At 42.8% G+C, this 71,738-nt stretch overlaps 4 protein-coding genes across 6 annotated transcripts; 3 read left to right on the forward strand and 1 right to left on the reverse strand.

The window, feature by feature from the left end:
• The first annotated feature begins 3,791 nt into the window (after positions 1-3,791).
• Positions 3,792-4,745, forward strand: LOC118912108 (olfactory receptor 52M1). Its single transcript, XM_036884891.2, has one exon. It carries the CDS (start codon positions 3,792-3,794, stop codon positions 4,743-4,745), a length of 954 nt encoding a protein of 317 aa, XP_036740786.1.
• Positions 4,746-18,866: 14,121 nt separating this feature from the next.
• LOC118912114 (olfactory receptor 52I1-like) lies at positions 18,867-27,594 on the forward strand. Its single transcript, XM_036884901.2, is given in 2 exon segments — positions 18,867-26,004; positions 26,007-27,594. Coding segments are annotated over 2 exon segments (999 nt in total). The 5' UTR covers positions 18,867-25,910; the 3' UTR covers positions 26,912-27,594.
• A 292-nt stretch (positions 27,595-27,886) lies between these two features.
• TRIM68 (tripartite motif containing 68) lies at positions 27,887-39,672 on the reverse strand. Of its 3 annotated transcripts, none has more exons than XM_036884899.2 (7): positions 39,529-39,672; positions 36,534-36,975; positions 34,912-35,007; positions 33,790-34,050; positions 33,289-33,311; positions 32,617-32,717; positions 27,887-32,421 (listed from the first exon to the last, which is right to left on the reverse strand). In XM_036884899.2, exons 2-7 carry the CDS (start codon positions 36,957-36,959, stop codon positions 31,874-31,876), a joined length of 1,455 nt encoding a protein of 484 aa, XP_036740794.1. In that variant the 5' UTR covers positions 36,960-36,975; positions 39,529-39,672; the 3' UTR covers positions 27,887-31,873. The 3 variants fall into 3 exon arrangements, with proteins under 3 accessions (XP_036740794.1, XP_036740793.1, XP_057363256.1); XM_036884898.2 differs by having other exon boundaries at positions 36,534-37,015; positions 39,529-39,665; XM_057507273.1 differs by lacking the exon at positions 39,529-39,672 and adding an exon at positions 37,181-37,199 and having other exon boundaries at positions 36,534-37,015.
• Positions 39,673-54,728: 15,056 nt separating this feature from the next.
• LOC118912058 (olfactory receptor 51D1-like) lies at positions 54,729-55,840 on the forward strand. Its single transcript, XM_036884852.2, is given in 5 exon segments — positions 54,729-54,978; positions 54,981-55,112; positions 55,115-55,426; positions 55,429-55,602; positions 55,605-55,840. Coding segments are annotated over 5 exon segments (1,098 nt in total). The 5' UTR covers positions 54,729-54,734.
• The last annotated feature ends 15,898 nt before the right edge of the window (positions 55,841-71,738 follow it).

Below are 71,738 nucleotides of genomic sequence, written 5' to 3' on the forward strand. Positions count from 1 at the left end.
CCTGCTATTTTCCTTCTCCACTGAGGGAAGTGGGAATGTTGTTACAAGTCCAGATGGAATTCCCTCTGTCCCTGAACAGAATGCTTATAACTACCAGGCCTCAGAGGTATTTACAGAGCCCTGGGTTCTTGCTCTGACATACCCAGCCCGGTGAGAGCATCTTATAAAAGGGGAAACTAGAAAAGGAACAGTGGCCATCAGAAGAGTCCTCAGCCTATAGGGATGGACAGACTTGGGACAGGCATCCCATTGTAGACTATGCTTCTGCACAAGTCTCCAAGATAGGACTCAGAGGGAAGGAATTCTCTTGGAAGAGAACTTAGGGAAAAAGTAGAGTCCAAACAAGGAGACTGAAGAGGCTCTAATTTGCTAATGCCAACATAAGACCTTCCAAAACACCTCCAGGTGCTTTAAGTAGGCACAATATTTTACCGTTATTCAACATAGCCAGGCATTGTGCTAGCCCAGAGATTACACGGGAGGATAAGATAGGCATGCTCCCTACTCTTATGAATGTATAATCTGTGCAGAGAAACATGCATGTAAGCAGACAATTCAGACCACTGTGCGTTCAGTACAGAGACAGGCACTGACCACAGAAGGGTGGGAGCAGGCTTCTCTAGGGTGACATAAGCTGCAGCAATGTGCATATGTAAGGAATAGCCAGGTGCAGGAGATGAGTACACCATTCCAACCCTGAAAGAACATGGATAATTCTCAGAGGCACAAGAACATGATACAGTAGGAAACAGAAAAATCCAGCCTTGTTAGGAGATAGTAGAAGGTGAAGAATAGTAAAAGTTGCAGTTGGTGTTGGCAAGTGTATTTGCATGGGGCTTGGGTGGGAGACTGGGCAGTCCTTGCTTCCCTACATGCTCATAGCACCCCTGAGCAGGAGCCTCCTCTTGGTGTGTTTGAAGTGTAAGGACTGTTTCTGACTAGGGTGGCATAAGTTAAGGAGTATTAGGATCTTAGGGAAAGTTGGGGCTCAGCATAGCTAACCCAAAGGCTCAGCCCACCCCCTTCTAGCAGCCAAGATGCATCCCTCCCACTGTGGATTCTCTTTTCAGTTTCAGGATGTGTTCCTGGAGATGGATAGCAACAGGAAATGATGAAATGGAGATGAACCGTCCATCAGGAAGACACCTGTGTGTTATCAGGTATGGAGAAGGACAGAGGAAGGATAAAAAAATCAAAGCCTTCTTCCCCAGAGCTTGAGGTGGGCCAAGAGGACTGAGAACATCTGGCTTGGATCTGACAAGGTCTGTGATAGAAGCGCCTGCTGCTTTCAAGGGAAATCACTTCTCATGCCAATTCACTAGGTTTACATTTAGCCTCATATATACTTTGGGCTGTGAGCTCTTCTTACAACATGATTTCTCTGCCCAAACTTAGAAGGGAGCCACTACTCCAGGGTGTGACTCAGTAATGATGGGACTTGGATAGCATTAGAAGGGAAGATAGTGACCAATCTCTTCTAGCAGCCTAATGTAGCAGAAGGTAACCGCTGTAAGAGGGACAGGCATGGGAACAGAAGACAAATTCACTTGGGAAGTCCTATGAATTTTTCCATTCAAGGACTCTCTTCTGGAGTAAAACAAGATTATCCTCCACATGATTGCACCTTGGCCACATATAAAATCAAGTTAAGAAAGTCAGTTGAATAGGTATAGACAAGTCCTGTTTTTTTGTAAATCTGGAAATTATGGTAACGTTCATTTTGACCTTACCTATCATAAAATAGCTCTTTAGTCTTTTGAACTAGTTCTGTGAAGCTGCCAACTTTCAGATTATGTGTCCTGCTGAGGAGGCCCACAGCTTTGAGAGACAATGCTGGGTGAAGATCTTACTTTGGAATATGGTCTGAAATGTCCAAAGAACAAGGGGCATTGTCAAGGGGGGCATTGAAAGGACTATCTGCAGAGGCTGGGCAGGGTCAAGGACATGGATAAGAGGTGGTAGAGCACCAGGATTAACAGTGAGCAGCATTACCTGACTCAGGCCTGGCCAGGTAGGGGCAGATGCTGCTGCCAGAAAACAGGAAGGGTCACTTTTCAGGAGCTGTGGTCTCTGGTAGAAAACCAGGGCATTACCAGAGGTACCTGGTGGGAGGAGACCTGGGGAATAAACTGGAGCTTAAATTTCACCCTCTGATCTCTTGCTGGTGCATCCTAGAAACCAGAGGCTGAGTCCACCTAGAAACCAGAGGAGAAGGGTGTCTGGGTAAAAAGCCATAAACATCAGCTTCCAGGGATGTAAGACAGGGATCTGGGGGTACAATGGAGGATAACCAGCATGGATGAGTCAGCCAAGCCACTTGCCCAGCCTCACCTGGTCTCTGCAGTCACAGGCTGGTTGCTATATACTTTTGAACTACCAGCCCCAAGGCCTCAGCCTTTTTATGCTCCCTTTTTACTGCTACTGCCAAAACTCTCGATTCCCATCTGTAGTGATCTTTGAGAACCTGGAGATGGAGAGGAAACCCAGTTCACGGGAGAGGAATTCTGTGGGATAAAGTCACTACAACAGGTTCAGATGGGTTAGCATCATCCCAACACCGGGCTGCTTGTAGTGATAAATATCCCAAAGTTCTCTGAGGTTTACTGAATGCAGTTTTGGTTTTGCAGATTATTCTCAACAGCTGGAAGCGCTAATGCTCCGTGTTGCTGTGAGCCAGATGCTGCACTCTCACTGAATCCTCTTGGCTTCTCTAGGCCACAGCTGTTTAAGTTTGTTGTGAGATGAGGTCAGTTTTATAACTACTGGGATAAAGTAATTTGCCTAAGCTCCTGAAACAAGATCTTGAAATTCCAATGCCCAGACTACTACATCAACCCAACTAGGCTCAAGATGTGGAAGACAAAGCCTTTTACCTGCTTTTCTCCTACCTTGATGCTCCTCTAATACACATGAGTAACATTCTTGTGGGACATTTTGGACCCTTAAAAGAACAAAACCGTTTCCATGTCTTTCCTCTAAATACACATCTTCCTTATAATCAGTTGCTAAAAGCCATTTCTTCTTTGGCCAAACACTCATCACCTAGGCTTCATGCCACCCAGCTCTAAATGGGGATAACCCTGTCTGCTGCTGGAACTTATCCTCATATTCAGCTTCCAGGGAGGGAAAAGACCCTTGCAAGGAACTGCCTTTGGGCAGACATTCAAACTGAGCTCCGGTCAGCAGCTTCCAGCTTTCAGGAGTCACTTGGTTCCACCTCCTGGAAGTCCCTCTTCTTCATCAGCCCACATCTCTTCCTTGTGATTTTGGCCTGCAGATTAAAATACTCCAGCTAATCTAATAGCTAATGCTGCCTCCCAAATTAATCTTTTATTTACCATAGAGTAGATATTCCCAGGAATATCTACTGCATCTTTCAGCAACATCTCTTCTTTTGAGGAGTCCTCACATTAAAAACTAATGTGATCCTGAGAGAGAACTCTGCAGGTATGCTATGAGGTAAATCACTAAATAAATACCTGTCTGCCTTAGATCTTTTCATTTATGGATGTAAGAATATTATTCCTTAGGAATCATATTGCAAACAAAGTCAAATTCATTCAAATATGTATTTTGGCTTATCTTGGTAAATTTTTAGGGATGTAACAGTAATAATGTGATTTGTATACTTATGATATTTTGTAATTTCTCCGAAGAACTAAATTTATAGTATCTTACCAATGGTCCTCTTCTTTATTATAGGACCTAAGAGTAAAATATACTTGTCTTTTATTTCTAGAAAGGAAAAAGTTCTACTGTATTTTGGGGTACAAGTGAGACGGTTCATAGCCATGCTCCCTTTTCATAATGTCTGCTTGGTACCCAGCTCCTTCCAGCTAGCTGGCATCCCAGGGCTAGAGTCCCTGCATGTCTGGCTCTCCATCCCCTTTGGCTCCATGTACCTGGTGGCCGTGGTGGGGAACATCACCATTCTAGCTGTGGTAAGGGTGGAACGTAGCTTGCACCAGCCCATGTACTTCTTCCTGTGTATGTTGGCTATCATTGACTTGATTCTGTCTACGTCCACTATGCCCAAACTATTGGGAGTCTTCTGGTTTGGTGCTGGTGACATTGGCCTGGATGCCTGCTTAGCTCAAATGTTCCTCATCCACTGCTTTGCCACAGTTGAGTCAGGCATCTTCCTTGCCATGGCATTTGACCGCTATGTAGCCATCTGCGACCCACTACGTCATACCACAGTGCTCACTCATACTGTGGTGGGACGTTTGGGGCTGGCCGCCCTTCTCCGGGGTGTGCTCTACATTGGACCTCTGCCTCTGATGATCCGCCTGCGGCTGCCCCTTTACAAATCCCATGTCATCTCACACTCCTACTGTGAGCACATGGCTGTGGTCACCCTGGCATGTGGTGACAGTAGGGTCAACAATGTCTATGGGCTGAGCATCGGCTTTCTGGTGCTGATCCTAGACTCAGTGGCCATTGCTGCTTCCTATGTGATGATTTTCAGGGCTGTGATAGGGCTGGCCACCCCTGAAGCCAGGCTTAAAACCCTGGGGACATGCAGTTCTCATATCTGTGCCATCATGATCTTTTACGTTCCCATTGCTGTTTCTTCCCTCATTCACCGATTTGGCCACCAGGTGCCACCTCCAATCCACACTCTGCTGGCCAACTTCTACCTCCTCATCCCTCCAATCCTCAATCCCATTGTCTATGCTGTCCGCACCAAGCAGATCCGAGAGAGGCTTCTCCAAAGTCTGAAGATGGAAACTAAGATCAGATAACTGCTACTTCCTCTTTTCAAATAAGCACATAGCGAGGATGTTTAAATATGGTAGACAGCTACCCAAATGGGAGTTTCAAGCAGTAGGGCCTGGTGTTATCAGCTTTTGTAATTCCAAGAGTATACTACAATGTACAACTCTAAACTTTAAGGGTAGATATATTTTAATGACTAAAGGATATTTGAGCTATGGGGAAGATAAAATAATGACATCAGTAACAAATAGTTATTCAGCATTTACAAATATCCTGACATCTTGTGAGGTAGGTAGTATTCTTCACATTTTACACATGAAGATATAGGATAGAATACCCTTGCTTAAACTGCATACAGTTTCTTACTATAGATCAAATCTTTTTGTTGCAGTTTGTGTCTTGTAGTGTTATAATATTGTATACTCTGTTTACTGTGTATGCTTCAAGTAAGTCCTAAAAACCTGGGGTCATTTCACTGAAGTGGCCTTAGCTACAAGAAAAGCATTTTTCTGATTTAAACCTTTAATTATTGAGATGCTGTTAAAATTACTTGTACTAATAAAGCATGGAGTATTCTAGAAAAAGACTGACCTGTATGCCCAGCAGGTTGGGGAATACCACTCATGAGAGAATGTGACCTGGAAAAAACATCTCAGTGAAGAGAAATGAGACAAGATAACCCTGTCTCAGTGTTCCCTCCTATTTCCCCCAGAGGCCTGTCCCATCTAGTGGCCTGAGCATGTGCGGGTTTGACAGGAATGGAAACCTTCCCCTTCCCACAGAAACTCTCCATAGCCCCTGGATCTATCTGTATGATCCCTGATCGTATTTTGGTGTTTTTTGAATGGATCACAAAATAACATTTTGAGTTTCAGCATTTATAGGAACATTGACTTTACCCTATAGTTCAAACGGTAGTTCAATACCTATAGGATAGATAATATACATACAGCACTTAGCTACTCAGCTGCCCTTGATTGAAAATTACTAATGTAATTCTCACAACCACACTGTAAGGACAGGAATTACTTGCTTTGCAGATGAGGAAACTGACATTCCCAGGGTGATGAAAGAACTGACCAAGGTTACTCAGGACTATTAGCATAGATAGTCCTTTACACATTATGGTGGATCAATTGCTAGAAATTTCACTGGTATGCGTTCTGATAGAGGGAAACACTGTTGCAGGTTTGATGAATCAAGCATTTGTAAAACACGGAGACATTATAAGAGGAAAAATTAGAAATTTTGCAGTTTTTTAAAGGCTCTAAATCCTTTAGTCTTTCTTATCCATTTTCCTCAACTGTAGAAGAGCTGAGAGGCCTCTCCAAGGTCTGAACAGATGTGCACTGAACATTCTCAGCACACCAGACATTAGTCGTGCCCACTGTTCCCAGAATTATTCCCAGACAGCACAGATCAGTCTCCTCTGTGTTCCCTTCCCAGAGGGATGGCAAAGGGTAGAGCTGGGTTCAGTCTAAGTCTAATTATAGACTGCATAACTCCATAAACTAAAACAGGCAGGGAGGTGAGTCCACCAGACGCAGTCACTGGGCTTACCATAGAAGAGGTCGAAGTGCAAAGGAAAGACCACTACATGGCAACTAGAGAAAATGCCAAAGCAAAACCAAGTCTGTCCTAATCAACTGGCCCACTAGTGGGATATCTAGAATGCATGATCATTTAGGGTTCCAATGACATTCACATTTCTTCTAGTATCTAACTTCCATCCCATTATTTTGTCATGGTGTTTAGCTTTCCTGAACTTTAAGTTTGGAGGAGTCAAATGTTCTCCTGCAAATGGAAAAGCAATCATAAGCAAAGTGCCACCATGGTTGTGGACCAGGGAAGATGGTTAGAGTTAGTGCCAAGTATATGCTCAGTGGCACTCGGGGCTCTCTGTGGAGCATAAGTAAAAAAAGGTCAAGGCCCAATGACCCAGAGCAACCTCTGAAGTTGTATTAATATGACATTTAACCACTAGGTTAAAATCTCAGGAGAAATTAGAACCTTGTTATACTCCTTTAATGTTTAGGTTTTCTGAAGTGTACTCAAGGGAGTTATATAAATTTGGACCCGACTTACAGTATTCTTCCTTTGGAATTTAGCTTAGCACATGCATTAATTTGCCTTTATTCTCCAAAGAATGTGCAGTGTGCCAGTTGGCTAAGGAATACCACAGCCCCTTAACTCTAATGTCTTCTATATATTTTGATATAAGTACTGTAATATCTGGAAGTAGCCAAGAGGCATTGAGATGGCTACTTAACCAAAAAAGGTTAAGCAGTGTACAAAACATATAAGAAATCAGATTATCGTGGCAACCTTTAAATGTGCCTGCTAGATTGTCTCCAGTAGGGAGTATGATTGAATAATAGCCTTAGCTACTGCATGTAAATCCATCACCATGTTCTGCTGAGGCCATGCTCCCCTCCAATGACTAGGTACGTAAAATAGGCCTGTTTCTGTGAGACAGAACACTTCTGACAGGCAACTATGGTTCCAGACTCACTGACCTTGCTGAAACTTTTCTAAATAAAGTCGGAGACCTTCCTTCTTCAATCTGCCCCAGTCTTTTACACAGGTCATACTGGCATTGCGATCTGAGACTTGCCCACCATCTGGCTCCCTCTGCATCTCCCCCATAGGCCTAACTCCAGGAAATCTCACATGTCTAATCCATCTTGTGGTCTGCTTCTGGGAGGACCAAGAGTGGTCAGAGCAAACAGAGGGTAAGATGAGGATTTGGGACTGTCTGGTGCCCCTCAGCTGGTGGGCATAGATAGTCCTTTACACATGATGGTGGATCAATTGCTAGAAATTTCACTGGTATGCGTTCTGATAGAGGGAAACACTGTTGCAGGTTTGATGATTAAAGCATTTGTAAAACACGGAGACAATCTGCAAAGACAGTGAAATTTATTTTTCCCTAAGTTGCACTGATGCCCAGCAGAGGGACAGTAACACGAGGGCAGTTAACAAGCTGCTAATGCTTAAGTGTGAGAGCCAGAATGTCTATTTGGTAACTTATAACTTACAAAAAGGCCCTTATGTCCTGCAATGACACACAGCAGGCTGAAGACAGCTGTTAGAGGCACAGAACGCTGTAGGTGTTTGGATGCTTGGCCAAAGGAGGTTTGTTATTCTAAGGTCAAGACTCTGTTTTGGGAGATGGGACACTAAAGCATGGTGTGGAGACATCTGAATGGCTTCTCTTGAGGATGCTGTCCCCAGATGCTTTGGGTTTTCAGAAGCGACTGCTTTCCCCTGGGAAGAGGCAGCATATGTGGGCAACAGGTGTCCCCTTCAGGAGCTGCTCTCACCTACTTCCCTGGCTGCCAGGCTGATAATTAGGGTTAAAAGGCAGCATACTGTTGCCAGGGATAGGAGAAAAGCAACTACACCCCAAAGGAGTTTTTAGAATTAGCTAGCATGTACTGACAGACAAGAGTACCCTGGGAGTGGATTTTGGGGATACCTGACCAAGTAAAGTATAATGGAATGTTAAGACTAGATGAAAAATACTCAACCTGGGGGCACTTCTGTGGGACGTGGGAGGTATTACCTCTGTGAAGGACCCTAGGGAACAGCACAAACTCACTGCCAACGTGGCTCTTTTAAGCCTGGGAAGAACAATAGCTAATACTCAAAATGGGAATGCTTAGATTGCCCTGGAAGAAGGTAGAAATAAAGAGCAAAGTGATCACATTGTACTAGGAATTACATAAGGACAGAAGACTGATCAGGAAATTATGTTCAGTTGGAGGGCACAGGACACAACATTCATCAAAGCCATAGCCTTGTGACATGGGCACCAGCACCAATGAGTTTAATGGTGGCTCACTTCTGCATACCAGATCTGATGGTAGCAAATGCATGTATAGATGTGGGCTCAGTATCTATAGAGAAAATGGGTCATAAGACAAGGTGGAAGCACTTAACCACAAGTCAGAGCCTGAAGTTACTCTAAGAACTGGTGAAGTCCAAGGGGCTTGGCCCACAGGGAGTTGTGGAGATGGTTAATAGAGCATTGGGTCCAAGGGTAAAAATAAATGGTAAGCCAACCCTTGTAGACTGCCCATCTATTATAATATGGCAAGAAGGGAGGATTAGAAGGCTGAGGATGGCAACTGCAGTAAAGTCAAGCTTTTGCTCAGTTCCCAGAACTGTGCAAGTTTTCAGATCTAGAACTCATTTGCTAAAGAGATACCTGGATCCCTAAGTGGAAGGACTCTGAAAAACCATACCTATTATACACCACAGTAATTCATTAACACCTTCCCTAAAGGTAACTCTGGCTATTTACTCAGAGAGCTTAATATTAGGAAGAAGGGAATATCCAGACATTGAAGATCATCAAACAGGTTGAGTTGACACTGCTATCCAAAAATCAAAAGCCCAATCACAGTCCCTCTGTTCGAGATGGGGTTCTACTCTATGTAGAGGAATCCAAATACTAAGCAGTGTCTGGAGAAATCCCAGTTCTCAATAAATCCTGATGCCACACACACCCCCAGGGGTCATTTCTCTAGTCAGTGCATAATTAGAATAAGCTAAACCTGGCTAATACCATAAGGTATTCCTGGCCTGTGAGATAAGAGTAAGCATAATGAGGAAGGCCAAATGAAAGCTTCTCACCCTGTAACCATATCCACATCAGTGATCATATGAAGGTGTCTCCTACAATCAACTGAAGAAAAAGTCAGAGACAGGTTCACATATAGGTGGGGGAGGCATGGCCTAAAACTGATGGCAGATGCATTACAATTACATACAAAGCTGGCCTTGAAAGAGGAGAGAATTCAAAGTCCTCCTAACTGGTGGAACTCCAAGTGAGACTAGTTATTCATTCTCTGTGAAGAGAAAAGTGGCCAAGATGAGAATCTGTAAGTCTTTGCACAGGGGCCTAGAAAGAAAAATATGGGAAGATTTGAGGCAAAGAGGTCAAGTATAAAGATGTGCACATGGGAATTGGTAAACTGAAGAGTTTTGTATCTGTATAATGTGTCCACCAGATGAAGCACTGAACAACTAAGTAGTTAAAGTGGTTCTGCCAGTTGACATTCATCAGTTGTCCCTTCAGAACTGGTATGATGGGATATTAGACAGAGTGGCAGCAGTAACAGAGGAGACTGTGTGGGCCCAGCCATGTGGACTCCCACTGACCAGCTGATAGGCTACGTCTGCCTCTCAATGTCAGCAGTGGAGATCAATGCTGAAACCCAGATAACATACTACTGTTCCTCCAGGAGGTTACTTGGTGGCAAGTCAACTAGGTTGGAAGGGCCAGTGATACTTGTTCTATCTGGGTGTGGGTTTGCCTGTTCAATCCGAGCCTTGGCCAGGACTATTCTTTGAGGGCTTCCTGAATGCCTGATTTATAGGCAAGAGATCCTTCAGGGCATAGTATCAAAAGAAAGACATTTTTCAAAGAAGGACAGGGCTCATGACCATGGAATCCACTGGAAGTATCACATTACTTCACCAGAATCAGTTGGCTTCACAGAATGCTGAAACAGCCTTCTAAAAGTATAGCTAAAAAGCAACTCAGAGATAACACTTCATAGGAATGGAGTACTGTGGGGAAGTGGGGGTTCCTATGGCCAGGATCTTCACTGAACTTAAACCACTTGACGATGTAACTGGCCTGTTGCTAGGCTACTGCTTCCACACCTATAGGCAATAAGCTATTATTGCACTATATAGAAAGCTCAGCCCAGTGCTCTGGGCTGGGGGTAGAGACACAAGTGCTTGACCTACTGCCAGGAGAACAAGCCATGTAATAAACCCTTTCACCCCAAAGAAATGTTCTACTGTCATTTCTTTGGTCACACTGAATCCATAGTGAACTTGCCCCGGGCTGAAACCCATTGGCAAGACAATTGGCAAAGTCAACAGGGTTCAGTGTTGACCAAGGAGAAAGACAGGCTGCCCTTATGGGAGGGGTGCTTCATTGGGCTGCCCCTGTGAACAGGGAGACAGTGGATTGTCCCCCAGTGGGTATGTGGTCTGAGGTGGCTTGCCTCCTAGAGGGATGGGCTGCACCCCAGGACTGGAGGCAAGTGGAGGTAATATCTGAGGTAATGGGGTGGCCCTTGGTATAGTAAGTAGGTCTTTTGAGAGACAAAGTGCCCATGAGGCAGCGGGGCCTGTGAGTTGGCTGCTCCTCACAGTTTCAAAAAAGTCCACAGATGAGAATGACATGCTCCTGAAAGAGACCCAAGAAATGGCGGCATGAGAACGTGAGCTGCAAACTGCTGTGGATTCCCTGAAGAATGAAATGGCATTGATGTGAGAGGAGGCAGCAGGAGAACGCCGGCAGCAAGGTGTGACTTAATACGTAAAAGATTTCTTACAGAATGAGACGGCAGTGCTGCCAGGTGTTCTGAAGGAGGAAAAGACCATCAAGGAAAAAGACTAATTCCTGAGGGAAGCACAGGCGGAGGTGGCACGAGAACACCAGCTGCGAAGCATTGAGGTGAAGATAAGCTGCTGAAGACTGAGCTAGCATTGCTGCGAGGCACAGTAGAAAAGGTAAAGGATGTAGCAGAGGAGGCACTTGGGGGAGGGGAGAGAAAGGTGCCATCAGCCCCAGAAATGGAGGAGCTGGGGAAGGATGAAGGGGTGGTGCTGGAGGCACTGGCCCCTCCTGTATTGAAAGCATGCCCAGTGGTTGTAAAGAAAATAAAGACCCAGCAGCTGAAAGTTCCACAAGGAGAGGAGCAGCCCCCTCCCCAGGTCGTGGAGCACTCTATGCTCCGCCCCTATACTCAGGCTGAGCTGGGCTCCTGGTTTAGGCAGAAGCCCTTGGAGTCAATATCAGCTTGGCTCCTGCATCTGTGGGACTTAGGGGTGGATGGAATTGTTCTGTCAGGATCAGAGATGGGAAAGATGGCTTCCCTAACAGTGCAGCCTTCCTTGAGGCAGTGGTAACAAAGTACACATCAGACCCCAGGAAATCACTCCCTCCTTGATTGGCTTATGGCTGCACTTCGTGCTGTGTGGCCCAGTCAGGGTGATCTACCATCCTCTCTTGCTAGATGAAAAAATGCCATCTGTAATCCAGACAATCATGGCCCAGATGAAGAGACTTTCACTATAGGTATGAGAAATATTGTGCTTCAAATGGCTCCCACATCCCTCTTTGGGTTTCTAATGGCTATTCTTTCCCCTCACTTAGGGCAGCCCATAAGCGAGGTGACATGTACAGTAGCAGACTTAGGAGAGGCTGAAGCAATGAGAACACAGAAAGAAATACGGTCTTCTACTCACAAGAATTTAAATGGCCCCATGAAGGTTATGGGGGTCCAGATGTGGGTTGATTTAATACAGGCAGGAGCAGATGGAAGGAAATTAGACGGGAAGTCAAATAGAATCTTACTAGAGCTATGGCAACAACTGATAACCAGAAGCAGTTATAGATAAAGTCCAGGCCTTTCCTACCCCTACAACTATAGCATTGCTACAGTTTTTGGATCTTCTAGGCTACTGGAGAGTGTTTATCCTGCACTTGGCACAAATTCTGAAGCCCTTGTACTGGTTGGTACAAAAGGGCATCAGGTGGGACTGGGATGAGACATGTGCATCTGCCTTTACTACAGCAAAACAGGCAGTCAAGGCTGCGCAGGCCTTAGTGTGATAGACCCATCAAGGCCCTGTGAACTGGATGCTCATGTGACTGAAGATGGTTATGGCTGGGGTCTCTGGCAGCAGCTTGAATGAACTCACCAACCTATTGGATTCTGGTCACAACTCTGGAAAGAGGCAGAGGTATGATACACTTTGATAGAAAAACAATTGGCTGCCATGTATCATGCCTTGATGACTACAGAACCCATCCTGGAATGGCCCCAATAAAGGTAATAAACACCTATCCCATCTTTGGGTCGGTACGAGACTGGACACAAAAGCCAAGGAGTGGTGTGGCACAAACGCCCACACTGGCCAAGTGGGGTGCTTACCTACAGCAGTGTAGTGCCCTCTCTAGTAGCCCACTTAGTGAAGAACTCCAATGTTATTGGGGCAGGTGACATATACTAGTGAAAAGCAGGAAGAACTTGCTTTTGAACCATTCATAGCAGAGAGTCCCTATCAGGAGGGAAGAGCTCCTATACCCAAAGATGCATGGTACACAGATGGCTCCAGCTGTGGGCAGCCCCCAAAATGGAGGGCCATAGCTTTCCATCCTAAGACTGAGACAATATGGATGGAAGATGGTGAAGAAAGAGCAGCCAATGGGCAGAGTTGTGGGCCGTGTGGCTTGTGATCAGCCAGGAGCCCTCCCCTACAGTTGTCTGCACTGACAGCTGGGCTGTCTATCAGGGCTTGAACCTGTGGCTACCAACCTGGTACCATGCCAACTGGCTGGTGGTCACTGACCCCTTTGGGGGCAAGAATTGTGGTAAGACTAATGGACTTGTGGTCAGACTAAAATAATTACAGTATACCATGTGACAGGTCATTTGCAACTGGCATCCCCAGGAAATGATGAAGCAGATAAATTGGCCCAGATACATTGGTTAGAAGGAAAGCCTGCCTCTGATATAGCCCAATGGTTACATCAGCATTTGTTGCATGACAGGCAAAAGACAATGTGGGCTGTAGCCTGTCGGTGGGGATTGCCTTTGACCTTTGAAGAAGTTAGTAGAGCCCAGCAGGAGTGTGCTGTATGCTCCAAAAGGGACTTACACTGAGTTCTACAGCAACATGGGACAATAGCTAATGGGCTTATACCCCTCGTTGGGTGGCAGATAGACTATATTGGGCCTCTACCTGTACTAGAGGGATATCGGTATGCCATGACTTTGGTGGACACAGCTACTGGACTTCTGGTTGCTTCTCCTACACGTTGTGCAGATCAGCAGATGACCAAAAGAGGCCTGGAGCATCTCTATGCTGCCTATGGCTGACCACAGGTAATTGAGAGTGATCAGGGCACCCATTTTCCTAGACACACACTACAAGAATGGGTGCTACAGCTGGGAATCAAATGGAAGTTTCATGTGCCATACAGTATTACTGCAGCAGGCATGCTAGAGAGGCACAATGGCTTGCTAAAATCTGGATTAAAGTCAGATACCAATAGTCTGTGGGGATGGTCAGTCTGCTTATGGACCGTGTTACGGTGTTTGAATGAGAGACCCCAAAAGGGAGCCCTGAGCCCCATGGACATGTTAACACATATGGCTGCCTCCCCTATACAACTGCAAGTACAAACCAAGGAACAATCACTGAAGCTGAGGTTCAGCCACCAGATTAACATCTTGCTGCCAGCACCAACTGCACTGAACCCTGGAGACTCCATTGAGTGGACATGGCCTTGGACCTTTCAACACATGGACCAGCGATGGCTGGCTCTCCTGACACCTTGGGTACAAATCCTGGAAGCTGGACTCCTGTGTAGTGCTGGAATAACAGCAGAGTGGCCTTCAAAGGTCACAGCAGTATATCCTGAACTGCCAGAAGGTAGGAGTTACCAGGGAGTTTTGTTTTATCATTATGACCAGTGCATGCATCTCCAGTAGCACTATATATAGACCCTTCAGTAACCCCCACAGGGAGAGGAGTAAAAGTATGGTACACCAGACCTGTATGGGACCTCCTTCCTGCTACAGTCCTATCACAGGACCACTCTCTTACATGCATCCTACCTGATGGACAAGATTTGCCTCTGTTGGTGTCATTAAAACATCTGTCTTATTGCCCCTAAGGTATTTATGGATTGGAAACTTCCTCTGGCTTGAGGATTATTATAATTTTTGTTATTAGGAACCTCCTCTGGCCTGAGGATTATTATAATTTTTGTTACCTGTATCAAAATCTTATTGTATCTTAATTTTTTAAATTATCTCTAAGTTGTTGTTATCCTCTATTGCTGTTGTGGAATCTGGTTACAGTGCTCCAGCTTTCTCGCACAGGGACCATTGCGGAAGACTGAGAGCATGTAGATTCTAAGGCGATAATCCTGGAGGGGTGGAGTGTGGGGAAGTTGGGATTCCTATGGCCAGGATCCTTACTGAACTTAAACCACTTGAAGATGTAACTGGCCTGTTGCTAGGCTACTGCTTCCAGACCTTTAGGTAATAAGCTATTTATTGCACTATATAGAGAGCTCAGCCCAGTGCTCTGGGTGGAGGCAGAGATGCTAGTGCTCGACCTACCACCAAGAGAATCACCAGGGTAATAAACCCTTTTGCCCCAAAGAAACATTCTACTGTAATTTCTTTGGTTACACTGAATCCATAGTGAACTTGCTGGGGGCTAATACCCATTGGCAAGACACTGAACCTCTCAGTGTCAACAAGGCAACATTTTTATTCAGGGCTAGAAAGCAGAATTAGTGCCTGTGGATTTGCAAATAAGATTTCTACCTCCAGCTTTTTTCACTCTTGACAAACCATTTCCTTTCAATTACACCGAATTAATGCAACAGTAACTTGTTGAACTTATACAACAAATATTTAACTGTCTACTATATGCCAGGAATTTCACTGGGGGAAAAGGGGAGAAACCAGACACACATACTACCTGCCTGCATAGAGGAACATTCTAGAGTAGAAGTTTAAGAAAAGTAAATGATTGTTTTTGCTTGGCTTGCTCTGGAACCTGAGCCAAAAGCTTATTTCTAGTACTTTATTAAGGTTGTGATTTCAGGGAAGCAGGGGTAAGGAAAAGGGGGAGTGATACAGAGAAGAAAGTCAAGACAAAATACTGGTGTTTTACTAAATTGATCACTATTTTATAACAAGTGTGACTGAATGCTTACCATCATGGCACCATCTTGTAAAAGGGCATATCACAATATCCTATTTGAAAAACCTGTTGAGAATAAGGAGCTGGGGAGAATAATTTATCTGCTGATAATATCCTGTTGATAGTCTTTGTCTGCGTTAGGTGTTGGCTGGTCCTACTCTGGGCTGCCCGTGCCTAAGCAGCAAGTAGGTTCTACAGGCTCTTATGACTTAGTGTCAACAAGGAAGCCCAGAGATGGGAAGTGAGACATAAACATATTGGGCATGAGGTAAAGGACTGTCTGAACTTGATCTAAGTTTTACACACAGCGGTTGTCACAGCGTTGGTGAAATTAAACAACTCTTAGAAAACATGGTTGTGGATCAAGTGAAGGTTCCTGTGGTCAGGATCTCACCTGGCCCTGGTTGGCTAGCTCACTACACACATGTGGGCAATACATTGCTACTGACTGTATATAAAGAGCTCTGCCCAGTGCTCTGGGTGACAAACTGGCATGGCTGCAGGAGAGCAGAGACTGGAGTGGTGGCAGCCTTGAGCAGAGACTGAGATGGCTGCAGGGGTAGAGAGGCCCAGAGGCAGAGACTAGCTTGCTGCATGCAGACTCGCTCTGAGTGGACAGGATTCTAGTGATTGACCTGCCACTGTGGGAATAAAGTTGGGTATAAACCCTTTCATCTCAAGAACATTCCACTGTCATGTTTTGGTCTCACTGAATCCACAGTGAACTTGCCCAGGTCTGAAACCCACTGACAAGACCATGGTCACAATATTCATGATATTAAAAATTAAACCAGAACTATCTCTATTCAAAGCACAACAATCTACTGGTTAAATCACTGACAAGTTAACACAATTGCAACACACATGGACCCTTAAGTCACATCACTCAGATGCTTCTCTGATTTGCATCATTATAGTATATTAGACACATACATTACACAGTACATATAATACATGATTGCCAACATCAGCACACAGACTGTGACAATGGGAGGTGAATAATCTATGCTGTACCTATTTGACACTAAAAACAATATAGGTTAGTGATGAAGGACAAAGGGAAGCAAGCAGTAGAAAAGCCCTAAACTAAGGAGAATAACAAAATTAAAGACACATTAACACCTTTATTCTCCCTGTCCCAGATGCTATCAATAATAATACGTTTTAAATAAGCACAACTGTTTTTCACTATACCAAGAGGGCACTCATTATGTTGCAAACCATCATCAAAGTTTCCCAAACAAGCTTACATATACTTGTCATTGCGGGGTCAGGAAAATATAGGCTTTCAATTGAGCAGAAAATGACAAACATTATCTATATTCAGGTACTAAAAGAAGAAAAGAAAGAACTGGAGTTAAAGTATTTCAGCCTTTGAAAATTCTCCACCTTTCACAAACAAACACATCAACAAAGAAGGAACTGTGGGACAGAGGAAACTAGTAACACAACATGAATTAATATATCTTAAGCATTTGCAGATACTAAAAGAGCCCTAGATCAGAAAATCAAAATCTCAGAAGAGAAAAGGAAAAAAATCAGGAAGCTATGAAAGAAAATTTGACCAGATTCAGGAAAGTCATTTAAGAAAAAGACAAATAGTTTGTCCAGAAACACAAACTAAATTACAATTTGGTTGAGAAGGAAGAGATTCAAATTAAAATTTCATTAAGGGGCACTGAAGATAGTATTGAAATACCAAGGTGGGTAAACAACATAAGAAAGAGGTGAAGTTGATCAAAGAGAAAATAACAGACATATAAGAAAGAAAAACAAACTATATAATCTTCTTCCTGAAGAAAATTTAAAACTGATGGGAATTAGAGATGATCTGAACATACATTTTTTGAAAAGACTATGCATCTGGAAAAAATGTATATGAAACTGTCAACTCTGAGACTAATTTTGGTGATTCCATCAAATATTAAAAATAGAAAAAGGCTTTTGGTCTTCAGGTAAAAAATTTCCAGGTCACTTACAAGGAAAATAAAATCAGTTTTGAATTATACTTCCTGACAGCAACATACAAAATCAACAGCAACAGAGGAACATTTTTTAAAAACTCAAGGAAAGAAAGTGTGAATCAAGATTTTATAGTCAGTTAATTTGCCTTTCAATATTAAACAAGTAGAAAAACAATGTTAAACATTACAGACATATCATATTTTACCCATCCTCCTTTCCTGAAGAATTGTGGCAGAGAACAAGTTTGATCCAACCAGAAGGAGACTGGGGAAACTGTGGCAAAAGGACTGATGGTGAGAAATGAATATATTTAATTGTCTAAGACTTAAAACATATGCAGCAAGAGTATAAGAATGCTAAGCAAATATTCTATGTTCTGACTAAGTGTAAAGAATGCAAAAAAAAATGAAGGAAAGTAAAAATTAGTTCATTGGTTATCATACAGGTAATAGGCAGGAACAAAATAATATTTAGAGCTGACAGGTCAAATAGTCAAAGCCAAAATAAGTAAAATGGGGAATGAAGGTTTATTATAAATGTTGTTAATATAAAGATACCAAATAGAATAAAAACAGAAACTACTCTAACACTAAAAGAAATACAGAAGTAGAGGAGATAAAAGAGACCACATGGAGCACATGGTAAATATATTATGAAGTAACATTATAGAGTTGAGATAGAATAAATCAGTCATATCATTAAATATAAATTAATCTAGTTAATCAATTAAGAGAAAAGTATTTTTCAGATTACTCAGATTGCAATATCTGACCCTAAAACAAAGTGATTCAGATAGGTCAAAGAGGTAGAAGAGGTTTATTGTGCAAATATAAAAGTAGGGACTGTGCTCCTGAAATCAGACTACGTACATTTAAGGCTAAAACACCACTAAGTAATACAAAGAAAGATACTTTTTATAATGCTAAAGGCTGTAATTCATAATGAAGATACATTATAAATATCTAACACCAAGTAATACAGCAACTCCCTTCGTACAGCAAAAACTGAAGGAGATATAGAAACAGATTACTATAAGACATTAACATGGCATTTTCAGTCCAAGAAAAGGCAATAAACTAGTAAAGTTGTACAAATCCTAAACAACATGACTAATACCTTACACTCTGATATCAGAGAATATACATTCTCAATAGCACCTGGAACATTCAGGAAAACTGAGCACATATTACATAATGAAAAAACCTGCAATAAATCCCATAGAGAAGAAATAATACAAATACTTGAATATAATATAAGAATATTGGAAATTAATAACAAGACTTGATAAAAACTCTTTTACCTAGAAATTTAAAAACTCTAACAACTATGGGTGAAAAAGAACAAATAAAAATTAAAAAAATAGTATATACAGAAAATACTTCATCAGAATATATGTAATAAAAGAAACAGTCAGAGAAAAATGGTAGCTTTAAATATTTATTTCAATAAAACAAAAATATAAATAAATGGAATTCCTAAATTTAAGAGGTTAGACAGAAGAACAAATTAAACTAAAATTAAGCAAAAAGAAGAAAAGAATAAAGATGAGTGAATAAGTAAATAATATGTGTAACTTAACATAACAGATAAAAATTCTGGTTATTTGATACAATAAACACAGAATAAGCTAGCTGCATATATAAAGTAAGAAATGATGAGAAAAAACCACTGAAACTGATTAAATAAAATAGATGATCGATTACACAATTCTATGCAAATAAGTTGGAAAACCTGGACCAAACAGAAACAATACAATGCAATACATTTTATCAAAACTGATCTCAGTAGAGGAAGAAAGCACAAACTTGCACTACAGTAATGAAGCTGTTTAAGAATTAGTTTCGTAACAAAAAAATACCAGGTTCAGATGATTTCATAGGAGACGCCCAGAAAAAAAAATTGTAGAGAAAAAAGAAAACCATCCTTTTTTCCCCTACAAAGCAAGTATTACACTGAGAGCTGAACCTGCTAAAGATTATGCAGAAAAGGAAAACTAAAGACTGCCTTAGAAGTATTGAAATAAAAACTAAAATATCTGCAAACAGAATTCACCCATACTAATTTTTCTGCTTTGTCTATTCTTTTTCAGCTGACAGCTTTGTTCAGTAGTTAGTTCATGTGATCCCAGGCATTCTTCTGTGTTATGTAGGCTATGACATTCTAAATATGGGAGAATCAAAGATATTGAAAGCTTTTGCTACCATGTAGAGAACCTTTTCTCTGTATCATTATTCTGTTACCTTGGGTCTTTGCCCTTTGGGGAGTGCTTCTTCTTCTTTTTGGAACTCTTCTGCTCTGGGACTGGGTGTGGTGAGTTTAAAGCCACCCTGTTTGTGAGGACCCACTGCTGCCACTGTGCCTCTGCAGGAGCCAGGCTGAATCCCAGGGAAAGTGGTGCATCTGTCCCTGTTGCACTGTTGCCATTTAGCTGCCTCATCTTATGCTGGGGCGAAGTAGCATTCTTCTTGCATTCCGCATTTGATTGCCCGCTTTTCCTGTTTATTTTCAACGTTGTTGTTAGGTTTATGTTCTAGCCTGTTCTCTGAATTATCCCATAGGCAGCAGGGATCCACGGGTTTTAGAGTTTAAACTTACATATAGCAGTTCTGGGGATTAGTTCTCTTGCAGGCTTGAAGACTGGAAGACCTTCTAATAGATGCTAGACCTAACAAGCTGAACTTAAACCACCCAATCCATCATTAGGAATGTGCTGGGTCAGGCTGAGGAAGGCAGGAAGCATCTTCCTGCCCAAAGGCAACCGAAGGCCTCTCACCACTCTTATTGCTAATAAGTATGTGTCTACTGAGGACTCAGGGAACTCAGAGCATGTAGCATCATCTCCTGATTTTTTATATTTCCATATATCTCTATATCCTTTGCCATTAAAAAAAATACTATACCTTGTGCCTGTTGGCTTCTTTCTCTTAGCTTTACTCCTGCTCCATGATGATGCCCAGCAGAAGTCATGACCTTTAAAATATGGTCCTTGTGCCCTAAGGCCCCTCTAGCCCCTCACATATTTTCATTCTCTTTTAAGAACCCTACACTCTACCTTCTCTGGTTGATTCTCTAAAGAATATTTTGTCTTTTCACATTGTTGTGTTGAGGTCTGTATCATTCCCTTGGTTTGAAAAGCTTTTATTCCTTGGTGTTCCTTACTTTCTCTGTTCAAACAGGACTTTAACACAGTGTCCTGAGAAATATTTAACCAGTGAAGCCCACAAATCCCCAGGCAGAATTGAGGAACTGGACAGTAAAGTGGACTTTGAGAGATTAAGTATATACTATCAGTGTGTATATTTCTACAACAAAGTAAAATGAATTATGATTCTAGAATTTGAATCCCAACTCCGGCTTACTAGCTTTGTGACCTATGGTATGCCTCAGTTCACCTATAAAATATAGATGTAAAATGGCAGGTACTTTTGAGGATTGTGAAAATTGAATGAGATCATCTTTGGAAAGGGCTTAGCAGGGTGCTTGGCACAGAGCAGGCTTTCACAAATACAACTCATCTTGGGCCTTTTGTTTCTTTTCAGGTTGTACTCTGCATTCTTCTAACTCTTAGGTGTCCTCTGAGCACTGAAGAAACAAAGACTCCTAATCCACTAAGTATCTACCCCCTCCTATAACCTGGAAAGCCCCAGGGGCCACAGCACAAAGAAAAAACAGTCTCTGGAGGAGTTACAGCATTTGGCAGTTGTCAGAGGCCAAGGGAAGCTGGGGTGTCCAGGGAAAAAGCAGGATAGAGAATCTAAAGAGGTTAGAGGGATCCCAGCGGGAGGTCTTTGAAAGTGACAATACTCCTCACATGACAGTGTTTTTTTCATCTTTGATCTCATGTCACTTGTCACTCTTCCTGCTTCTCCTGAAGGGTCCTGTATAAATATGCCTTCTTTTGAGTTAAAGAAACACCAGAGAAAGTTGAAGAAAACTCCAGGAATGTGAGTAACTGATTTGGGGTCTGGGGGTTGAGCTGAGAGTCTCCAGGTCAGGGTCACCCTAGAAAACCCCACTATAAAGAGCAGGCCAGGTCTGGTGGGTACTGCTAATACCAAGATCACCTTTGGCACATGAAGAGAGGATGAGGGTGGAGGGGAAAGGGGAGCAGGCAACACTTGACTACCCTGGCACAAAGCTGAGAGAAGAAAGGGTAAGTTTAACCTTGGGATGATGGAGAGAGTTTTTAGGGACCAAAGGGAGTTAAGAGAAAAGAAATCGCGGGGTAGGGCTGATTGGGAGCATGTTTATTTGGTTGTAGAGGGGAGGCACAGGGCTATCATAAATACAAAGGCTCCTTTCAAAAGAGTTGCATTACTGCTTTGACCTTTAAGACAATTTTAATTTGAATTGTGTATTTCCCACACTTTAAGTAGGAAGGAAAAGTCCCACATATTCTATTTAGTTACTGAAATGAAGTGACTTGTCTAAGCTTTTCTTTAGCGATGACCCTCCAGGTCTTCATGGGAGTGTTTCTGCAGGGTTGGAAGCCGAGGCAGGGTCTGGGATGGAAATTTCTTAGGAGAGCAGAGCTCTCTGAGGAACAGTGCACCTCAACAACCAGGAAGCAACTATGTCTGTATCTTGGTGTGGGTAGTGGCTGTGTGGGTATGTTCATGTGCTAACTTTATAAAACTTTATCCAGCTATACATGTGAAATTTGTGCATTTTACAGTATGTATTACTTCAGTCAAAAAGTTAGCAAAAAATGAGGGCACAGGAAGTAATTAAATGTTTTGGATAAGTCAAACAGAATAAAGAATGAAAAAGAAATCACTGGATTGGCAGCAGGTCCTTGACAGATGTCATTGCTAATCTTATCAAGAACATTTTTAGTAGCAAGATTGAAGAATAAAATAAGAATGACCAACTAAACCAAACGTCCACTCGTTGGAAAATAAATAAAATATGTAGACCCCTAGTAGAGCTAATCAAGAAGGAAAAGATATGAGGACAATAAGGAAAATGAGGAAAATTCCCCCTCAGGGAAATGAAAGGTATGACTAGTTAGGTGTTGCCAGGGCTAGAAAGAGGAGGGATGGGCAGGGCACCAGGGGCAACTGCCCTCAGAATAAAGGTGGGTTTTGGGGGGCGGGGTGCATTCCGGCTCTCAGACTCTCCTCTGGCTCTGTAAGCAGCACACACACAGCAGTCTTAAGGATACCCTGAATTATTTTTGCCACTCTCCGTATCTTTTTACTTCGAAGAGCTTTCCTATGTCTTCTCAGTATCTACCACTGAAGGTGTTTCACCCAGTGCCTATACCAGCAAGGTTCTTCTGACTATGAAGCAGAACTCACTACTTTCATTTAATCTGTTCTATTATAAGACATTTCTATGTGTAGGGCCTTGTGTTTTTGGAGATGGTGGTGAAGGTTTGTCTGTTGCAGTAAAGACCACAGTTTGCAATCATACCCCAGAAATTTGGATTTTTTGAAAACTTGTGAGGACTGCTGCTGGTGGCACACACAGCGTGGGTGTTGTGTGAATCAGTGCTAGGCTCTCCAGGGGTAAATGGAAGGGGAGAACACATGTTCCATGTTAGGACTGGGAACCAAGAGAATGTCTAGTGCTTCATTAACAGAGAAAATGTCCACTGAAGTTGCTGGGGGCTGGAGCCAGTACTTCATCAATCTGATATACCCAATTATTTAGGGAGGGGCTGGATCCCTAATGAGAAATTAAAAAGGGGTAAGTAGAAACAGTGTTCAAGGGTAAGGATATGGAAATTTCTTAGCCTGGAAGTCCCTTAGTTAAGAGGAGGCTAGCCTTGAGGTTTGACAAATAAAGCACCCTTTATTTAAGATTGCCTGGACACCTGGGAAACAGGTCTTGGGCTATGTATCACTACTGTAAAGTCAACAAAAGTCACATAATTGATGTGATGATCTATCAGGCTGAGACCTTGAGAAATGAAATATTAGGGCAATGAGAGCTTGAGGAAGGAGATCAACTATACTTCACATGGTCTGGTCCATACCTGGACCTTGAGTCTAAATATGGGAGCAAGCTACATGTCCATGTCCCTGGGAACTGGAATGAACTGATAGTCAGAGGAAAAACTTTTACTTTACCTTTTCAGTTTCATCAATTTTAATTTCAATTTCTATCCATTTCAATTTAGCAAGTATGGCAGCAGAGGTGTCAACTTCTCTGGCTTTCCTATTACAGATGGGTTTTCAGTAAATATAAGGGAGCCATCCCCTTTTCATAGAACTAACAAAGTAAAAAAAACAAGCAAACAAAGAAACCCAAAACAAAACAAAAACCCTAAATTTGAGAACTGACCTACAATGGAACAGACAGTGAGCCCATCAAGGTCCGATTAGAAGAACCTTGCTGTGTATAGTCACTGGGTAGAACATCTTCACTGACAGGTCACGGATGGAAAGTTCTAGGCAATGTTAGGTCAAACTGCCATTTTTAAAATTTGGCCTCCAAGTCACACCCATGTGAGTATGATCTTTAGAGCAATCTTGACCTACAGGATTAAGCAGGGAAAATAGTTTCATTTTTTATTAGTGATATTTTATTGAGCAACTATGTATCATGCATTGTGCTAAGTGCTTATAAGTAGCCTCTCACTTCAATCTCAAAACATCTCTATGAATTAATGACTATTTCCCCATTTTACCAATGAGCAAATTGAGGCTTGGGGATTTTAAAGAACTTAACCAGGGCAAAACAGCTAGCAAGTGAAAGAGTAGGGTTTTCAGTCTAGGGAGGAAATTTTTAGAATAAATGCTTTTTAGCCCTTTTGTTATCCAATCTCTTGATGATGTAGGACCAACACATTTTGAGTGGAGTACAAAGAAATATGCAGGACTTCTGAGAAACTAGGGGTTCCTTGAAGAAGTTCAAAGAACATCTCCCAAGGCTGAGTGATACCACCAGAGGAAGGGCCCCTTGTAAGGAGTGTTCATAACTGGTTGGTAGAATGTGCACAGGCCCAGACATATGAAATCAGGGAAACCAGCCAAATGAAGGGGAAAGTAGATACAGGCATTATAACACAGGAATGAAATCGTAGTTAACGATGGCTCCTTATATTCAGATTTACTCAACCAGATTACTACACACTAATGATATGGTAACACCTGAGTGAGGTAGCTGAACCTGAATGCAGCAATAAACAGAAACAGGCTTCTGACTGTGCAGAGGAGTAACTCTCTCTCTCACCAAAACTGGCTGAGGGAGGTCCTTAATAACTACATATATGTATATGTGTGTGTACGTGTGTGTATGTGTGCCTATATTAAGAGTACCCATAGTTGTTTTCTGGCCTAATAATCTTGGGCCGGATGGCCCTCTAAGTGACAAGTATTAACAGGAGCTAGAAAGACCTGGACTTGAATCTCAAATTTACCACCTACCTGCTATGTGATCTTGGACAAAATATTTAATCTTATTTTAACTGTATCAACTATATTGTATGGAATGATTATTTTATAAGTGGAGAAATACACTGAGATTATAAATGTTTTTCAATTTAGTACATACTACGTTCATTAAACAGTGCTTTCCTTTCTATAGGATAAAGCTTCATTGTTTTTTGGAACGTCTTGATGGTTCATAATGAAGGAGTTATCCATATCATAAATGGATGAATAATAAAAGAAATACTATGAAGAATCAAAAAAATCTGCTGAGGTGGGTTTCATCTATAAGGGTACCCTAAGGTTTTACGTGCAGCTATTTAATCTATTAATTGAACCTAGCTCAACAGAAAATCCAGGCTGAAATCTAGAGAAGGCGGGGTTGTAAGGCAGATAGTTTATTATATCCTATGAATAGTGATAATGTTGTTCTCTAATGACCTCATTTTCCTAAATGCATTGATCTATTTCTTTAACCAGAAAGATGCTTCATTTGTCTTTTGTCTAAACACTATAGCAAGGACACATTTAATTTTAAGACATTGTTTCATTCAATAATTATTAAGTATCAGGAACTGAACATACAAAGATAAAAGACAAACTTTTTCTCATTCTATGGAGACTGTTTGCTCTAATGGGTCCACATATCTTTTTTAATGTACTTGTGTACCACAGCTATGGGTCACACACTTGGCAAAGGCCATGAACAAGACATGACTGAATACAACAGTCACAGGAAGAGTATTGGAATTGTTAATTTAGGTCTCTAAAAGGTCAATATGGGAGATTCCATGAAAGCTCAAAGAAAAGGTACCTAATTTAACCTTGTCATGGGATGAGGGAGGAGACAGAGGAGACTTTCTAAAGGAGGTAGCTCATGAGCTATTTGAATAATAAATAGGAATTATCAGGCAAAGCATCCAGCGGAGGATGGAAGCTGGAGCAGGACAACCTTGTCAGACACTAGTTTCCTGGTCCTGTGGTCCGCTGGGCTGGTACCGCCACTAGGCTTTCCTGACCCTATGGCTCGAAACAAGTCTTATAGGATTACATCCTTTTCTCACAGTTTTATGCATTAATAGGAAAGCAGTCTCTGTGATGCCGTGGATACCCTACAACCACACAGTGGAAACCCCTGCCACCTTCCTCCTTGTGGGTATCTCAGGTTTGCAGTCGTCACATCTTTGGCTGGCTATCTGAGTGCCATGTATGCCACATCCCTGTTGGGAAACACCCTCATAATGACTGTAATCTGGATGGACTCCACTCTACAAGAGCCCATGTATTTCTTCCTGTGTGTTCTGGCTGCTGTGGACATTGTAATGGCCTCCTCTGTAGTACCCAAGATGGTGAGCATTTTCTCCTCAGGAGACAGCTCCATCAGCTTTAATGATTGTTTCACTCAGATGTATTTTGTCCACGCAGCCACAGCTGTGGAAACAGGGCTGCTACTGGCCATGGCGTTTGATCGCTATGTGGCCATCTATAAGCCCTTATACTACAAGAGAATTCTCACACCTCAAGTGATGCTGGGAAAAAGTGTGACCGTCACCATCAGAGCTGTCATATTCATGACTCCACTGAGTTGGATGGTTAGTCACCTACCATTCTGTGGCTCCAAAGTGGTTCTCCATTCCTACTGTGAGCACATAGCTGTGGCTAAGTTATCATGTGCTGACCCCATGCATAGTAATCTCTACAGTCTGAGTGGTACATCCATTATTGTAGGCTCTGATGTGGCCTTCATTGCTGCCTCGTATTACCTGATTCTCCAGGCAGTATTTCGTCTCTCTTCAAAGAATGCTCAGTTAAAAGCATTAAGCACATGTGGCTCCCACATTGGGGTTATGGCTCTATACTACCTACCTGGGATGGCATCCATCTACATGGCTTGGCTAGAGAAGGACACAGTGCCTTTGCACACACAAGTGCTATTAGCTGACTTAGATGTGGTCATTCCCTCCACCTTAAACCCCATCATTTATGGCCTGAGGACAAAACAGGTACGAGCACAAACATGGAGCTTGCTGACTGACAGGTCCTCTTCGACCTGGCTTCATGAACAGAAACTCTATCCAGATCTCAAACATTCCTGCTAACTTCAGAGACCTGTAGAGCTGGTTTGGTTCACCTAGCACCATAAGGACTTCTAAGATTAAGCTATAAAGGGTATCCTTGCATAACTTTCCAATTTCCAGCAAGAATGTGAATAAAATGATTGATTTCCTAACAATAGTTTTAATGGTTTCAATCAACTAAAATCTACATCAGAGATAAGTATGGGCAGAGAATATAGATTTGAGGTTTTTCTTTCCTCCAGAAAGAAGGAGTTAGCTTCAGACCCATACTTTCAACTTAGTATTCTACCAGGCCCCCTGCAGAATAAACCAACTCTTTGGTCCCCCCAACACCTGGCTGATTTTCTCAGAATTGTTCATCTTCTCATGTGATTACATGGAAGCAACTATTAATATATGACCCTTCCTTTTGGCCCACTGATGAAGTTACTCAAGTTGGGTTCTGTGCTCATACCTGGACCAAAGCCCCTCTCCAGTCAAAATAGATTCCAGTTTATCTGAGGATATATAAACTTAGGATAACAGATGGCAGCCATTTTCCAAAATAAGAACTTGTAAAGAGAAACCTGTTCCACAGCAAGAGGAGCAGAATAGCAAAAAGGGATGAAGAAATGGAGTCTTTAGTTCTATTGGCTCAAATCATTTGGATATGCAGGCAGATCCCTGTTATTGAGCTCTATAAAATACCTCAATATCCTCTTAATTTATCCCCTACTTTTTAAGCTAGTTGGAATCAGTGTAGTAATCGCCAGCCTTTTGCTTTTAAGCAACAGAAGCTAAGGCAATGTGTGTTTGGTTTTGGACATCTTTCTCTTTGCTTCCCAGTTCTGTTATGTGTACCTTAACTGCAAGACATAAAAGAGAGGGATCAAATACAACACAGGGTTTTCTTCTTTAGGAGACCTCCAAGGTGTGCTCTGGGATTGGAAGGTTAATAGGAAACAATTTCAATAACGAAGCTGAAATGTCAATTATTCTTCTCCAGGTCACCAGATACTTATTTGTTTTTGTTTTTATTTTTCCCTTACAGAAAGTCTCAAACTGAAAAATCAGCATATGTTAAAAGAAAAAGATGTCATATGTAAAAGATACATCTGTTTGACTCCTGTACATTTGAAAATCTTAATACAGGATAATTTCCTAACATCATCGATAATAAATTATTATATCTGAGTCTTAAGATCTCCTTTTTACTCATGGGGCAAACAATGTTAATTCATAGAGGGTATTGAAGATTTAATAAAATGACCGGAGAACATATTATAGGTACTTAAAAAAACATACCAAATACATTTCTTATTCCATCACTTAAGGGGTAGTTCTAGGCACTGCTGAAACTATTCCTGTGTAGATCAGTACTCATGTGGTAACTGCTGCAAACACATCTGCTGCTTAACAACTTGGCATCCCTATTTTTTCCTACAACTAAATTATTTACCTACATAGAATGTATTTTATTTCGGAATATCATCGAAGTAGAAATCAGCCTCTAAAAATCTGTTAATGATGCTCTGAGTCGCCAAAGAACAGTAAAAAGAAACTCTCCTTCCCTTGCAAACCCTAACATAAAAACAAGTGCAGATAATGAGGAGGTTAAAAATATTTTGTAAGATTTCCATTTCTATTCTTTCTTCATAAGCAACACAAATAATTGACTATGTCCACTAAATCAACGAACATCAGATGGGTTAAAGAATCTGATATAAAGTGACAAAGCTACAGTTCAGCCTGCACTCAAAACAGAATTTTCTTCCCAGCATTTCCATCAGAGGCCTGCTTGGCCTGCTCAGTGTCTCCTTTATGTTGGTGCTCCCTGAAACTAGCTGGGACCCACTGCTGCTACTCAATACTGAACTACTTCCCAAGAAGACCAGTTCCCTGCCATGGCCACCCCCAAACAGAAAATCCCGTGCTTCTGACACAGTCAGATAGGACCCCTATCACATGAAGCAATGTGTGCTCATGTAACTAGTGCCTGGCATCCACAGCAGACTCAGTGTTTGGATTTTAAAAGATTACAACTAATCCTGCTTGAAAAAAATGGAGATTGGGTTTTCTGTGGGAAGCTGTGAACCCAAGGATTTGCCCTCTGTCTTTACCTTTTGCAGGACCCAAGCATTTTACCCTTTTAATAGTCTTTCCCCTCAAGGCTCAGGCATTGCACTCCTTGGTTTCTCTGCTAGTAAAACAAGGATGGGCAAAGCTCAGTCCTGCCTTGTACTGAATGATCACACCAAGTTGGAGGTGCTACCAGTGGCATTCCCGGAGTGGTGCAGGTGGGCCTTCTACCCTCCACATGGCTACCTAACTCTTCTTCCTCTGGACAAAGTTGTAATTACCCATCAACTTATTTTTTGAAGAGGATTATAATTAAGTGCCATTCAGTCTTTCATAACCTCTAGGAGGTAGAAGAGCTTATTTTTGCTTTGATTTATAGGCTTATGAAAGTTCACACGTAAATATTTATACACACACACTCAGCTAGACTGGGGCTACAATGGTGAACCAGACAAATAAGGTCCTTTTCTTCATGGGGTTTTAGAAGGGAAATGTAAATAACTACCCTAGAGAAAAGGGTTTTCATATACTTAAGAACTTCAAACTTCTTGTTTGGTCTTAATAGCCAGACAATATGGAATAATGTGCTTAACCTTGTAATTTTTCTAACTAGTAATAATAGTACCCATATCAGCTTAAAATTATCAATCAGATGCACACACAGAATAGCACATTATAAATGAAACCATTCCACCACTTTTTAATTCATTCTAGTTTTGAATGGATTTATCACCTAATAATACTCTTTTTCTAGGAATCTTCAGGACTTGTCCTAATAAAATCATAATAAAAGAACTTTGATTTGGCCCCTAGTGTCTTTGGCTAAGTGTCCATGGACATAGCTGGAAGCACTTCCCAAATATCTACTTTTCAAGCCTATAAGTAATTTCCCAAGGAGTTCCCCCCACAAAGATACACGGTTCCCCTAATGTAGGTCAGCTCAACCCTTTGCCAAGACCAGGCCTAGAACATAGCAGGTCATTCCCCTCCAAACAGATGATGGATACCTCTTCCCTTCTGCTAAAGCTCAAAGCATGATGGGCAGAATGAGTTTTTTTCCATTTTGGCCTGCTTTACTTCCTTCATATGTACACAGCCAATATAATTACAGTAGGAAGTTAATATTTGCTCTCCTTTATTGTAAGAATTAATTTGCTGCTGCCTACAGTCAACCTAGTATTTACTTAGCTGCCAAATCCTAATCCAACAGTCACTACCTTCAAGCTTAAATGACATCAGAGGTTGCTATACAGCATCACAGTGACAATATGTAATATAGCCCCGCACAACAGGCAAAGTCAATAGTTCTCATATGCTTGTCTTGAAGTTTGTTTCCAGCAGTCTCAATCATTCCCACATCATACATACTCTTAAATGAATTATTTTTGCCATACACAATGAACACCCTAAGGACAATAGCCCAAATACACAATTTTAATTCCCTTGCAATTATAATATATGACTCTCAAACTGGCTTTTTGTGCCTAGTCCTATTCCTTCTCCCCACACTGCCATACTGTTTTCCTTCTGCCATACATTTGGAGAAGAGAAAGGCAGAATATTATGTAGTTACAAGAGCCATGAAGATTCCCTTGATAATATATAAAGTACCAAACTTTAGCCCAACTAGCTTGTGGGTGAACCTTCCTTCCAGAGCATTTGTCCTACATTTTTCTTTTTGTTACTTCCATTCTCTACCCCAAATGTCACAGTCTCCATTCTTATCTAATGACAAAAACATGTAATGGATGCACAATATATTATTATGGCCTGGAGTCTGCTGCTGGCATGGGCACCTGTCCTAAGGGTGCAAGGCTGTCAGGAGAGGTCCTGAGAAACCAAGGCACGGCTGTAAAGATGCTGGCTTTAAGGTGAGATAGGAAGCGACCACAGGCAAAACCCATGTCGTGCCTTCCTTTGTCCCTGAGAAAGGAACAAAAGTATAGGATGGATCTGAGATCTTCACTGCAACCCTGTGAGGTAGGAGAGCATGTTAAATCCTGTACTCATTTTTCCATGGAGGACACTTAAAATCTTTGAAACATGTGGGATGTTTCAGACCCAAATGTAATGAATGATATGCAGACACGTGACCTGAGAAGTGAGTTTGTCACTCGTTTCATCTGAATGTGAAAAATATTTTTACAATCTTTCTAATCTTCTTCCAATAGCCTTGTAAGAAATAACTTGCTGCATTAAGGCCATTTCAGTATCTTCGTCCATAAAGTAAAAATAAAAACAAGGCCCACAGGTTTTCTGATCCCAGTGCTTAGAGAAAAGAAGGCACAGGACACAGGTCTCAGAGTCCGAGAGGGAGTGACTGGCCCAGTCTGTGCTCAGAGGGAGGATGCCTATGGTGGCAGCCTGGGCAACATGGAATGTATTTCTTTCATTAGGAGATCAGAGAGCTAGGGTCAAATATGGGTTGCTCAGTAGCAGCAAACCTCAAGTAAAGCATCCTCCTACTGGTCTGAGCACAGCAACTGGAAAAGGACAGGACTGTTTTGGCTTGTTGGCACACCCTACCTGAAGGGTATCCTGAAGCTTGGATCCACTCATCGTCCTCACTGACTTAACTATGGCACCAGTAGCAGCCAGGGAAGAAGGGTATGAGCTACAGAAAGGAAAATGTCCTGACTCTTATACCAACACATTACCTTAGAACTGCTCGGGTCCTTGCTATTGGCGCTGCTATGCTTCCCTCATGGGGGTGTAGAGCTCATTTCACTGAGTTTTAGCTTTCTTCCATAAGTGGTTTAGTGAGGGACTTTGGCGCAGTAGCAATAGACAATGGGGTCAGGCAGAGGAACCCCTGGATTCCAGGCTTAGCTCAGTTCAAGAGGGCTCTTTGTCAGTGGCAGGGTCCTCCAAGAGCTCTGCAGGCCAGGTGAAAGACCAAGGCCTCTGGCTAGGATGGTGGCTTTCTTAGTTCTCGTCCAGGGAGCATATGGCCAGAGGAGCAGTGTTGGTGGCTCCAATGCTGTAGCAAGGACTAAAGTAGGGCAGCAGGCGCCCAGGGAAAGGATAGCGGGGGAAAGTGAAAATGTGCGAGCCATTGTCAGTCACATTGTAGAAGGAGATATCGTGGGCCTCATAATCTAGGAAGACTCCCACCCGGCGGGGAGGGACTGGCAAGGACAGCAGGGGGTATTCATCGGTGCCTGCCCGGTACTCATTTCCCTTCCTCAGCCTTATTACCCAGAATCCATAGTGGGGGGATAAATAGACCACCTCCTTCCGGTCCACATTTTCTTTACACACTCCCAGTCCCCATTCAGACCTGTCTCCCACTTCCACCTCCCAGTAGTGCCGGCCTGACGAGATGCACTGGCTGCCTAGGACGATATTGTAGCGGTAAAATCTTTCAGGATTGTCAGGCAGATTCTGCTTGATGTCTCCATAACACACGCATTTTTTGTCCTCAGACACGATAAGGCGGCAATAAGCAGTGTCTGGATCCAGGCACACATCAGCTGAAAGAAAACATACTGGTTAGTAACACTGATACAGAGCTGGGGGCATGCGCATGGCCTCTTTGATGAATACAACCAGACTTTTCCACGAGGGGTGAAAATGGGGCTCACTGGGGCATCCAGAGGTCAGTGAACCATGTCTGGCAGGGAGGGGCCCGCCCACTGTTCATCACAGCCTTCCCTAGCACTCATTACCTGCATACGTCTTCAGGAGCTCTCTTAGCCCCAGCACACGGCAAACTGTCTTCAGCTCCAGGGAAACTAGTTCTGGCCTCTGCAGGCTCCAAGACTTGATCCTGATAAAGGAAGGGGAAGCCTTGGGGCCAGAAGTCCTGACTCTGCCACATCATGGGGCTTCCGTTAATATAGGGAAGAGGGGCTTGGCCAAGGTCAGAATTAGTGGGGTGCCCCTTCCCAGCAAGACCAGACAAAGCAGAGATCTAATGACTATTTGACTGAGCTTGAACAGTCTGTTGCAGAGAAGCGAATGTTTGCATTCCTATACTGTGCAGAGGGTTGGATGGGCACATGACAGTGGGAGAGGAAGGGGTGTGCCACAAAGGACACCCAGGCTTAGAGTACCAATGGAGACAATTGCAGTCTTTTTCCCTCCTTGGGTAATCTGCTTAAAACTATGTATTTTATAAATGTACCTGAAATTCTACTGGTAATATTTGCAACAAATTTGGCCAAGTAAAAAGAAGGAAAGAGAATGACAAACAATGCTTCTTTAGCAAATACAGTGAAAGATGGAGAAGATTATGGACAACACCCCTTTTCTGTAGTTACTGGGTCTGTTTCTTCCTCATTTCTGGCTCTAGCCAGGCGCCACTATCTCTTACAGGGCTGCCAAGGACGGGGACATACCTGTTTAAGACATCCTGAATACCCTAGAAGGAAAAAAAAAAATTGCAGCACATGAATATGTCCTGTTTCTCAGAGGGTCTATACAGACACTGAACTCTGGGAGGGGGTTTCTCTAAGAGAAAGGGAGGTACAGAGTAAGGCTGGAGAGAAGGCATGCAGAGGCAGAGGGGGAGATACCTATGGGAGGCCATCAAAGCAGACTGAGTTCTGGCTGGACAGGCTGACTTCAGGCTCTGTCTCGGCTTTCAGGCCAGACGGTAAGGACTGGTATGATGCCAGAGTTACCCAAGCACTGCCCCACCTAAGAGGCTACAACAGGCCCTGCATCTACCCACTGGGGGTCAAACAGCAAGTATTAGCTACATGGGGGGGAGGGGGTAAACAGGATCCAGGTCTGGTGGACAGAGTAGCTAACAGGCCCTGCTGAAGACTGGCTAAGCCTCTCTCTGGAGTCCCAGGCTATCTTCAGCTCTCATTCAGAGTGCCTAGGAAAACCTTCACCTGCAGCATCCAGCGGACAGGCCTCTGAGACCTTTCTTCCAGCTCTGCAATCATCTTCCACAGGACCTGGCTCTGCTGGATGAGCTCACTGCGATTCAGCTCTAGTTTATACATGGTCTCTGCCTCTTCCTGCTCTAGGCTGGCCAGAGCTGAGGCTGCTTCTACTTCCAGCTGCCGACCTGGTGGCTGATTTTGATTTAGTAACTGCCGGTATTTCTCAAACTCCCACATGATACTCTGCCTTCGGGTTTCCACTTGTATCTGCAAAGCCAAGATGGGAAATCAACACTGATATTGTTTGTGTATGGGCCACCCAGGATTGAGGACACTGACATGTGCATACCCACTTCTGGAATGTTCTGTTACCAACTGTGTGCCAGGCACTCTAGTGCCCAAGACAAAAGACACTATTTTTCCTACCTCTCTGTTCCTACAATTCCAGTACATGCTCTGTGTCCCTATCATTCTTTTGTTGACCTTAGTAGGATTATACTTACTAAGTATAATACCAGGATATTGTCTTGGAAGTATATGCTCTGGACTGTTTTCTATTTTCAGAATAATGACCAGGAAAATTATACATAAGCCTCTAAGGCAGTGTAACTTAGCTACACTGATAGTTTTGCTCCTTCCAATATTACCTGGATTATATGCTGTTTTAGACTGGTTCAATGTTACCTTCTGTTGATCAAAAGTTCTGATAATTTGGTAGCTACAGGACTCAAATTTATTTCAGAAGTGATTTATTTTCCAATATTTTTACAACTTAGCTTTTAGTAAATAGGCTCTAACTGGGGAAAGTGAAACAGAAAACTCTGTTTTACTAAGCATTATACAAAGTCACACCACCACGAGTGAATGCATATGTGGGTCATGCAGTTTTCCTTTGTCCCACGTGAAGAAATAAGCCTAGAGTTAGACCTACATCACAATTAAGAAAGTGGAACTGAGAGGTTACATGGCTGCCTAAGGCTATGCACCTGGCAGAGAAAGCTGGTATAAGAACCCAGCGCTTGCCTTCAAGCCCCACATTCTGCCTCACAGAGATGAAGCAGCTACCAGGGGCCAACCTCAGGACAACACAGGGACCACATCAACTCCTTTCCCCAGGGGGCAACTTGCCTTCCAGTTGGCTGTTCGTTTCCTCTCACCAACTTCCAGCTTCCAGGCCTCTTCTTGCTCTTTCCTCAGATGATCCAGAGCCTCATGAAGCTTCCACTGAAAGAGAGAAAAACATCATGATGACACCTCAGGCAGCCCGGATTGACAATGAGACTTCTCAGCATTGGTAGGTGATGGGAAAACAAATGTCCCTCAGGTGACGGGCCAGAATGAATGCTGGGAGAGAAGGGAAGGCCACAGAGGGAGCAGATTCCCAGCCAGATGACATCCAAGGTAGCTCTCCATCTGAGAATCATTTCACCTCCCACAGGCTCTAAGTTTCCATAAAATAGAAGAAAATGTCCACTACTGATCTTGCCAGGAAATACCTGGACATTCCTATCCGTGCCCATTTTTATCCCTATCTGCCTTGTTATCCTCTGGGCTCCTAAAACCTTGTCATTCAAAGTGTGGTAAGCAGCTCCACTTTCACCTGGGAGAATCTTGGGCCTCATCCGAGACCTACTGAATTAGAGTCCGAGACTTAGAAAGATCTTTGGGTGGTTCACATGCACGTTAAAGGTAAGACACATTATCCTCGATACTACTAAAAGAGATTACTACTGGAAAGCCTAAAGTATTCTGATGGCAAATCTTTAATAAAATGGTTAATATTACTAAGTGCCACATATGGCTTAAGCACTAAATGTATATTTAATACTCGCAATCGCTTGACACTGATATTATCCCTATTTTATAGATTTGAAAACTGAGGCTTAGTGAATTACCCAGTCATTCAGCTAGTAAATGGTTGGGCTGGAATTTAACCCAGCTCTTTAACACCTATCCTTATTGCATTACCTCCCTATTCTATAACTCAAGACAAAATGAGTAAGCAATGCTTTTACTTTTTTAGAAGTTACTCTTGCATAGGAACATAACTTATTCAGGGGATTTGTTGAAGCTAGAACTTGATGAGAGTAGCTGTGAAGGAGGAGCAGGTGTGTCAGTGAGGACCTCCTCCCCAAAAAAATGGTAGGGAGAGGAGAAAGACAAGTAGCTCAAAGGCCAGAAGACCTGGGTCCTTACCTTCACTTTCTTTAACTAGCTTACCTGAAATCAGAAGGGATTTTACAACAATAGATTAGATAATCTCACTCAATCCAAATGACACAGCATGGTCTCTTCAAGCTTTAAAATCATGATCTCAAATTTCTAAGCCTCAGTTTGTCTATAAAATGAGGGAGTTAAAGTAACTCACCTAATGTCAAATGACTCATCTGCAGCATTGCTAGGAGTTCGCAGATTCTGACAGGTATAGCTGTGGCCACCTCAGATCCAAATTCAACCACCCAGAAGCCCAGCTAAACCAAACTGGTCTCCTTCAAATTCTTGGTATGGAAAGCATCTTTGGGTTAGGCATTAAGCCATGCTGGGATCGGGATGGGGTGTGACAGTGGGAGGGAAGGAAATGCAAGGAGAGGTGCCGCTCACTGCCACATTCCTTGGGATCTATGGGTGTGAAGAGCCAAAGCAAGTCAGCTCTCTTTTTAGTCTTGGGGCCCCTGGGTGAGTCCTTGATCTAGAGAGAGTCAAGTGAAGGGCAGGAGAGAGACTGGGGTGGCTGGTCTCCCATCTCCCACCTTATACTCCCAGGCGACATCCTCCATGGGCACGATGCTGTGGGTCTCATGCTCAGGGGACCGGCTGCAGGCTTCACACATGATCAGGCCATCCTCTTTGCAGAATATTTTTGGCTGTTCCCTATGGAGCTCACACATATCCCCCTTCAGCCCCATTCCTGCATGCAGCCCCAGCAGACGGACTTTTTCTACAACACTGGCCAGCTGCCAATTAGGCCGAAGGTTCCTTGGCTGGACAGGTGCCCGGCAGAGGGGACAGGTGTAACTCCAGTTCTGGGATTCTCCTGGAACCTCCCAGAGTCCAGAGAGACAGCTCTGGCAGAAGCTGTGGCCACAGTCGATGCTTACGGGCTCCCTCAGGAAGGTCATGCAGATGGGACAGGCCACTTCTTCCACAACGGCTTCTACCAAGGCTGCAGGATCCATAACTTCTTCTCACAACCTTCTCTGACACAAATAAAACCAGGCAGTGGTAGTGATGGCTGAGAAGAAAAAAAACATGAGAAAAAAATGTAGCAGGAGAGCAGAGGAGTCAATAAAAAGGATAATTAGTGACTGAAAAAAATTCCTCTTTGGATCCTTTATTGACATTGTTTAATAGGCACGGACTTTCCCAAATGAAGTCCTGACTAGGTCACATTACTCACACCACAAAAAGGACATCTGGGAATGCCTCAGCAAGTGGATATTGAGACTTCTCAGTTTTCATCTCTGACCCTCCTCTGGGCTGGCTCAGCAGACCATTCCCTCTCCACCTCAGTCATGCTCTCCAAATCAGCACCGTTTCTCTTGAACTTGGACAAGGTCACACAAAATGCAGTGTTTCAGTATCCAAAATAAGGCCAGAAATACCCCCAGCCTCACTCTCTAGTGTGTTTCTATGTCTACTTATATACTTCAAGGGGCAGAAAGGGTAATATGCCAGAAGCGCACTGCCTGTATGTTCAATTTTTCTTGTGTTGCACACTAAAGTGCAAAGTATAAGAGAACCAGCAATATTTTCCCCAACACTTTGTAAGTCTCTGACTAATTCTTCTTCACTAATGTTCACAAAGATGTCAAGACACTCTCCTCAGCCTTCGGTGATACGTTAGAAGCAGAGATGAAACACCCCTCCTTGGACAATAGGAACAACGGTCATTTGATAATCAAATCCATATTGATGAAGTCACTACCTCAGGGAGAAACCTGGGATTTTTCTGTCAGGGACAGATCTGGGTATGGAATTTGAATGGTCCACTGCAGGATCTTGGCTTAGTTGGCATATTTATTTGTTCATGTTGAAAGTCTGTGATTACTAGCTAGAGTCTGTGAAGGGAAGACCCATGTTGGTTACTGCTGTATCCTCAGCACCTGAACAGTGCCTGTCACGTGGTTATTGCTGAGCAAGTATTTGCTGAATGAATAAGCCAGATAGACATACAAAACATTTCCTAGACTCAAAATGGTTTTATAATGTATTAGGTAATCAAGGGCATTTATATATTAATAATACCAAACAATCCTTGAGTACTTACACTGTGTGCCAGACACTATTCTGAACATTTTACATGGATTAACTCAGTTTATTTCACAATCCTAAATGGAAACCATTATTCTGTTGTTCTCAGTTTATAGATGCCTGGTCCTGGGCTCCACCATTCCATCTTGGACAAATTACTTAACTTTCTAGCTTCAAGGTATAATAAAAATTCAAGATGAGGGAGAAATCACTGTGGTTTAGGAGAGTCCAGTAGGGATGTCCCCTGCAGGAACTGGAACAGTAAGTGGATTTTGCAGGATTCTGTTACAGGCCAGCAGCTGGTCAAGCCTTGTCACAGGGCTTCCTACCTCCTGCTTTTCCTCCTCCCACAATCCAGTATCCTCGAACCTAGTTTTAGGAATCACTAACCCACTGAAGAGCCTAACCTGGTTCCCCAGGACCCAGCCCAAAAGGAAGCTGTCTTCACTCTTAAAACCCCAGTCAAGCAAAGAGAGAAATTTCTACACCTTTCTGCAGCCTCCATGTCCATTCATTCTACTCTACCTGGATTCTTGCTGTTCTCCCAACCTGAAAGACTTCTCCAAGATCCTGCTCTTAATATCATTTGATATATATGCTTACTATCTTTCTTCCCAAACTAGACATTTAAGGATTGGGATATTGTCTACTTTGTCCACTATTATACTCCCAACACCAAGAATAATGCCTCACATATTTTCTGAATATATGAGAATTACATGTAAATACTGAGGTCTGATGGTAGGTTGGAAGTGGAACATCCTCACCTAACACCGAAGGGCACCAAGAACTGTCACCTAAAGGTGACCCAACAATAGAGGTTGGTATCTTATTTAAAGCTACAGATATCAACAAAAGAATGAAAGTAGAAATAAAAAACGAAGGTCCTGGCGGTAGGGAAGTTGTAAATATCAAAACGATGAATCAAGAAATGTGGGGAAAGCATATTATTTAGATTTAGCAGGGTCATAAAACGATCTAAAAATTAAAGAGTTAAAAGCAGTGGCCTCCGGAAAAAGGACTTAGCGGCGAGTAACTATTGTTTTTCGACCTAAGACCTGCTTTATTGGTTTACGTTTTATTACACATAAATTACTTTGACAAAGCTTTAACTGTTAAAATGGTAATCACTTCAACCTTGCCTTCGGCAGGGTGGGGAGCCAGTCCGGGTGACCTGAGGGCAGGGGGCGGCGCTCGGAAGGACCGGCGGGGAGGGAGGGACCCGGGTGGGCTCGGGCGAGCGCAGGCCCGAAGCTCCGGGCGCCGAGCGGAGGGGGCGGCCCTCCGGCCACAGGCCGCGGCGGACCGAGGGCAGCTGCGGGACCGTGCGGGAGCTCGGAGCACCTCTGACTCCAGGAGAGGGGCCTCTGTCCGCCCACCTCCCTGCGCAGGCCGGACTAGCTACCGCGGCGGAAACCGACCCGGAGACGCCGGGTTCCCCGGCCGCCCGTCCGCGGCGTCAGAAGTAGCCGGAGGCGCCGACGCACCACTTACCGGCGGTGCGCCGGCCGGAGAGAAAGTCCGCAGCGAGCGACCACTCGTCGGCCCGTCCCGCAGGGCGCCGAGGCCCGGGTCCAGAACGCCGGCCCGGGAGCGGCGCGGGACCCGCCCGCCGCGGCGTCCGTGTGGGAGCGGCCAATCACAGGCAGGGCACGCGCACCGCCAGCCAACCCCGGACGGGCGCGGGGCCGCGCACCCCTCCTACCCCCTCCGCCGCGCAAGTGCCTTTCCTCGGCGACGTCAGGTTCCCTGGCCGCCGCCCCTGTACGAGCCCCTTGCGCTGTGAGGGGGCCCAGGAGGCAGTCCCAAGACGGGTCCAAGGGTTGAGGAGCTCGGTGCTGCATTAGCGGAGGCCCGCTGGCTGTCGCCCTAGGAGCCCCTTCCGTTTCAAGCTTCCGCTCTGACTGGCGGCCCTTCAGAGCGAACCTTGTTCTTCCTAAGGGTAGCTCTGGACCTAATGCTATTCATTTGCCAGTTCTCCGTGCCCCAGTCCGTGAGATCAGCCGTGTTCGGTTCTGTGACCCAGTTCAGCGCAGGGCTGAGCACACATATGCAGTGGACTCTGCAGCTTGCTGCAAGATAAGCTACCTCTCCTGGCTCCAGGCTGCAGATACTGGTAGTCACAAAAGCTCTCCTGAGTTCCCCTGGCAAACTCGCATCCTTCAATACTTCAGCAGGCAGCTGGCTTCTTATCACTATTGCCTCAACCCACCTTCAAGTTAGAAGCAGATACTGGGAGCTGGTAGAGTAGAAGTGGAATCCCTGGTCACAAACAGTCATTTTAAAAAAAGTTGAAAACTTTTTCAAACAACTGGTACCCTTCCCTCATATAAATACAGAGTCACAGATATGCACATACACTAGATGCTACTTAAGGCAGTGATTTTGGTTTTTCTTTGTACTCACAGCACCTTGCCTCTTTCCTGATACTTAAATGTTTACTGAATAAGAAGAAAAAAGCACATTTTATCTGCATGGAAAATAATCAGGAGTCCTCCAGTTGAAGTCCAGTTCTAAATAATTTCATTGTTGGGACTGATAATTTTGTGGATCCTTCTGCCAATGTAAGGGCCCAGTCCATGGTTGAAACTCTGAAGAGTGAGGCCCAGAAAATTCCTGAAAGAAATAGGGCCATGAGCCAGAAAGAATAAATGAGGTAACTGAGGTCTGAGCTGGACCCTCTGTAGCATCTGGATCTGAAGAAATGGCTGCCTTAACATAATAGTGAATGGATTAATTGAAACAAGACACTTAAAACATTTATCGAGCATCAACTTTTTGCAACACTTCGGGCTGGATGCTGGGTTACAACCATGAACCACACTCCATGTGATCTTAAGAAGCTCAAGATCAAGTTGGCTGATCAAGTTGTTTGTCCAGAAGTCCACTGTGAAGTTAAAACAGTTAATGGGGAGGTCTTTTTCATTTGAAACTTGCAAGTGTCCCTAACTATGACTGACCATCAAGGGCCCTGGCAAAAGGGTACCTTAGGGTTGCCGGGGGAGGTTGTTTGTGTTCACCAAAGGAAGGCTGGGCAGAGAGGTTTTGAAGACAGATCAGCCCATTGTCCAGGCTTAGAGACCCTCCTTCTCAGCCTCACTCACGGTGCCTTGTTTGAGCAAAAGGCAGACAGGTGTGTGCAGGGAAGGCTCTGTCTTGGATGTTCCACTGCTGTAACCACAGACTACAACCCTCTCCATGAATCCAACACAGACCAGGGCAGCAAGGTGAGTGGCTAACTGGGATGTTGTCTGACCCATGGGAGAGGAATGGCACCAAAAGAGAAGCAAGGGCTGAGAACTGCTTGGGGGATGGGGTGCCATGCAGGGAAAGAGGTGAAAGACCAAGGGCATTGAGGAAGTAGGGCTAAGGAAGAGGAGGGGGAGTGATAACAAGCTATGGGGCTGAACTGTGTGGAAGGAGGCTAAGGACTATTTTGCATGTCATGCAATCTGCCTTGCTGCGACATCCCAGATGATTTTCTTCTCTGAGAAGTATGAGTTACAGCCTCACTAAGTGTCATACAATCTTAAATCTGAACTTTAAAGGGGAGGAGATAGCTGCCTGTGGTAGTGGCACAGCAGTCAGAAGAAAAACTTGGGAGGGGCGGGGGAAGGAGGTTAAGAGGAGTATGACTCAGACAATGGGAAGTTGACCAGCTCCACCTAAAAAATCTCTTATAATAGAATTTAATAGCTCTTGCTCTTCCATTATTCTAGTTTGTCTTTAGTTTCCAGAAGGTAAGGCTGACAGTTACCTGGGGTCCAAGTAGGGGAATTTAGGGTCCCCCTCCGCCATCCACTCAGTGCTGGCCCAAGCTAAGAGAAGAAATCCTGGCTGAGCACATCAAAGCTGCAGGCTTTTGTTAATACCCTCGCTTAGACAGGGGAAGGCAGTCAGAAATGGAGGGTGAGGTGAGTCTCTTAGACCTCTTAGCTAATACCTAGAATTATATCTAGAGGAGGTGGAAAGCCTTTTTAGAAGTACTCCTGGGTGGCTGCAAGTCAGTGGAAGCAAGAGGTGGAACATAGGGGAGTCACCAGGAGTATATATTAGCCCTCAGGTGTCCCAAAAGACTGAGCAGCAAAGAGCAGAGAAAAGGGAACAACTCTAGAAGCAATGGAAAGGAGGAATAGTAGGAAGAAGACCAAGCAAGAACATGGCGGGACAGCTTCAGTGTGAGATGCCATGGGTGTGAATATAGCTGGATATATGGATGTATGTGTGTGGGTAAGATGTTTTCAAAAAATAAAAAAATATATTTATATATTTTTTGTTATTTATAGTGTTAAAAAACCCAACAAGCCAAAAATAGAGGCATTTGCCCCTGCTTGGACAGCAAACCAAGACTTAATTACGTTTTAATGTATCCCAGGAATGAGACCCTTTAACAGTTTATCTGAAATTTCCTTATCAGCACTAGTGAGGTAGTCTATGTGGTAAAAACCCTGCCTTTCCCTTTTGCCCCAAGAGAAAATGCCCTGGCCTGAAAAAAATATCCTTCTTTTCTTGGCTAATAACTTGACCTATCCTCCTTCCCATAGAAATCTTCCATTTTGTACAACCCCTTGGAGCATCTTTCTATTTGCTAGATAAGATGCTGCCCAATTAATGAATTGCTTAATAAAGCCAATTAGATCTTCAAGTTTATATGGCTGAATTTTGATTTTTTTTAACAGATTTGGTGGCACTGTCAGAACTGTAAGTGAACTTCTGATGGCTCATGGGGACAATGAGGAACCAGGCATGGTATTCCACGAACCCTTTTGAGTTCTCTGTCTTTCAACCGGTTTCTGAGGGCAGTTGGTGAGTTCCTCTCAGTTGAGTTCCACTCTGTGTTGAGCTCCTGATCTAACTGGCTTTCCAGTATGGAGTTAACAGATCAGTGTAGACTAACAGAAGATGCTAACAGGGAGCCAGTCCTCAGCCCCTGATTTAGGCCACAATTTGGTTTTGGCATCCCTTCCCCAGTTCCAGTTAGTGGTCCCCCATTTACTGGAGTTTTCTGGTTCAGTCCTTTTTTCAGTTCCAGTCTGTAGGTCTCCATTAATGGAGTTCACTGGTTTAGTCCATGCTGGAAATTACTGGAGATGTACACAGTCTTCCACTGGTCCTGGTAATGTTTAAACCCCAGCCCTTGGTTTTGTCCTTGGAGTCCATGTTGTGAATTGCTAATGGTTTAGTCTGCAGTTCTCCATTTGTTTGAAATCAGTCCACCGGCCCTGTTCTTTGAGGCCTGCTGATTCAATCCTACCCCCAGTACCTACTTTTTTGGTTCCTGCTGGTGTCCATAGTCCCATTTCCCCATTTAATGTTGGTTTCTGTTAATGTTCACTTAAGGTAAAGGCTACTGATAAAAGAAAATCTCAGAAGCCAGAGAGCTTATGTATTGGTTTAGCTCCAAGAAACCCCAATGGGTAGCTATAGAAATGGGATCCAAAGAGTTGAGTGCGCCATCTTCTGGCAAACCTGCTTGTTTTTACATGTAAGAACTAGAGTCCTGGAAATTGCAGATATCTAGCAAGATGGCAAAATTTTACTAAAGACAACCTAGAATTCCAATGGCCATTATAGGAAATGTTCCAGATAGATAAAGCCATCTAAAAAGTGCACTTCAAACCAAAGGCTCCCAAACAGAATGGGGAGTGCCTACGTTAGTTAATATGCAGAGAAGCCTCCAAAAGTTAAAAAAATTCCAGAATAGCTTCATTGAAAAATTCACTGTAAAAGGCTAATGAAAAATTGAAGAGATAAAAGCTACCTAAAACAAAAGCTTACAACCCTATTCTTCAGGGATTAGAAACAAGTGTTTTTGTCTTGTAAGTCCCAGCAGTGCCAAAGGTGTGTCTCTAGAAATTCAAAATTCACCTGCCCTTTTTGCCTGTCCCCCAGATTTAGTCTATTCCTCTTAAAATGCTTAAAAAGATCAGGGCATTGGAAACAGAATTGTCCTGCACTTAATCTGTGGCTTTTTAATATTTTCAGTCCCGGTCTTCTTTAGGACTGGAGAGCCATTCTTTGAGGTGCAAACTTTATGGAGGAGTTCCTCATTAGAAGGAAAAAAAAGAGAAGGTATTTGGAAATTGAGCTACAATGTCCTGCCACATATATTATTAAAAACAAAAGCTATAAAATCTTTACATCTGTTTGTGTATTTCTATGTATATCCATTTATGTATATATATATATATATATATATATATATATATATATATATATATATATATATATATATAGAAAATATGAGATATTTTTCTATGTCTGGATGGTATTGCTAAAATTAATTTGTAAAATAGTTCTATTTATTTGGCTTGAAGGCAAGCACTTGTGAAAACTGAGCATTCTAAAACTCTCAGAAAGATAGAAACTAACCCATATATTTTTCAAGTTCATTTGATCTGGGGTAATCTTTAATAAATAAAAGTGAGTTTAAGTTTGTTGACTGAATTAAAACAGACATGTTTTTAGAGTTATCAACATTGAGTATAATGCAGATAAACAATGTTTATTTTACCTGAGTTTAACATAAATTTATCCACTTTTGGCTTCCTATTACAAGAAAAACTAAAGATATTTGGGTCTGCTAGTAATCATATTTTGTGCCATGCTGAGAAATTTACTATAAGACAGCATATACTTCCAGAAATGATGAAAAGTGTTTGTAAATCTGTCAAACCACAGAACACCAAAATAGTTCAACGTTGTTTACTTCTTAGTTCTCACTAGAAATTAAAGTTTTCAAGGGTTAAGAATTCTAATTAATATATGTAATTGAAACTCCAAGAAATAATAAGGGAAACATCTCCATATGCAAGGGAAGTAAAATGTGTGTTTTTGGTAAAGGAAGTTGTAAAGAATGAAGATGCATTTTTTGAGGGGAAAAATAATTGAGGAAAGTTTGTGAAAAAGGAATCTTTGGAAAGGAATTTTATGTGTGGTGAGGACTGACTTAGACTGTAGTGAATAAGTTTTAATATCAAAAGTTGGAGGATCATTACCCAACCTCCTTACTCCTTGGGTGGTGTAACTGTGGTACGTTCTACAGTGTCTCCAGGAGCTCTCTACTCCCAGTGACCCCTGAGATAACCTGCCCACTTTGTTGTCTTCCTTTCCTTCCCTTTTTCACTTCCCAGCACCCCTACCTACTATTTCTTCCTGGGATCACCTGCCAAATAAAATACATTTGCACCTCAAAGAATGGCTCTCCAGTCCTAAAGAAGACCTAATACAATTTCATGTTTTAGGTCTGCTTCTGGGGCATTTAACCTAAGACAAGTCAGATTAGCTGCTAAGAAAATTCTCAAATAACTTCTCCATATGGTTTTATTCCTCTCTATGCAGTTGCAGTTTTGGATGACAGAGTCTATTCTTCCATGGTATTGAGGGCTGTTTGTTTTGTCAATAATAACTGCCTTTACCAATAACTTAATAAATAGCTTAAATTGATATCTTCCTGACATTTAACTGTAATCTGGGATAACAGCTGATTATAGAATATAGACCTACATGACTAAGAATAAGGATAATTATCACATCTATCCAAGTATATGATCTGATATATTTAAAGCATACAGAATATTTAACCATAGAAACATATATAAGTAGTAGATACTCAAAAGGTCACTATTATTGAAGGCTATATGCTAGTTATTTTATATTTATTCCATTTTCACAATATCTCCTCAAGGATCTATCATATCCATCTAACAGGTGAGGATATTGAGGCACAGATTTATTTGCCTAAGGACCTAAGCTGAGATCTGAATCCAGGTGTAGGTTCAGAACACAAAAGTCCTCACTTTTTTCCTTGAACTCTATCAATGTAGCATCCACTTTACCCAAAAGTTTGGGAACATTTCACTTTTGAATAATCTGGTTTAGTGTCCCCTCCAAATATTTATGGACCCCTTGTAGTATGGGGACTGATTTTTTAATTCAGAATGTACTAACACATACATTCACTTACACATATACCTAAGTATCCACAAAAGTATATTTATATCTTCTTTGGACATTTTTTAATGGAATTTTTTTTGGTATTGAGTTTTATGATTTAGGAAGTTATCTGTAATCAGATAGATGGTTTGCAAATATTTCCTCCCGTTCCCAATGTTATTACCTTTTCATTTTGCTGATTGTTTCTTTTTCTGTTATGCCTGCTCAACTTAAATAATGGCAGAGATTATTTTGCTTCTCACCGTATCCTCAGTGCCATGATTGTACCTGGCATATATTATGTGCTGAGTACATTTCTGCTGAATAACTGGAAGAAGAAATTGCTGTGGAAAGTGAGTGAAGTGTAACGAGGCTGGCTAGGAAGGGCCTTACTGCCTGTGCCCATCTTATAACCAGAACTCAAGGCAGAAAAAAATGGAAATATGGGCAGAAGGAAGGGGGAAGGGTTTGCCTCCACTTTGTCTCTTTATGGAGTCCATCCCAATCACGAGTGATTATTGAGGATCAGTTCCCTGCCAAGAAGGATCTCAAAAGAACCTTTCTGCCTATTGCTGGGGAAATAGGACCATGCATCCTTCCTGAGTGGCCAGTCCAAATAGGGATAGGGGCAGTCCCAGACAACTGGTGATGAGCAGAAAGTTGCTTGTAGTCCCTCTGTGCTGAGATGAGAAAAGTAGGGCTGATTTCCTTCTAAGACTTAGTTTTTTCTGCCATCCATTTCCTTGGCTCTCTGGACAGGGTTTGCCAAATGGAAGCAGATAGTGATGTTTTTGAAAGCTTCCCTCTGTCTATAAATAGCCTTGCAAGGTGGGCTAGTCCTATACCCCTTCCCCAATCTGCAGGGATGTGGGATGATGGGCACAGACAGTTAACACCCAGTGTAAACAATACAAATGGAGTGCTAAATCTTTTCAGAGATAGTCATAGAAAGTCTGTAGAAAAGACTTTCCTGTTAAGACACAGCAAATACAGAGGTGCAGGGGCGCAACAAAATATGGAGAGGTCACAAGTGCCAGATCATGCCAGGCTTATTCCCCTTAAACTAAAAAGTTTGAGTTTTGACTTTATCCAAAGGATAAAGGGAAGCCACAGTGGAGTTTTAAAACAGGAAGTGATGTGTTTAGATCTGAAAGTATACTAAAGAATAGGGATTTGTGATTTTCAACAGATTTAGTAGCCACAAAGTTTCCTACCGGATGGTCACTCGTGAACATGTGTGCCTCAGTGTGATTTGAAGAATATGAAAGCAAGAAAATATTTGTACTTGTTCAGTACCTTTTATAATCCCTTTTCTTCTTCCAATTAAGATTCCATTCTAAGGATTTCAGATCTTTGATGAGCCCATTGTTTTCTGTAATGATATAGAAGATTCTTATGGACATACTGTGGTTGGGCATGAACATCTACTTTCCCTTAAAAGGGAAAGTCTTTAAATTCTTAAAGTCTTTCAGAGTTTGACCCTCTAACTTTTAAGATCTTTGCTCTCAATCATGAGTGTGCATGAGAATAACAAATGATTCAGAACTTTGAAACACTGCTGTAAGTGATTGTTATTCAGCCAGAACTGTGAAACATAGTCTTAGAAGTTAGAACTTGGGACCTTCCGAGACAATACAGTAATAAGGAAGCCATTGTGTAATAATGCTAAGAAAAGATTGGAATTCAACATTGCACCCAGGAGTGTTCTGGCCAGATGGAAGCATAACTTCAATTACCTCTTCCTAATTTTGTGTGTAAAAAAATTCAACCAAGAAGGTAAAGCTTAACAGAAATATACAATCCTGTCACTCTGTGTCACACAAAAATAAAGTTAAAATTTCTTTTAAAATCTGGAATTTCTGTGAATCTTGCAAGAAAGGTAGAAGACAGCTGACCTCCTTTGGAGGAAAGCTCTCATGAAACCATGCTGGAAGACTCTCATTTCAGAGCCTCCAGTGCTTGGCACCTGTGGAAAGAGCTCTGCCTCATGCTTCCAGGGATCTTACCTTGTTTGAGAGTATGGGCTGGCTAGCTCACCTGTGCCATTCCTTGTGATAACCTTCCTAGAAAGAGGTCCAATCTACTCTTTGCTGAGGAGGTGGAACATCATAAGAACTTACATCAGCTAAGAATAGTGATTTATCAGACCATCAGGCATAACCATGAGCAGAAAAAAGGGAAGTTAGTGATGTGGAAAATATCGCAGGTTGAAAAAAAGAGAACAAATCTGAGAAATAAGATCAAATGACCCAGTAAAAAACAGGGCAGGAATGAGAGAACTATAGAAATAAATGTATAGCATCAGTGAAAGCTGAGAAAATCCTGTTATCTTAAAACAAGAAGATTGCTACAGAAGAAAAGCAGTGTCTAAACAAAATGAATTATTGCAAATGATAATGAAAAAGCAGAATGTGCAAATTTTTTTGGTGGAAACTTGCTTGGTTTTGAACCAAAAGGGGGAAGAGTTACTATTTTCTTGAAGCCCTAAAACTCCAAGGTAGAAACTAAAAAGAAACAAACAAAAGCTGAATAGGGACAGAACAGTCATTGTCTTTCTGCACAGCAGTCTGAGAGAATCTTTCACGTTAGTCATACATAGTTCTTTGTTTTTCAGCAAATCTATAGAGTTGGGCCAAAAAGGATAAGAAACATGGAGGGCACATAATTCCAGAAGGAAGGAAAAGAGGGGGTGGAGCATATGGAGTAAAACCAACAATCAAGGCAATAGCTAGGAGGAAATTTCCATAAGTCAAAGAATCAAATGGGAAGATTTACTCACTCCATCAATAAATAAAAGATCAAAACCTAGATATTTTCAGAAGAAATTTCTGATCTTGAAGATAAAAGAAACTATACAGCATGTATCTAGACAGATATACTTACAAAGTAATGCTCAATCATACTGGCTAGTGTGTAAGCTCCACCAAAGCATTTGTTCTGTGTATTGATATATTTTTGTCAATTAGAAGAGTGCCTGAAACATAGATATTCATGGATGAATTAGCTGACATTAAGTTATCAATCTCTACCTGAGGTCATGTAAATATTATTTTATATTACTCTGGGAAGTTTAATTACTTTGCCTTTTATAGTTATACATACAATCCTAAAGAATTGATGCTGGTGAATGCTATGAGGTTAGGGTTCAAATTTCATTTTTTTCCATATGTATATTCAGTAGTTCCAATACCATTTATTAAAAATACCCTCCTTTTCTCATTACTCTGTAGTGCTCTTTGTCATTCAAAACTGGCCATATGTGTGTGGTGAGCTTCTGGAATTTTATTTCTATTCATTGGCCCAACTGTCTATCTGGGACTAATATCACACTTTATAATTACCATAACTTTATAATAAGTCCTGGTATTTTATATATCAAATCTTCCCAGTTAGTCCTTTTCCTTAAGAATGTTGTGACTCTTTTCAGCAATTTACATTTTACTATAAAGTTTTAATTAAGCTTACCAAGTTCTACAAAATAACCTGTTAGGACATTATTGGGATTGCATTGATCTGTAGAAAAATTTAGGTAAGTTATTAAATTCTTCACATTATTGAGTTTTCCAATAAAAAACATAGGTTTTTCTTCCATTCACTTAGATCTTAAGGATACCTTCTGTATTCTGTGTAGAAGTTCCTCTACATACTTTGTTGGATTTACTCTTAGATATGTCATTTTTCTTTGCTATTATAAGTGCTGTTTTTTTTAAATGTCTATTTTATACAGAAACATAGTGGAATTTTGTACATTGATTTGTATTCAGCCACCTTTATATATTTACTTATCAATTCCAATTATATACCGTGGGTTCTTTCAGATTTTTCTACATATACAGCACTAATACACAAATAATGATTATGTAATTTTTGTCTAACTCTCATGCCATATGTTTTCTTTTCTTGCCTTATTAAAGTTTCTAACACAAGAAATCATTTCTATTTTTAAGTATAACCGAGCTCTCTTTTCATGAGAGGGAGATATTTGTGGCTTTGTATTGACATCTCCATCAGTATTTCCAAAAAAAAAAAAAATAGCATTACTCATCCGTCAATGGAATTTGGATACCCTAGGAACCAAAGAGAACATTTTCTTATGGGAAGGATTTCCTTGTAGAACCAGCACCTAAAATGGAATCAAGAATGGTTAGTATGTAGAAGAGGGGAACAAAGAGGTTGACCATTCCAGACACAGCCAGAGTCTGAACAAATGCTTGGAAGTGCATCTAAGGAAAGAGAACTTTCATTTGAGGAACTGAAAGAACGCCAGGATAGGACCATACTTAGTGACTGTTGATGTGTCATGAGATGGGGCTGGGGATTATCATTATCAGCATGTTCATACTATTCAGGGCCTCCTAGGTCAAGAATTTGGGTACATCCTTGGCAATAGTTCTCCATTGTTGTTTGGCCTGTAATACTCCGCTTACATTGAATGATTTTTTCCCCCTTCTTTCTTGTGAAAAATACCCAAACAAAAATATAGGGATATTCTGTTATTTTTAAAGTCATACCATGGCCCACTTTACTAAGTAAGATACTATTCTTACTACTGTAGCAAATGAAAAAAATGCCTGAAAAGTTTCCATGAAAATATCTCCATTCAAAAATTGTGTCAGCTTGGTACTTGATATTACCACCAAAAATTTAAGGGGGTTTGCTCATTAAACATGCCTCAATATAAGTAATAGAGTTCAGAGTTTCGAATGAACATCAACAAGAGGACCAGTATTAAGAGTCAATGAAAGTGGTCTCTGTGAACCTCATCTTTTACACATACACATCAGTCAGTATCCATTCCCCCTACAAATATAGTAGGATAAGATCTGCTCAGAAGTATGAAAAAATCATTAATCTCATAATATTAAATGCCTTAAGTGAAACAAAGGGATAAGAGAAAAGCGGTCCAACAAAGATTAAGGGTCAGGAAAACTCTTAAGGAAGGATGTTTAAACAGACATAAGCAGGCTAAGAGTTAATCAGAACAGAGAGTAGGGTAAGTGCTCTTTTAATGGGGAAAAACATAGTGAAAGCTGAAGGGTAAGAGAAAGCATAGCACATTGAAGTGGTGGGTAATTCCAGTGTGCCTGGGACTTAGTATACAAAACTGAAGGTAGACTGGTTGGAGATGGGGATGGAGAGATATACCGAGATGGCCCATGGAGACTTTATCATCTGTGTTAGGCAATGTGAACTTCAACCTTTCATTCTAAAATCAATGGGGAGACACTAAAGACTGATTAGTGTTTGGAAGATCGTGCTGGCCACAGTGCAGATAGTAATTGGTAGGAAAGATCTTCTGTGAGGCTGACCAGCGAACAAATTATTCTGATGATGTGGACAGGAGACTCTCTTGGCTTGGGCTAGAGTAAAGGCAAAGGAGATGGAGGAAACTTTTCTGAGTCACAGGGTATCTAGGAGGTAAAATAAGGAGGACTTGATGACTGATTGGATGTGGTTGGAGAAGCTGGTGAGAGAGAGGGAGAAGGCAGAGGTGATGGATTTCAGGTTTCCAGCTTGGGCAACTGTGACAGGGAACAAAAAATATAGATTCAGGGCATAGACTGGGGATCAGAGATAACGAGCTTAGTTGTAGGTGTTGAGTTTGAGGTACCTGAGGGACACCAAAATGGTGATGTCCAGTAGACATTATCGTGCCTGGAGTTCAGGGTATTAGTCTGTCATCTCTGGGTGATAGAAGGTGTGGAAGCACTAAGATTGCTCATAGTTACTGTATACAGCGGGAAACACAGGCTATGGTCATACATAGCCTTGAAGAACTCCATCAGGAATGTGAGAAGTAAAGGACAGAGAGCCTCTCAATTAACCCCAAGCTGTTGACATTTACTTGCGTTCAATCTCCTCTAGATACAAATACGCATTTAAAAAGCTCTCCTTAGGGCTATCAGTCCTTCACGTATCGCCCATTTCACTTTCACATCACATACAAACTTCTTAAAAGAGCTGTCTGCATCCAGTTTTTCCCTTTCTTCCCAACCCACTCCTTACTCTGCTGCATTCAAGATTCTTTTCCCACTGCCCCGCCCTGACAATTCTTCACGGCGTAACCAGGGCCGTTTACTTTTAGTTTGAGGGCGGCTTGATCTCTCAGCAGCCTTCTGTCCTGCTGTCTGTTCCTCCTCCCAGTGTATCTGCTTTCTCTCGCTGTTGTAGCACTATCTCAACTAGGTTTCTTCCTACTTCACTGACGCTTCCATTTGTTTTGAGTCATAATAGCGAACACAGACATTCACTGTAGGATTGCTAATATTTCATTTTATATTTCACACCAAACTCTTGAAGCTAAAGGTGGTCATACTGTTAGTAAATGGTTGGACTGAGATTTGATCACAAATCTTTCCTGAGAGAGCACCCCATTTAAATTACCATTCTGTATGGTCCCATTTCTGGGGCGACAGGTGAGCTATGATTAGTCGCTCAAGGAAGAAAGAGTTGGCTTGAGCGGGAGGGCTCGCTAAGGGGCAGCCAACTGCCGCGGAAGGAGTCAGATTCAAGGTCCTTGCGTCAGTCATCTTCAGAGCCATGGCCTTCTCAGCCACGCGGCTGCAACTCCCGAAAGCGACACACGGGGGCAGCATCAAGAAGCAGATGGTATCGAGAGGCTGTTTCTGAGCACAGGTCTGGATCCCCTCGGATGGTGCGCTCTGGGCGTGAACACGAGAATCCCTTGATGCGCACCCACGCCACCATCCCAGCTCCTTTCTTCCGGCGCCGGTCTCCCCCCTCTTCCTCTTTTTAACGCACGGCGCTCGCCTTCCCTCTAGACTCCTTGGCTGGCTTAGAATAGTTAACAGAGTTCAGTCACTTTAGGTAGGAGTCAGGGCGCAGATTTCTTTGGGCTCCTGTGCGGGGCGCCCCCACGCGGCCCAGGGTAATTCAGTCACCCCTCACACTCCCTAGGGCCCCAGAGAAGCTATATATGGGCGGCGGTCTTGGGTGGAGGCAGTGCTGATGAGTGAGCCAGGCTCAGCCAGGGCGGGGAGGCTTGCCGGGGTGACCACGGGCGCATTGCCTGAGGAAGCCGGGACCTTTGCTCAGGACAGCCTGGTGCTTGGAGAGGACTGCCAGCGCGCTCGCTTCTCAGATTACAGCAGCTGGATCCCAGACCTTGCTCAGTGACCTGTCCAACGAGGAGTTTTTTCAGACCACCGTGAGGCCCATTTCAAACTTTGTCTATTTCTTGTGCCAGAAAGGACCCCCGAGTTCTAGCCCTTCACTGAAGAAACAAGGAAAGAAGAATACCCAGGGGGAAAAAGGCTTGTGGTGGCAGTGGTGGTGATTGCTAATGAGGAAGGAAACCGAAAAGCTGAGCTGGAAAGTTAAGTTGCAGCCACACTGAAGGGCCTTGAACGCAGACTATGTAGTTCCAACTTTATCTTGAAGATTTTGGGAATCACCTGAACCTTGCTAAATAAGCCTGTCATGTCCAGTTATGTTACTTAGTTGGCAGAGATGTGGAAGGTGGATTGAAATACCTGAATTTGGAGGCAGGGAGTTGAGTTAGGAAGCATTTTCATAATCAGAGCAGAGTGAATGATGTAATGAAGTTGGGAGGGAAAGAGGGTGTGCTAAATGAAAAGAAAGGCCAAAACAGATTAACTGGAAAAGCAAAATCACAAGTGGAGGTGAAAGAGCAGAAAAATCAAGATGGGACGAGCGGCTTTGAGCTGGATCACTTGGGTACTGGGTGGTACTCTTTGGAAGAGGTCCTACTGGGGGCAAGACGAATATGAGGCCCATAAGCTATCCCAGTAGGAATATGGGTCTGGATCTCAGAGACTCGGAGCGAGTGGTCCTGTAGAGAATGGAAGTTGAGCCTGGATGTTAGGTGATTGCCAGGGAGAGCAGTGGATGAAGAGGCATGTGACCATGGGCCCCGGGCAGCAGCACAGACTGGCTTTCCTTCTGTGTCTCAGCTACATCTGGTTTTCATGTCACATCCCAGCCAGACACAATCTGGGACTGATTTCCATGTGGGCTTTGAGAATCCTCATGAAAGATTCTGTTTTGCTCTTTGTTGGAGGCTGGAAATGATAGACTTTCTTTGCCTCTTTTTCCCTGCTTCCCAGAACTGCTTTTCCCAAATTTCTCTGATGACAAAAAAGTCATCTGAGAAGGGAATTACTTTTTAGACAGATTTCTGAACCCCTTCCCTGGAAATTCTGATTCTCTAGGCCTGGAGTAGGACGTGGGAGGACAGTAACTGCTTCCGATGAATCTGTCAGGGAAATTTGAGAAATGCTCCTCAGATTTAAACACAAACCTGTCCCTTGAATTCCAGTCCCAGCAGGAGCTCCTGCTTCCTGTGCTAAATCAGTTTAGAGTGGGTCTTACAGGCAGCCACAGACTGGGTTTCAAACTCTGGACCCAACGTAGCCCACTGTGCTCCAGAAGAGCTAGAGTCAGCATTGGAGGTTCCGTGCAAGGTCCTGTCTGCTCTGCTGGGGAAGTGACAGGAGCAGCACCCTGGTCAGCAGCATCGGGTCTGGAAATGAAGAGCTGCTGTAAATATTTTCTGAGTGGGTCGTCACACACAGATTAATGAGGCCTCTAGGGAGGTGTGTATAGGGAGAACTCTAGCAGCAAGAGGCTAGAACTTGGTCTTTCTGTTTGTTACTGTAAGGACTCCAGTGCCCTTTCCTTGTATTCCTGTCCCTCCTCGGAGCCATGATGGAATGTTGTTTCTCCTTTTCCTTCTCAGAGACCCTGGCCTTGGGGTGCAGAAACCTTAGTTGTTGATTTTTGTCATGGCCACTCCAAATGGAACCCTGGTCCACCCAGCATACTTCTTACTGGCAGGCATTTCTGGCCTGGGGCCTAGTGTACACTTTTGGCTGGCTTTTCCACTGTGTTTTATGTATGCCTTGGCCAATGTGGGCAGTGTGGCCATTGTGCTCATCATCCATGTGGAAAGGCGCCTGCATGCACCCATGTGCCTCTTCCTGGCCACGCTCTCCACCACTGACCTGGCCCTCTCCTCCATCACCATGCCCAGATGGCCAGCCTCTTTCTGACAGGCATCCTGGAGATCGAGTTAAATGTGTGTCTGGCCCGGATGTTCCTTATCCATGCTCTGTCAGCCATGGAGTCAGCTGTCTTGCTGGCTATGGCTTTTGACCATTTTGTCCCATCTACCACCGGCTGCAGCATGCTTCCATGCTTACAGGGCCTACTGTCACCAACATTGGAATAGCTGCCTTGACCAGGGGATTTGCATTCTTCTTCCCACTGCCCTTCATCCTGAAGTGTCTCTCATACTGCCAAACACATACCATCACACACTCCTGTTTGCACCAAGATATCATGAAGCTGTCGTGTACTGACACCATGGTCAGTGTAGTGTACGGACTCCTCATCATCCTCTCAGCCATGGGTGTGAACTCCCTCTTCACTGGCTTCTCCAGTACCCTCTTCCCAAGGGCTGTACTGAATCTGTCCTCTTGGGGGAAGCACTCATGGCTTTCCGCACCTGCGTCTCCCATCTCTGTGCTGTCCTGGTCTTCCACGTGCTGCTCACTGGGCTCTCAGTGGTGTACAGGCCGGGTGGCCCTACCTCCCTGCACCATGAGATTGTGGCTGACATCTGTCTTCTACTACCACCCGTGGTTAACCATGTTGTTATGCAGCCAAGACCAAGGAGAACCATTCACGGTCCTCCATAGAGTCTCCCAGGGTGGCAGGTGAGCAGGATCACCTTCCTGTGTCCTCAGTCCCTGCCAAAGATGGCAGGATTAAGATTCTGCTGAATGTCTTGGTCACTGGAGTCTCTAACCCACTGGGCTGTCTGCTTCCAATTATCAAAATAGATCTTGGATTTCTGTTTCCACGAATGTGTCAGTACGTGAGAACTTAGGATGCATCCCGGACAGGCCGTGCTGGAGAATGATCACCCTAGTTTTTCTGCCAAGGCATCCTTGCCTTATTCCTCTCGTCCAACTAGGAAACACATAGTTTTGACATGAGAAGGCTGTAGATGCCACAGCTCATGAGTCATTCCAGTTTTGATGCATGATTTTAATTATTCTTGTTCCCAATCACCCGGTGAATCTGTGTTGGCTATAAAACTTTTTTCTTGGACTCCAAAATGGCTGGGTGTTAATAATTGAAGAGTGGGGAGGGAAATGGTAATAGGAGAGGAGACAGCTAATATGAAGTGTTTATGTTTCTGTATGCATGTTAGTATAATTATGTGGAATATACCAATGTATATCTGTTTTACTCTCCTGGAGACTATTTGTCAATAAAGCTGCTGTGTGTTTGGCTTGTGGCTGTATGTAGTTATGTTTATGTGCCTATAATGTGATTTTCAGTGTGTCTGTGTGTACATAGAATACATGCCAGTTGTGTCTTGGTGAGTGGCAGCTGTGTTTTGGCAAGTGTATCTTATAAATAATGTGTCTGATTGCACATCTATTGTTTATGTGTCTTCTGTTAGTTTATTTGATATACATCTGTATGAGTCTGTTGAACAATAGCTTTGTGTGTATCTGCTGAAAATGTTACTTCTTTTATAGTTGTAATATGTAAAATGTAGAGTATAATATGTAATATATAGAATGCAAAATATTACATATTTTTAGCATGTAGAATATGTAGTATGAATGAGTATGTGCTGTGTGTACTATTGGGATGGCTATACCTTTTGGCATGTGTACAGTTTATCTTTGGGTGTGTGTCTGTTGTGCATAGTATTTGTGATTTGAAATCATTTTGTGTAGTATATGTATCTTTAGTCATATGTAGGTGGGATGTAATATCTGAAGGATATGTGTGTATATTTCTAAATGTGTGTATTTATGTATATATATGCATTATTTGTCATGATTGTATTTTAGGGCATATGTCTGTTGCAAATGTTTTGGGGCACATTTCCTTTGTATAGCAGGTGTGGATATATGGCTCAACAGTGAGTATAGTATCTGTGTTCCTGGGCTCTGAGTGATGAATGGTGTATATATATATATTAGGGGTGAAGGTAGGAGATTAAAGAGGAACTGATTGTGGAAGTAATTTTCAAATTTGAGAGCCATGACTTCAAGAGGCCCAGTTTCTCAGCCTGGGCTCAGCATGGGCTTATTGGCCTCCCTAAGTCCTTGGCTTCCTGCCTTAGTAGCAGGTCACAGTATCTTCCCCTCTCCCTTCCCTTTTGTTGCTAGTCTAACAAATATGTTTAAATGCCCTTGATTTCAGGGAGTTCCTCTTGATCCATTTTTATAACAAGGGTAGGTGGGGGAAGACCAATATGGGACACTGCAAAGACTGGCATCATTTGGGGGCTTCTTACTCTGGGGTATTGAAAGGGTATCTCGCTGTGACACTCCTTACCCAGAACGACTCAGGAGACACGGGCCCACGCAAGAGATTTTATTATCTGAAGGAGAGAGTGGCTGCAGAGAGAGGGAGCAGCAGCGTGGTGCAGAGAGTGGTGCCTTTTATTGTGGCGGATCCGCTCGGCCTGTTGCTTTGGGGGAGGGTCGGGATGTTTAGAGATAAGGCGGGGTAAGCCCAGTCAGCCCCAGGCAAGCCCAGACAGAATTCTCACCAGTTTATGTGCTTGGGACCATGGGGCAAATGGAGGATAAATTACTATATTCTTACATTCCTCCCTTTTCTGTTTTATAAGTGGTAGAGGATTTGGGAAGGGGTGAAGGTTAGTAGGCTTCAGTAACTGCTTCTTGCTGATTAGGGGCGATTAAGCTCATTTTTGTATTGATGGGGGGTGGTCCTCAAATGAGCCCTTGGTCTGTAGTGGCGATGGCATTTTCCAGGTTCAATAAGGATCATCGTCTTTGGAGAGGGGTTGGTAATCCTGTAATATAAGCTGGTTAAAGGTTTGGTTAGAAATTTTTTACATTTGGGCTGATTGCTATGTTTACATAGGGTGGCTGAATTGATAGCATTCTTTGGGGACATATGTGTAGGCAGAAAAGCGACCTGTAGGGCAAAGGGAATCCTTGATGGTGCAATCTTTTGGACAGTCTAAAAGAGAAGAAAGGGCTGGTGTTGGGAAGATAGGTCTGGTGAGAGAGTAAGTGTTGAGACCAGGGTTAATAATCTTCAAGCATGACGCCTGGCGGTTGTAAGGGAGGTCTTAGGACTCCGTGCTGGCAGAAACTTCTTCAGTGATGAGTGGAAGTGGAGATGAGCAGCGCAAAATGCGGAGAGTAAGAGGTCCCGTCAGGGTGGAGGAGTAGGAACCTGTGGGAGATTTGGGGGGAGGGGAATAAGCTGCGACAAATGGCTTAAAGTGGGAGTTGTGTATCCAGTGGGGAAGACCCTCGAGTTTAACTGCAGTTGGCGTGGAAAGGATTACTGTGTATGGTCCTTGCCATTTGGGAGTTAGGGATGGTGTTGCTTGGTGTGGTGAGGATAGGAGCACAGAGTCTCCTGGGCGATAAAAAGTAGGAGAAGTGGGGTCTTGAGGTTTTGGTGTATAGAGGTCAGCGTGGGACCAGAGTAGAGAGCGAATGTGTTGAAGTAAAGGGTTGACAAGATGAGGAGGAAGGATAGGAGGTTCAGAGTTAAGACCTGGAGGAAGCACGGGGTGGCCATACATGAGTTCAAAAGGAGAAAGTGTAGCAGGCTCTTTTGGCAAGGCCCAGAGTCAAAGTAGTGCCAAGGGGAGGAGTTTTATCCAGTCAAGGTGGAGCTCCAGGGATAATTTAGTAAGAATAGATTTGAGGGTTCTATTGGTCCTTTCCACCTTACCTGAGGATTGTGGGTGATCGGGGATGTGAAAATGCCATGGAATATTAAGGGCCTTAGTGGTTGCTTGGGAGCTTTGAGAGATTAACTCGGGGCCATTGTCTGATTGTAAGGCAGTAGGTATCCCAAAGCGTGGGCTACTTTCAGACAGTAGGACATTGGAGACAGTCTGGGCTCATTTATTAGTTGTGGGAAAGGCCTCAACCCATCCTGAAAATGTGTCTACCAGTACTAAAAGATACCGGTGGCATTTTACTGGGGGCATGTGAGTAAAGTCGAGCTGCCAATCAGTCCCAGGAATGAGCCCTCGTGCTTGATGGGTAGGAAAGGCGGATGGTCTAGAAGGTGAGTTGGGATTGACTTTTTGACAGATTTCACATGAAGTGGTGAGTGTTTTGAGGAAGGCAGTTTCTGAATGAGAAAGAGGCAGGTAAGTTTTGAGAAAGTGTTGTAAAGATTGGAGGTTAGGGTGGAATAAGTGATGTAAGTAGGAGAGTATGGCCTCAGTGGAAGGCGGGCCGGTAGTTGTGGGAACGGATTTTTTTGGGCCTGGAATGAGGGCACCTATTATAAGGGCTAATGCTGCCTTTCAGGCTGCCTCATCTGCCCTGTTGTTACCAAGGGAGATGGATGACTGATCTGACTGATGGGAGCGGCAATGTACTAGGCCTATGGCTGTTGGAAGATGTGAGGCTTCTATCAGTGGTATAATGTGTTTGGCGTTGGCGATAGAGCTGCCCTTGGTGTTGAGGAGTCCCCGTTCTTTCCAGATTGCTGCATGGGACAGCAGAATATGGAAAGCATATTTAGAATCAGTATAGATAGTAAGAGAGGACCCCTGCGCTAAAGTGAAGGCTCGGGTAAGGGCAATCAGTTCTGCTTGTTGGTTTGTAGTGTTAGGAGGTAAGGGCTTTGCCTCAATAGTTTTGTCCAGAGAGACAATGGCATATCCTGCCCATCGAACACCCTCATGGATAAAGGAACTGCCATCAGTAAACCAGGTATATGTGGCCTGAGGCATGGCACCCTACTGAACGTGAGAGGGACAGGGTAGGAGTTCATCTAGAGTTTGTAAACAGTTATGGAAGGAGGCTTGTGATCCTGTCTGTGGATCGGGAGGTAATGGAAGAAGAGTAGAGGGATTAAGGGGAGGACAGGTTTTGAAATTGAGGGAGGTGTCCTCAACTAGGGCAACTTGAAGTGATAGAATCCTGCAGGGGGAAAGAGTCTGCAGGCCTTTGTAGGTAAGGAGTTCAGAAAAAGGATGAGGGGAGAAAACAGTTGTGGGTGACCCGAAGGTGAGTTTTTTGGATTCTTGAATGAGGACGGCAGCCGCTGCTAGGGCTCGCAGGCAAGGAGCCCATCCCCGAATAGTAGGATCTAGTTTTTTGGAAAGATAGGCAACCGGGGCAAAGGACGGTCCTAACATATGTCCCAGAACTCCCAGGCGAGTGCAGAGTGGGGGCTTGTAGAAGGGCCAGCTGGAGTCTATAGAAGGGCTTAGCCACGGGTGTCAAGAGGGGCTCAGTGAGAGGTCCTCGGGATGCTTCATATAGGGGGGCCGCTAGGAGTGAAAAGTTGGGGATCCATGAACGAAGGAACCCAGCAAGACCCAGGAAAGATAGAATTTCATCTTTGTTATTTGGAATGGGCATAGTTTGGAGAAGTTTTTTCCTGTCCATGGTAATGGCCTTGTAGCCCGGGGACAGCTGAACTCCCAGGTATGTGACCTGAGCGGCAGACAGCTGAACTTTGGAGGATGAAACCCGATAGCCATGTTCTGAGAGAAAGTTTAAAAGGAGAATAGTATCCTGTTGAGAGGTTTGTAGGGAGGGACTGCACAGGAGGAGATCATCTACATATTGAAGGAGGGTGGAGCTCGAGAGAGTAAGGGATTTGAGGTCTTGTGCTAGAGCCTGTCCAAAAAGGTGGGGGCTATCTCTAAAGCCTTGGGGAAGGACTGTCCAGGTCAACTGAGTAGAAGTCTGGGTGGCAGGATTGGTCCAGGTGAAAGCAAACAGATTTTGAGAGTTGGGATGGAGGGGGATAGTGAAGAATGCATCTTTGAGGTCAAGGACAGAAAAATGAGTGGTGGAAGCAGGAATGGTGGTCAATAAAGTATAGGGGTTAGGGACCACAGGATGGATGGGAGCAATGGCTGCATTAATTACTCTTAGGTCCTGGACAAGCCTGTAAGAACCATTAAGCTTTTTAACTGCCAGTATAGAAGTATTGAAAGGGGAATGAAATTGGCTGGTCATAGTAGCTGTTTGTATAAAAGTTCTTGGATAATTGGCTGCAGGCCCAGTAAACTATTGAGGGGCAGCGGGTACTGAGGTTGAGAGGGAAAAGAGGCGGGGTCTTTAAGTTTGACAATTACTGGGGGGCAGGTGGCGACAGAGGGGGTGAGGGTGTCCCAGACTACAGGGTTGACCAGATGGGGTGGCAGAGGAAAAGGAGAGGGAGGTGGGTTTGCAGCAGGTTGGAGGGCGAGTAAAAGTGGGATTGAAGGCGAGTCGGGGTTGAGGCATGGTTCGGGAGCAAAAGTAATGGAAGCTCCAACCTTGTGTAATAGGTCCCTTCCCATAAGGGGGATGGGGCACTGGGGAATCACCAAGAAGGAGTGAGAGAGGGCAATGCCTCCAAAGATGTAGTGAAGCAGGGAGTTTGTAAAGGTTGGTGAGGTGTGCCCTCTACCCCGACTATAGAGGACTGTGAGAGGGAGTTAGGTCCCCAAAACTCCTTCAGGACTGAGTAGGTGGCCCCGGTGTCCAAAAGGAAAGAGATGGGCCTACCTGCTACCACAATGGTTACCCTGGGCTCCTGTACAGTGATGGTAGTGGTCGGGTGTAGGAGTCCCGGGCACCCTCAATCATCAGTTGCCAGACCTAGAAGGTCTATGTGTGGAGGGTTACAGCTGGATGGCCTGGCACCTCTTGGTGTGTGAGCACAGTCAACAGCCCAGTGTCCCTCCTGATGGCACTTAGGGCATGGAGCGGGGGACTTCCGGGGATTTGGGCAGGCTCTGACCCAATGACCCATTTGACCACATTTGAAGCATGGACCAGGAGGCCCTCCTGGCTGCTTCTTAGGAGGTGAGGATACCCGAGCACCAGTGGTTGGTGTAGGTTGAAAGGCCTTAGCCATCATTTGATATTTTTGTTTACGGGCCTTTTCATCTCTTCCATTATATACTTTGAAGGCCACTGCCAGGACTTCTGCCTGAGGAGTTAAGGGTCCCTTCTCTAGACTTCTAAGTTTAGCCTTAATGTCGGGGAAACTCTGGGTGAAGTAGGTCATTAATAATTGTCTCACATCTGGAGTCTCAGGGTCTAGGTTTGTATATTGTAAAAGAGCTTTGGTGAGGCGGTCTAGGAACATAGAAGGACTCTCAGTTTTATCCTGAATAATCTCTTGGAGTTTTTCATAGTTAATGGCCTTATTGGCTGACTTCCTGAGACCCACCATGAGACAGGTGATAAATTGATCTCGATTGGTGACTTCCCCTGCTGTATTATAGTTCCAATTAGGGTCTTGGTCAGTAACTGCTTCAGCACCAATTGGATGAGCTGGAGTAGTTTGGTGAACCTCATTGTCATGAATTCTAGCCTGTTCCCAGACTCGCCTACGCTCCTTGGGCAAAAGTGTGTTGGATAGGATCATGTGAAAATCATGAAAGGTAAGATCATATGACTGAGTTACGTATGGAACTCTTTTATGTAAGTAGCTGGGTTGGAGGTGAAAGAGCCTAATCTTTTCTCAATTTGAGATAGGTCAGAGAGAGAGAAAGGGACATGCACCCGAATGACACCCTCTGTACCGGCTACTTCCTGTAGTGGGGCTAGGATCTGGGTTTGAGAAGGAGTGACAGGCAGGCTTGGTAGGGGATCTTGGGATGGGAGGGAAACTGGTTGCGGTAGAGGAGGCAGGGTTGTTGCCCAGCCCCTGATGGGAGCTTGTGGTGGGAAACTGGATGGGAATTGAGGGGGAGAAGGCTGGGCAGTTTCTTTGGCAGCACCGTGCGGACTGGGTGATTGAGGAGGAGGAGAAAGAGGAGGTGCCCTGGGGATTTGGGGTCGGTAGGGTGGGGATTCATCAGCGGGGTCAAAGTCAGAAGATGAAGTGGGGTCTGGTTTGTTGGAGGGTGAGGACTTTAAGGCAAGTAGTAGGTGTTTAGGATTGCAGGGGGGACAGAGTGAGGGCTTGGTTCAGAGGTAGGAGAAAGCCTGGATATATGGAATCTCTTTCCATTTGCCCATATGCTCACAGAAGTTGTATAAGTTGTGGAGAATTTTAGGATCTAAAGAGCCACTGGGGGGCTATTTGGACTGATTGTCCAAGGAATATTGTGGCCAGATATCATTACAGTAGCGAAAAGGTTTGAGGTCTGGAGTGAGGTGGAGGGGCTTTAGATTATTGAGTAAGCACCCCAGCGGTGAATCTGCAGGAACAGAGGGGCCAGATACCATGGTGAGAACGAGACCATTCAGAAGTCGCTGAGGCATCCCTGAGTGATTGAGAAGGTCACGGAGAAGACCAGGCACAGTTAGGGGGTCGTCACCACCTCTAACTGTGGGGTCGAGGCGAAAATACAGGGGAGGCTCGGTACCTGGTACCAGGAGTTTTCGAGTCTAGTAGATACGTAGATAAAGGGAGACCGGGCCTCAGTGGATGAGGATTCTCACCATGGGGAGGCAGAGAAGGGTCAACTATGGGGATCAACCGTGACTCTGAAAGTAGTGGTTGGGGGTGCCCCTGTTCCAGAGGAGCCCTTGGGGGTGCTGGACACTCAACGGTCACTTCCCAGGTTCCAAAGGGACATTTAAGTCGACCATGAAGGGGAGACTCACCAAATCGAAGGCCGGTGTTGGGCAAGAAGACGAGCGACCGGGAAAATGGACGGTGAGCCAGTGGAGGAGGATCGGGCAGTGAGGGTTCCCAAAGCAGCTCAGGTTCCTGGAGGAAGAGCAAAGTCAATGGGAGAGCCTCATCCGAAGTCACGGCACCAATGAAAGGGTATCTCACCGCGACCCTCCTTACCCAGGGAAAAAGAGAGAGAGAGAGAGAGAGAGAGAGAGAGAGAGAGAGAGAGAGAGAGAGAGAGAGAGAGGTGAGAGGTGCCTTTTATTGTGGATCCGCTCAGCCTAGGCAAGCCCCAGGCAAGCCCAGACAGAATTATCACCGCCTTATGTGCTTGGGACCATGGGAAAATGGAGGATAAATTACTATTTTCTTTTAGGTATACTTGCTTAATTTCCAGCTTTTGGAATGTGATAGGTCAAAAATGTGTACACTGAAGCATGGTAGGTAGGAAACAAGGTAGGTTCATTTGAGGCAGAGGAAAGAATACTGAAGCAGGACTGTGGGTAAAATTGCTCTATTTCCAGAATCTCTCTCCTGGCTTTAGCGCATCTCCATATCAACAGGCGTTTCCAAGGGATGGAGTGAAGTAGTTCATCTCCATATCATTAGGTAATTACCTGGGCTATCAAGGGCTTATCTGGACCTGGAAAGTTGGGGGAGATCTTCCCTGGCTTCTGCTGCAGTGGGAGAGAGAGAGATGCAGGACTCTCTGACTTCCTGGCTATTTGTAAGCAATAAATGGGTTTTAAACTTTATTTCTCCCTTTGACTGATTTCAATTTCAGCTAGGTATTTTGCCCTAGGATTTCCCTTCCCTGGATTTATAAGGTTAAGATCTTAGACATACCATCAAGTGGCATACCATAGACCCTCTCTGGATCTCCTCTCCTCTTCCCTATTCCCTATAAAGAAACTATAGTAGCAGTGAAACACATATCCTTCAGAAATTATATTCTACCACATATGACTAATACATCACACAAATTGATTTCATATCACAAATACTGTTTGTGGAAAACATAGATACTGTGAACATCCTTTGTAACAATATACTCTAATACTAATACTAATATACTAATTGTATGAGAGTTACAATCTTCTGGCATCCTTGCCAACATTGTCTATATTTTTTATGTAAGCCACTTTATTAGGTGTATAGTGGTATCTCACTGTCTTCAGTTTGTGTTTTTCTAGTGAATAATGATGTTCGGCATCTTTTATATGCTTATTTGCCATTTGTAAATCTTTGCCACTTTTTTATTGGGTTTTTGCTTTGTTATTATTTAGTTTGGATTTTTAAAATTATATGTTGCATACAAGTCCTTTATCAGATACATACTTTGCATTTCTCCCTCATCTGTGGCTGTCTTTTACTTCCCTTAATAGTCTTTTAAAAATCAAATATTCTTAATTTGATGAAGTCCAGTTTTTCAAGTTGTTCTTTTATAGTTCATATTTGTATCTAAAAACTCATCACCAAACCCAAATTCATGAAGAAATACATGTTTGTTTGTTTGTTTCCTAGAAGCATTGTAGTTTTAGGTTTTACATTTAGCTCTATGATCCTTTTTGTGTTACCTTTCATATATAGGATGCAAAGTTAATTTATTCACATATGGATACATGTAAATAAATGTAAACATATGGATATATGTAGTTATTTTAAAACTATTGGGTTATCTCTGGTTAACTATATTGCCTTTGTACATCTGTAGAAAATCAGTTACTATATATATTTATGGGTCTAATGAATCTTTGTTCTGATTCACTGACCTGTTTTTCTGTCTTTAGGCCAATACCACATTGTTTTGATCACCAGCTTTTTAAGAAGTCTTGAAATCAGTTATTATTAATTCTCTAATTTTGTTCCTCACTTTCAAAGTTGGCCTGAATTTTTGTATTTTCATATGAATTTTTAGAGGTAGTTTTAAAATTTCATCAAAATAGTCTGTCACAATTCTTGTTTGTATCATACTGCATCTATAGGTCAATTTAGAGAAAATTGACAGTTGAATCTTCCAACTCAAGGTATAGCTCTCCATTTTTAAGGTCTCCTTTAGTTTGTTTCAGTGTTTTATAGTTTTCAGTGTACAAGTTTTTCACAACTTTCATCAGATTTATCTGTAAGCTTTTTATATTTTTCATGCTATTTTAAATGGTATTATTTACTTAATGTTTATGATTGTCCATTGTTAGTATAGAGAACTATAATTGATTTTTTATATTAATCTAGAATCTTGAACATTGTTACACTCAATCATGATTTCCTCAATTTTTGCCATTAGATTTTTTAATTTTTAGAATACATAATTTCCTAGACAATCTGAATAAAGACAGTTTTACCTCTTTTATTTCCAATATGAGTATCTTTAATATATTTTTGCCTTGTTGCACAGGCCAGAAATGCCAGGACATTGTGAATAGAAATGATAAGTGTCCTGTATTATTTAAGGTCTTAGAGGAAATACCACATCTTTTACCATTAAATATGTCCTATCGTATTTGAGAGAGATATTGAGATCTTTAACTAGAATTTTGGATTTGTCTAGTATGTTGTTATATTACCTTTTGCTTCAAATATTGTGAAGATTTATTAGTATAAACATTTAACATTTAAAAAAATTTCCTCTTGATAAATTGCTTATCATTATTAAGTGGTCTTTTTTTGTGGTATTATTCTTTACTCTGAAATCTATATCATCTACATTTTAGCTCTCTTGTGATTAGTATAATCATAATGTATCTTTTCTATTCATTTACTTTAATCCATTTATGTCTTTATGTTTGGAATGCCTTTTTTTTTGTAGACAGAGTATTATCCAGTCTTCATCCAATCGGATGATGTCCTTATATTTGGGGGTATTTAGACCATTCACATTTATTATGTTTATTAAAAATACTAAGATTAAATTTATCATCTAGCTATTTGTTTTCTATTTGTAAAATCTGTTTTTCCCCCTTTGCTATTTTTCCTGCTTTGTTTTAATTAATTGAATACTTTTAATGGTTCCATTTTACCTCCTTTTATGGCCTATTAACTATACCTGTTGTGTTATTTTAATTGTTGCTTTAGGGTTTATAATATACATTGACATCCCAGCCTACCTTCATTTAGCCATTTCATGCATAGAAGAGAATTTTACAATAGTATATATACTCCAATTCCTGTTCTCCCAACCTTTGTGCTATTATTGTATATTTTGCTTTTATATATTTTGTAAACCCCACATGACATTATTGATATTTTGACTTCAGTTTTCTTTAAAAAGGCTTAACTAATAAGAAAACAATTTTATAATTTACCCATGTACTTACAATTTTTACCACTCTTCATTCCTTTGTGTAGATTCACATTAGTTTCATCTGGTGACATTTCCTTTTGCCTGAAGGGCTTCTTTAACATATTTTGTTATGTGATCTGCTGATAACAAATTATTTCAGCTTTTATATACAAATGTGTTCATTTTTGAAAAAATATTTTTGCTGACTATATGTCTAGAAAAGGACAGTTTTTACCTTTTGGTTCTTTAAAGATGTTGCTCTTTTGTTTTCTCATATTGTTTACATTGTTTCCAACAAGAAATATACTGTTATCTTTATCTTTCCTTTGGTTTCTTTTAAGATTTTCTCTTTTTCCATGGTTTTGTGCAATTTGATAATGATGTGTCTTGCTGTAGTGTTTTTCATGTTAATGGTGTTTGGAGTTCCTTGAGTTTTTTGTATGTGCGGGTTTATAGTGTTTTTTTATCTGTGGTTTTATATTTTTCATCAAATATGGAAAATTTTTTTGCCATTATGTGTTGTCTCCCCCTTCCTTTGGGGGCTCCAGTTACGTGTATATAAGGCCACTGAAAGTTGTCCCACTGCTCTATGGGGCTGTGTTCATTTACTAAATATTATTTTTTATCTGTGTTTCATTTTTTATAGTTCCCAATCTGTTTCTTCAAGTTTACCAATGATTTCTTCTGCAAAGTGTAATCTGCCATTAATCTCACTCAGTGAGTTATTGTCTAACACACTGTAGTTTTTATCTCGAGAAGTTTGATTTTGGTTTTTAAAAATATCTTTTCATGTCTCAACTTTTTAATCTATCTAATACAGTTATAATAGCAGTAATTTTAATATCTTTATTTTCTGGTTTTACTCTGTTTCAGTTCTGAATCAATTTTGATTGATTATTTTCTTCATGGTGGGTCATTTTTCTTGCTTCTTTGCATGCCTGGTAATTTGATCAACTGCCAGACATTGCAGATTTTACTTTGGTGCTGCATATTTTTGTATTCCTGTAGATATTCTCATGCTTTGCTCAGACAGTTAAGTTACCTGTAAATAGTTCAATCATTTTGGGTCTTGCTTTGCAGATTTGTTAGGTGGAACTGGAGCAGTGTTTGGTCTAAGGTTTATTATCCCCCCTATTGAAGCAAGATTCTTCTGTAGTTTCTACTCAATGCTCTGTGAATCTTCAAGTTTTCCAGTCTGGCTGGTGGAAATGGTCACTATCCTTGGCCCTGTGTGAGCACTGGACAATGTTACCTTTAATCTTTTCAGGTGGCTCTTTCCCCAGCTTTAGGGAGCATCCTCATGTGCATGTGCTGATCAGTACTCAGCCAAATTCTCGAGGAGAGCCCATTCTCTGTCTCTGGAATTCTCTCTGTGTAGGGCTCTCATCTCCAGTGCTCTGCCTTCAAATTTCAACTGGCTTGATCTGAATGCTCATAAGATGTCCTTAACTTGGGGTGTCCTCTGGATTCCATCTGGCTTCTCCTCTGTGCTCCAGCATGAAAACTCTCTAAAGTCAATAATCTGGGGAAACCACAGGGCTCATCTCATCAGTTTCCCATCTCAGGGCTCATTGTCTTAGTTGCTTGATGTCCAGTGTCTTGCAAACCATTGTGTTAAGTATATTGTCCACTTCTTGGTTCCTTCAGGTATATATTACTTCCTGCTACTCCATCTTGGCCAGAAGAAGCCCTTAGGTTAATTTTTTTTTAAAAGTCTTCATGCAGGAGGGGCGGAAGATGGCGGCGTGAGTAGAGCAGCGGAAATCTCCTCCCAAAACAACATATATCTATGAAAATATAACAAAGACAACCCTTCCTAGAATAAAGACCAGAGGACACAGGATAATATCCAGAACACATCCGCACCTGAGAGAACCCAGCGCCTCGCGAAGGGGGTAAGATACAAGCCCCGGCCCCGCGGGAGCCGAGCACCCCTCCCCCCAGCTCCTGGCGGGAGAAGAGCAGGCAGAGCGGGAGGGAGACGGAGCCCAGGGCTGCCGAACACCCAGCCCCAGCCATCCGGGCCAGAGTGCAGGACCCTCGATACTGGGAAAACAGGGCAGCAAGAACAGTGAGCAGGCACTGGAGGCTGGGCAACAGAGGACATAAGAAAAGCGCGCGACCATTTTTTTTTTTTGCTTTTTTGCTGCTTTGTTTTGGCGAGCGCTTTTTGGAAGTCTTAAAGGGACAGGGACCCCAATACTAGGGAAACAGGGCAGAAAGACCGGTGAGCAGAGGCCTGAGGCTGGCACCGGAGAATAAAGAAAAACGAACGACCACCCTTTTTTTTTTTTTTTTTTAATTAAAAATTTTTCTTTTTTTTTAATTAAAAAAATTTTTTTTCTTGTTTCTTTTTGTGGTCGTTGTTTTGTTTTGGCGGGTGCTTTTTGGAAGTCTTAAAGGGGCAGGGCGGGTCACTTAATCCAGAGGTAGGGAATCCGGGATTTCTGGGCACCCTAACCCCTGGGCTGCAGGGAGCAGGGAGGCCCCTTATGGAGATAAATAGCCTCCCAGCAGCTCCTGCTCCAACGCGACTCCACCATTTTGGAGTAGCTGCCCGAGCCAGGCCACGCCCACAGCATCAGCGGAGATTAACTCCATAGCAGCCGGGCAGGAAGCAGAAACCCTGTCTGCGCGCAACTGCACAGCACAAGCCACTAGAGGCCGCTGTTCTCCCAGGAGAGGAGGGCCACAAACCAACAAGAAAGGAAGTCCTTCCAGCCGTCACTCGTCCCAGTTCTGCAGATTATTCCTATCACCATGAAAAGGCAAAGCTACAGGCAGACAAAGATCACAGAGACAACACCAGAGAAGGACACAGACCTAACCAGTCTTCCTGACAAAGAATTCAAAATAAGAATCATAAACATGCTGACAGAGATGCAGAGAAATACGCAAGAAAAATGGGATGAAGTCTGGAAAGAGATCACAGATGCCAGAAAGGAGATCGCAGAAATGAAACAAACTCTGGAAGGGTTTATAAGCAGAATGGATAGAATGCAAGAGGCCATTGATGGAATTGAAATCAGAGAACAGGAACGCATAAAAGCTGACATAGAGAGAGACAAAAGGATCTCCAGGAATGAAACAATATTAAGAGAACTGTGTGACCAATCCAAAAGGAACAATATCCGTATTATAGGGGTTCCAGAAGAAGAAGAGAGAGGAAAAGAGATGGAAAGAATCTTAGTAGAAATAATTGCTGAAAACTTCCCCACACTGGGGGAGGAAGTAATCAAACAGACCACGGAAATACACAGAACTCCCAACAGAAAGGATCCAAGAAGGGCAACACCAAGACACATAATAATTAAAATGGCAAAGATCAAGGACAAGGAAAGAGTGTTAAAGGCAGCTAGAGAGAAAAAGGTCACCTATAAAGGAAAACCCATCAAGCTAACGTCTGATTTCTCAACAGAAACCCTACAGGCCAGAAGAGAATGGCATGATATATTTAATACAATGAAACAGAAGGGCCTTGAACCAAGGATACTGTATCCAGCACGACTATCATTCAAATATGACGGTGGGATTAAACAATTCCCAGACAAACAAAAGCTGAGGGAATTTGCTTTCCACAAACCACCTCTACAGAACATCTTACAGGGACTGCTCTAGATGGGAGCACTCCTAGAAGGAGCACAGCACAAAACACCCAACATATGAAGAATCGAGGAGGAAGAACAAGAAGGGAGAGAAGAAAAGAATCTCCAGACAGTGTATATAACAGCTCAATAAGCGAGCTAAGTTAGGCAGTAAGATACTAAAGAGGCTAACCTTGAACCTTTGGTAACCACGAATTTAAAGCCTGCAATGGCAATAAGTACATATCTTTCAATAGTCACCCTAAATGTTAATGGGTTGAATGCACCAATTAAAAGACACAGAGGAACAGAATGGATAAAAAAGCAAGACCCATCTATATGCTGCTTACAAGAAACTCACCTCAAACCCAAAGACATGTACAGACTAAAAGTCAAGGGATGGAAAAACATATTTCAAGCAAACAACAGTGAGAAGAAAGCAGGGGTTGCAGTACTAATATCAGACAAAATAGACTTCAAAACAAAGAAAGTAACAAGAGATAAAGAAGGACACTACATAATGATAAAGGGCTCAGTCCAACAAGACGATATAACCATTCTAAATATATATGCACCCAACACAGGAGCACCAGGATATGTGAAACAAATACTAACAGAACTAAAGGGGGATATAGACTGCAATGCATTCATTCTAGGAGACTTCAACACACCACTCACCCCAAAGGATAGATCCACTGGGCAGAAAATAAGTAAGGACACAGAGGCACTGAACAACACAGTAGAGCAGATGGACCTAATAGACATCTATAGAACTCTACATCCAAAAGCAGCGGGATATACATTCTTCTCAAGTGCACATGGAACATTCTCCAGAATAGACCACATACTAGGCCACAAAAAGAGCTTCAGTAAATTCCAAAAGATTGAAATCCTACCAACCAACTTTTCAGACCACAAAGGCATAAAACTAGAAATAAACTGTACAAAGAAAGCAAAGAGGCTCACAAACACATGGAGGCTTAACAACACGCTCCTAAATAATCAATGGATCAATGACCAAATCAAAATGGAGATCCAGCAATATATGGAAACAAATGAAAACAACAACACTAAGCCCCAACTTCTGTGGGACACAGCAAAAGCAGTCTTAAGAGGAAAGTATATAGCAATCCAAGCATATTTAAAAAAGGAAGAGCAATCCCAAATGAATGGTCTAATGTCACAATTATCGAAATTGGAAAAAGAAGAACAGATGAGGCCTAAGGTCAGCAGAAGGAGGGACATAATAAAGATCAGAGAAGAAGTAAGTAAAATTGAGAAGAATAAAACAATAGCAAAAATCAATGAAACCAAGAGCT

The sequence above is a fragment of the Manis pentadactyla genome, chromosome 9 (genome assembly GCF_030020395.1).
Source record: "Manis pentadactyla isolate mManPen7 chromosome 9, mManPen7.hap1, whole genome shotgun sequence".
NCBI classification, from domain to species: domain Eukaryota; kingdom Metazoa; phylum Chordata; class Mammalia; order Pholidota; family Manidae; genus Manis; species Manis pentadactyla.

Bases quoted from the DNA above. Each gene is read 5' to 3' on its own strand.
- LOC118912108 (XM_036884891.2), top strand. From the start codon at position 3,792: ATGCTCCCTTTTCATAATGTCTGCTTGGTACCCAGCTCCTTCCAGCTA.
- TRIM68 (XM_036884899.2), bottom strand. From the start codon at position 36,959: ATGGATCCTGCAGCCTTGGTAGAAGCCGTTGTGGAAGAAGTGGCCTGT. The intron at 34,051-34,911 runs GCAAGTTGCCCC...TTGGCTTTGCAG, and splicing joins AACGAACAGCCAACTGGAAG to ATACAAGTGGAAACCCGAAG. The intron at 33,312-33,789 runs GTGAAGGTTTTC...TTTTCCTTCTAG, and splicing joins CTGTCCGCTGGATGCTGCAG to GGTATTCAGGATGTCTTAAA.